The sequence below is a fragment of the Seriola dumerili genome, unplaced genomic scaffold (assembly GCF_002260705.1).
Source record: "Seriola dumerili isolate Sdu_G_001 unplaced genomic scaffold, Sdu_1.0 BDQW01000110.1, whole genome shotgun sequence".
NCBI classification, from domain to species: Eukaryota; Metazoa; Chordata; class Actinopteri; order Carangiformes; family Carangidae; genus Seriola; species Seriola dumerili.
This window is the reverse complement of record NW_019174365.1, coordinates 4,379,934-4,444,859: the sequence shown is the minus strand read 5'-3', so window position 1 is coordinate 4,444,859 and position 64,926 is coordinate 4,379,934. Positions and strand designations below refer to the sequence as shown.

The 64,926-nt window shown below is 41.3% G+C and overlaps 2 protein-coding genes across 5 annotated transcripts; one reads left to right on the top strand and one right to left on the bottom strand.

The window, feature by feature from the left end:
• Positions 1–5,756: 5,756 nt before the first annotated feature.
• ctnnal1 (catenin alpha like 1) lies at positions 5,757–52,391 on the top strand. 4 transcript variants are annotated; one of them, XM_022747634.1, is made up of 20 exons: positions 5,757–6,044; positions 33,022–33,211; positions 36,808–36,995; positions 37,885–38,004; positions 39,545–39,634; positions 39,881–40,051; positions 40,775–40,852; positions 41,026–41,226; positions 42,340–42,426; positions 42,801–42,959; positions 43,592–43,684; positions 45,340–45,490; positions 47,201–47,238; positions 47,327–47,377; positions 47,755–47,909; positions 48,274–48,322; positions 48,926–48,982; positions 50,305–50,424; positions 51,131–51,214; positions 52,122–52,391. In XM_022747634.1, the coding sequence occupies exons 1-20, from the start codon at positions 5,949–5,951 to the stop codon at positions 52,290–52,292; spliced, it is 2,349 nt and encodes a 782-aa protein (XP_022603355.1). In that variant the 5' UTR covers positions 5,757–5,948; the 3' UTR covers positions 52,293–52,391. The 4 variants fall into 4 exon arrangements, with proteins under 4 accessions (XP_022603355.1, XP_022603354.1, XP_022603358.1 ...); XM_022747633.1 differs by having other exon boundaries at positions 47,306–47,377; XM_022747637.1 differs by lacking the exon at positions 40,775–40,852.
• Positions 52,392–53,862: 1,471 nt separating this feature from the next.
• On the bottom strand, positions 53,863–55,810 carry fam206a (family with sequence similarity 206 member A). Its single transcript, XM_022747632.1, has 6 exons — positions 55,630–55,810; positions 55,421–55,472; positions 54,792–54,921; positions 54,607–54,683; positions 54,452–54,521; positions 53,863–54,345 (listed from the first exon to the last, which is right to left on the bottom strand). Exons 1-6 carry the CDS (start codon positions 55,709–55,711, stop codon positions 54,208–54,210), a joined length of 549 nt encoding a protein of 182 aa, XP_022603353.1. The 5' UTR covers positions 55,712–55,810; the 3' UTR covers positions 53,863–54,207.
• Between the last annotated feature and the right edge of the window lie 9,116 nt (positions 55,811–64,926).

Here is a 64,926-nt window from a genome sequence, read left to right as displayed (position 1 = left end):
CTTGGCAGGGTGAGAGGACCTGTCTGTGGAGGATACCCATGCATCTATGGCTCGCATCTCAAGAGAGACAGCTAGGCGATAGGTGGGATGCAGCCAAACAGCTGTGTGATAAAAGAATAATTCTATTACCGTTGTACCATTTTGACTATGCATTTATCATGCTCTTGTGGTGAAATCCTGTAGCTGCTTACATAATGTAGGATTAATTTGATCAAATGTAATAGGTCACTGCAGGAAAGAGGAGGTGTTTTTTTTTAGGAAAGACCCTGCCCTATTGTTCCTGGACAAAGGAGAATAAGGATATGCTTTTGTGTGAGATATTTTGTGAACATCTTTGCACCAGCACCAGCACTAAGTAAACCTGTTTCTTTAATCCAATGTTAGGGTCATTAGGGGAAGACACTGATTTTGCCAAAGGATTTATGTATTATTCATATATGGATTTGGCATTAGTCAAGGTGTCATAATCTTTTCTGACCATATTTTGTCTTAAAAGACATGTTATTTTGAATATGTCTCTATGTCTATACAAGCACGGAGGGAAACTCGGTTTGTTAGTTCAGAAAACATGATATAATTCCATTTCCATTTATGTCTTATTTAATATAGAGACCCCAAATACAACCTTATCCCTGATAGAGAAACTCTGCCCTGTGTAATGCCTGCAAGAGCAAATCCACCCCACGACCTTATTCATCTACCATTTATGAAAGCAGAAAATTAAATGTGCTTTACAGTGTAGATAATATCCTTAAATGTTTTATTCATTCATTTCATTGTGCCATATGTTGCCGTCAAGTGTTCCATAACTCATTTTGCCTGAGGAGCTCTGCAGCCTTCTTGGGAGAGTGGATAGTAATTTAGGGAATCACTATAATGAACTTCATACTTAAGGAAATACTTAAGGGGTTGAGGGACGATAGAAAACCCCTCTGTTTTTCTTTTAATACTTTAATAGTCTTCAGGAGTTTACAGTGTCTGTCTCATTGAATGCCATTATCTTACTCACTCACCTACAAACAAGCATGTTTTAACACTGTGGTTGAGACAGGTTAAAACAGTGCATGTAATGACTCTATAATTATACTATTACACTTTTTGAGATCTCAGGTGAGAGCAGCATTTTGAAACAATTCACTGTGTATACTTTCTCTGAGCTGTGTAGAAAAAAACTGGATTTATCTTGGTATTGCATCACACGAATGCAAGTTTAACAATAACTAAACTACAAAATAGAATATAACTAATGGCTAAAACCTTTGTAGTTCTAAACAGATAACTAATAGCTGATTTCATTATGAAGCTAAACCTTTCTTTAAAACACTTTGTTGAACTTTGTTTACCTTGTATTTTAAAGAGCACCACCAAAATCTCCTCCTTTGGGGAACAAAAAATTCATGCATTTTTCACATTTTCATGTAGTTTAGTTTTTTCTCCATCAGTATGATGAAAAGAAACCAGCACTGACTTTACATGTTGTTTACATATTGTATTTTCTCTGGTGTACATGGACACATTTTCACAATTGCATGCTTGCATGCCATATGTAGAAATATATGGCTGATGCATAATGTGTCCATTTATCTACACAATCCTCTGTGTTTACATATGCAGTAATTTCAAACTGCAGAGAGCATGCGTAACAAATGAGGCAGCCATCAGACAAAGAAGTGCTGGATGGAAACTGAATGATAATGAGTACATGCAAGGTGACCGTGATTATGTAACAGCCGAAATAGAGACACAGAAAAGCCAAGATTACTGGGCCGGGTGTCTGCATGGCACTTTGCTGCTGCCTGGTTGTGTTTACGTGGAATTAAATTAGCCTTGTCCCTGAGGGTGCTCACTTGGCAGAAAGAGAGTGGCAAATGACAGACAGATGACCTGCTCCTTATTAGCACTGCTACTTTAGTTTATTTTTGTTCCCAGCATATTATAATGCGAGTTTCCTCTGTTATGTGTATTATTTGCTGGAAGCAAAGTCCATATTGACATAAACACCTGTAAGCCAGTCAGGATTAAACTCATCTAACATTATAAACATCTCCTGCAGCTTTTAACTGTAAAACTATTCAGGGTCAGTCAGTAAAAACAGCACACAGTCAACTAAACATTCAACCAGGGCACTTCACCTCAGTTTGACCTCCTCTCCTTCACAGAGGCCTCTCCAGTCACTGTATCACGCCAAGAGGGTCGAGTTCAGCTGCAGGTCTCTGTTAAGGCCACGGTAGCTGCTATTCAGAGGGATATTTCTTCTAAACAAGTTCATCTGACCAGCAGGCGTAGGGTCACGGTCGCCTTGGAGGCTAATGTGAATGTGTGAATTGTGGTGTGAAAATATGTACAAAATATGGAGGATTGAACTACCGAACTCAAAACATAATCATGTATACGATATGTACAAGGAGGGCCATAATCATGCAAGAACATTGTTATGTACATAAAAAGCAAGTGATTTCATATAGGTATAAATTATTTTCTCAAATATTTCACCTGTTTAAAATGCAAAGAAAAAAAAATCCTTTGGCATTCCACCACAATCCGTCTTTTGAATCCCAAACTTTCAATCTACTTATCCAACAGGGGAATATGACTGAGTGCACTCATTTTACATCTTGCAGTGTGCAAAATCACTATCTCTTTAGGCTCAGCAGTTCCTGTCCCAGGAGCACTACAGCCAGAAGGAATGAGCCAGAGAGAGAGAGGAGAGAAGTCAGCACTTCTAAAGCATGGATAGAGACAGTAGCAGCTGTTAGCAACACAATCACACCATGCATAAGCATCTTTTATTTAATGAGTAATACCCTTGGACTGTGCGGATGAGTATACACAAAAGGGACTTCCTGCTTGCATGGGTTTTCAGGCAAATTGTCAAAATGCAATGTGCCTAAAAGAGATTAGAGGCAGAGAAGCAAATATTGAATATTCCAGAACAAATGAGATATTGTTTAGAGAAACGAGCCTGCTTCACAGCTAGGAGTATGGCATTGACAAATTCAGTGAGAATGTGCACACTGTTATGTTTGTTTGAGGCTGTGGGTTGGATGCTATTTGTCTGGATGATAACTAAACTATTTCCTCTGAAAAGTTACAGGATACATCATATTTCTTATCTTCTTCTGCCTCTTGTATTATCTACTGTGACCAGAATCATTTAAGCCAACACAACTTGATATAGCACAATGCAAGTAGCCCAAGTGGAGCTTGTTATCATCTTATCACTTGGAAAAGAGCCTCAGAGCAGATTAACAAAAAATACACAGATATTATCTAGTTAGTAGTAGAGCCATTCATCAAAGTGGAACACAACCCTGTTCGCTCACAGCAGCCAAACTGCTTACATGCCTTCATAATGATGCAGTGTGTGTGTGTGTGTGTGTGTGTGTGTGTGTGTGTGTGTGTGTGTGTGTGTGTGTGGAGTGAAACCTATGTAAACAGGGAGGGTTGAACTAAAGCATAGCTTTGGGGTTTTAAATAAATACTGGCTGGGCCTGAGAGCAGCAGCCAGTCTTAACAGACACACACACACACACACACACACACACACACACACACACACACACACACACACACACACACACACACACACACACACACACACCATGCACACATGCACACACAGTGCCATTGTCTCCATTGCTGACACAGAGAGCTAGCCAGCCACCATAGTCACCATAGTTGATGATAAAGCAAGCAGCAAAAGCCCTCAGTAACAGTGCCACAGTGCTCATAAGCCATATCTGCTCTCAGCCATCTGCTGTGTTTGTAATATGAAGTGTTACTCACCACTTGTCGTCCAGTGGCCGCTCAAGTTAGAAAAAGCTACTGGAGCCACTTGAGGATACAAAGAATTTGGCAATAGTTTGGTCAGGCTCAGATCCAGACAGCTATAAAGTTTGCTGAGGCATATTGTGGATTCAAGTCACTGGGTCACAAAGAATGAAAAGGCACAATGTATTGTTAGGATAAAACTTTTGTTCCTTAATTTTGGAGTGTGTTGGCAAAATTTAAAGAACGTCTGATGCAGACAAATACATACAAGGACACTAAATACAGACAATACGTAACAACTGTACGAGTAGGACGTATGGATGGTGAGCGGACACCAAATACAGACAATACATAACAACTGTATGAGTAGGACGTAAGGATGGTGAGCGGAGGATCTATGCTTTATGTATGCTACTGGATTCCCCCCCCCCCCCCGCCCCCCCCCCCCCCCCCCCCCCCCCCCAAAAAAAAAAAAAAAAACATCTAGAAATAACATCCATGTGAGTCATCTTGGCCTCCAAGTCTGTCAGTTTGTTTAAAATGAAATGTCATCCTACCATTCCTCTCAGGAACATTATAATCTTTAGCAAAAATAAACCTGTTTGCAAAATTGTAATAAAACTTCAAAAGACTCAGATCAACATGGACGGATTTGGACTGACAGATCCATTGTATTGCTGATGTTTTGGTTTATCCCTTTTGGCATTTTCTAATCTTGAGATCTGTATTGCGAAAGTAATTTGGGGAATTTGGGAGATGTGGGGGTGTGTTGGTAACAGGTAAATGGGGAAAGAGGGATTTATACTCCTGTGTATTTATCCTCATATCCTTCTGTCTATAAAAGAAAAACTGAAAAAAAGAGTTGGAAAAAAAGTTTATCCATCTACATCTCGAATGCACACCCTTAATTGAAATGATGGGTTTTATTGACGGTTTCAAGCTAAGCTTTTGTAACCAATTCCAGCACTAGTCATCTATTCTAAATCTGTCTGTGGAGGATAATTTTCTGTTAGTCTGAGCACAAAGACCTCAGCCAGATCTGTGTGTTCCAGTTTGTTTTAGATAACACGACAACAGCAGATGCTCAGCTATGGTTTTTTTTGTCATTTGTTTGCAATTTTACTGATTTCAACCAAAACTGGCGCAGTATGAAATCATGATTTCACTCTTTGCAACCGGTTTAGTTAAGATTTTTAAAGGCCCCTTTCTCAATTTTGGAACATGGGTAAACTACAGCACCTCAGATGGTAGATGGAAGACCATGACAATTAATGCTTCCTTCAGACAAACAAAGGGTAAAGTAGGCAACTTTTTGAGATAAGCACTGCATTGGAGTCAGTGCAGCTGTCCTGTGTGGCTTAGTGCAGCTGGCTTTGATTGGCATATGTGGTGTGTATTTGGGGAGGATGATAAGGGATTCTCTGACTCCAGGGGATAATATGGGATTCTTTGTCTCGGGGATCAAACCGGAGCAGTGCTGTGAGGAAAGCATTGCTCCTCTCTCTTGAGGGCACTAGATGCACAGTCCTCGGAAATCTGCATGGATGGATGGATGATGAATTTTTAAATCCAAAACTCTGATATAAAATCCTCTGAAATTTGCATGAATGGATGATACATTTTTAAAATCCTATATCAAATCCTTTTTTTTGCACACTATAGACTAAATGATAGATGCACTACAGACCACTGTTGGTGTGATTTTAAATACTTATTCCAAAATTGTTTGGTTTGACAGATAGCCTAACTGTTTTGGCTTGATTTACATAACTGCTGTAGGTGAGTGAACAAGCAGATTAAAATCAAAGCAATCATTGCGAATGTCACTGAGCTGCACATAAGCAGCCAGCAGTGAAACCTCAAGGTGTGTGTGCGTGCTGCGGTGTGTGTGTGGTTGCCCACAGTGGTGTGCTGCAGTCCGCTCCCCGCCGTAGTTGAGTAAACTACATGGACATTAGCGGGCGCAACGGCACAACCACCGGAGCCAGAGTGGATTAAAGCAGCGTGCGTGAGAGGAAAGCCACTCGACAAACGACTGTGTAACCAAGTGAGAAACCCCGGCGTGTAATAGCAAGTCCGTCACACCAGTTTGCAGCTGCGAAACAGCAAAGGAAAGCCTCTTGGTGAACTCAGTTAGTGCCGTGTATTGTGTGCCAGGCAGGGAGAGCTCGGCGGGAATGGCTTCATCTCCGTGCGGCAACAGTAACTTTGATTCCGGCCTGGAAATCAAAACTCGCTCGGTGGAGCAGACGCTTATTCCTTTAGTATCGCAGGTGAGTGCCTCCTTAACCTAAAACAAGACGTTGTATTGTATTTTCTGAACCTATTGTACTTTAAAAATGTAGGCTACTCTGGCTTTACGACAACAGCCGTGTTCGGAGGAAAGGGGCTAACTTTGATTCTCTTGTTTACCTGTTTGTGTGTACGGAGACTGCGTGTTTCCTCCTTGTGCTGTGTTTAAAGTCTGTCCCACGTGTGGGGAATTTACTGAGAGTTGCTACATTGTAAACACTGATAGCTGTTATCAGTGAAGGTAATACTTTAGAGCACTACTTTCAAGTCGACTTGTTACAAGCTGCACCCAGCAAAGTCCTCGAAACATGGGTCGTCAAAACTTTTATCATGTATGGCATCCTCAGAGTAAACATGAAACCGAAGACACAGATTTTGTTGTTGTTAGGCAGAAGTTGGAAGGATACAGAATTACATAACAGGCTACAGTGTAGTGTAAAGGGGAAGTCAAAACGAGAACAATTAAACCAATGATCAGCCACCCAAAAACAATGTAATAGATATTTTTCCTTTATTTTGCTGGAGATCATCAGAAACTCCTCTTGAAGTCTTAACACTCCACTTTGAAAATAATACTGTTCAAAACAAAAAAAAGTATAATAAAAGCATAAAAGTTTTCTCAGATTTTGTTTTGTGCCTGCTCACCCTTTTGCCAGCCCCGAACTACACTGTGACTCCCACCTCTCCAAATGGGCCACTTTGAGGCACGTGTTTCGTTTTTCAATAAACAGAAGAAGATGAAAGACCCACTTAAAGCCACTGCACTCTTTCAGCAAGTCCTCTGTTGCACACTCGAATTAGTAGTCCCAGCTTTAAAAGCATGGAGTTTAGGTCAATTACTTAATGAATCATTTTACTGTATAAGTGCAACAAATTAGACTACAAACTCCATGGCTGTTTTGTAACATTTGTTTTAAAAACAATAATGACATTTTAGGCTGTTCATTTCAATCTCAGCAACAACTACAGATGACTCATCTGAAGCTTCTGCTTTTTACATGAGCATGACTATATTTCCACTGTTGTGTCTTGCATGGTCACATAGGGATTGGCGGTGGGTTCTATCTCTTGAATAGGGGAATGACCACCAGTCTTATAAATGCTAATGTCCTCTTGTTGTGCAGGAGGCTAAATGGGCAGAGACCTGTAAATGTTCTGTGGTTTCCACTGGGAGACAGTGGAAGAGAGAGGCACCTCATTGGTGGCTAAACAGAGTCTGGACAATACCATGATGGAAGGTCCCTGACACCGTCCTTGCCCCTGTGAACGCTGAAAGCCTGCTTCCTCCCTCTCATTGCACTGGCTCATTTGAAAGATATAAGGTCACGTTGTGCTGAATGGATATGGGTTTGTTTTCAGAAAAGAACATCTGTGAGGTGGTTTGCTTTTTATGTAGGCTGTTTTACATTTTACATGATTTTGATTTCAGTCAGACATAAGTACACCAAAAAGAAAATTTTGTAGTAGCTTAGTTGTACAGTATGAGAACTCAAGGGTAAATCCAAGTAAGCTTTAACCTTGGATGCAAAGAGAAGTTACTGTAAGAATATTTTTAGTAATCACTGCTGTAATATTGAGCAAGAGGGTATAGTAAATCTGCTGCACTCTGCTTTATCTTGATAATTTACACTGGAGCAAACTTATGGTGCACTCCTGCCTGCTGTGAAGGACTGGCTGTACTCCAGTCTATAGCATAAAAGACTGTGCTGTGTACTGTAACAAGATTCAGCATATTTAAGTCCACTGTTGAATAGTGGGCCTCAAGGACAATGTTTCCTAACTTTCTTTTTTTCTTTGTGTGAGGCATGTCCCCATGGCAACAGAGCTCTGCAATGCTGAAAGAAACATTTTCAAGGACCGTCACCTCCATATATAATGTTTTGTTGCTGTTATTGTGATGTCATGAGAAGGACGGTCAGCCAGTCAGGGCTGACTGGTACATTAGTTTTACCTGCAGTGAATGCTTTCCATTCGGTATGATTACATGCATGCAGATAACTCCATTATGGCAAATGTGCAGAGCTTGTAGAGCTGAAACAATTAGTCGGTTCATCTGTCAGTCAACTGACATGTACAGAAGCAATTATGATAATCGATTGATCTTTTTAATAGATTTTCAACTAAAAAGTGTCCCAAAGTTTGTGGTTCCAGCTGCTCAAATGTGAATATTTGCAGATTTCTCAGTCTTGTATGAGATTAAACTGAGTGTCTTTGGATTTTGGACTGTTGGTCAGACAAATCAAGACATTTTAAGATGTCACCGTTGGCTTTGGGAACTTGAAACAGGCTTTTTTGCTGTTTGTTTGTTTAATTGTTTAATATCTTAATCTAGAAAATAATCAGTAGATTAATTGATCATAAAAATACTTGTTAGTTGCAACTCTAGATGTCGCATAGTAGCTTGATTTTCCCAGTAACTTTTGACGATTTTACATGATAATAATGTACATGAATTGAATGATAATGTAGTTAATGTCCAGAAGTAGGTGTGGTGTTTGTGGCATATGCAGAAAATCAAATCACTAAAAGAAATGTCTAACTATGCTGATAATCATTAGAAAGACTGATGTCAGAGTGAGCTGTGGCGCTCTGATTACTGCCTGAATGTGACTAAGATAACACAGTTAAGAGGTTTACTTGGTGGTTCTGAGAATCAGCATTGCCTTACATGGTTTTTAATTGAATTATTCTAGTCAGTGCAAAACGCATAGACTGTGTGGGCTGTGTTGTGTGGCTTTTCTTCTTAAGGAGCTTTGTATATGTTGCGTGTGTTTGTGTGTGTATGCATGCTTACGTGTTGTAGGGGTCTTTAGATTGCTATCAAGGAGGAAATGAAAAAGCACTGTCACTGAGAAGTCGGTATGATAAGGTATCATGTTGTGCACTGTCCCCTTCTTTTATTATGCCTCTCCTCTCCTATCCTCTCCTCTCCTCTCCCCTTCTTGCCTTGCTATGACGTTGATATCCTCAGGCCTCTGTTATCAGCTTCACTCCCACCAGGGTGTAATTATAGGCCTGGGAGACTCCCGGCCTTGCACTACACACACACACACGCACACACATTAGATAGACACATGCACACAGTCCCACCCACCTTTTCATTTTCATGCTTATATGTCATGTCATACTGATTCCTTGTGTATGCATTTATCTTTTTGACAGTAAGTCTGAATGTCAACTTCATTCCCAAAGTTACAGCTGCTCTGAGTTTTTGCAATTTAAATTCTGTTTAAATGTGTCTGAGTCCTGTTTTCATAATGTGGCCACCTGGATGTTTTCTAGCTGCATCCTCCATCACTTTGACCATTCACTTCACCCTTTTCAGAAGCAGAGGGGGCCTTTTCCTAATTTAGCAGAAGCACTTTCCTCATCTAGGAATTCGCTAATGTGCTTTACTTCACCTTTTCTCCTGCTGCCATCTCCATACCAATGGACTTGCATTGTGAGGGGCATGGTGAGGGTAATGAATTGCTCTGGTGGTGGTCAAAAATGTAATGGGCATCACACAGAGAGAAGGGAATCTAAGCAAACATGTCTGCTGTTGTGTGTATCCTACCTGTGATGTGGTCTGTAGCCAGCTGGAAGGCAATTAGCGATAATCTGGCTGCTTTTTCCTTGAGATGTGATTCCTGTTTTGAAGTGGTGATTAGTGAAATAACAGTTCTGTTCCTGGGCTTTTATAATTGAGGTGTGTTCCTAGTAAAAACACGGCAGCCCTGTCTGGATGCGGACATGGTGGTCCTCAGACTGAGGAGGTGTAAGGGTGTTGTTTTGAGGTAAAGATGTGTGGGAACGAATAAGGGCAAGGGAGTAATAAGTGAGACTTTGATCAGATTGGTGAACATTTAAACACTTGTGACACACTGGCCTTGTGATTACATAGCTATACTGGCTCCATCATTTTTCTGCAAGGCCAAGTCAGGAGTTTTTTAGAAGATTTTCTGCTATAATTGGGCCAGGAAAATCCGTTGTCTGTCCAAGTTTGTTAGCGTCGAAGTTGTCATGCTTCCAGGGGTTCTGTGGTGCTTGCAGTTTTGCCTTCTGATGTGTTAAAAAGGACTGTGGGTAAAAAAAAAAAAAAAAAAAAAGCGTTTCTCTGTTTGTTTTACTCAAAGCTGGATTGAAATGGCATATTTATTACCCAAACAAAAGCTCAGTGGCAGTTTTGCAGATGTGATTCTCTCAAAGCCTTAGCGTTTTGTTAAACAAATTCCACATTAAACAAAATGCGGACAAAAAAAAGCACAAATATACCCCTCACTCAACAGCTCTGTAACCACAGCCATAAGTCAAAATTTCATCCCTCTTTCTGGAAATATTGGAAATGGACTTTTATTGAGGTACGAGGCAGTATTTCCCTCTTAATGTTCCTGGTCCTGCGTTGGGGTGACATGACAAACGTCCAAGTAGTGAAGTTGTTTTTTATACCCAGACAGAGAGGCATTACTGTTGCCACGAGCCCTAACAGATCTGCTTCCTCCAGCCGTATGATGATAATGAAGACAAATGGGTCCCTGGCATGAAGGTGAAACCACATGAGGATTACAGTGCGGCACAGACCTTCATGCGCGCACGCACACACACACTCACACACTCACAGACCAAAATATATTTACCTCCTGGGAATGGGTCAAAAACAGCCTTTATTTGTGTGTATTTTCTCGTGTGTGTGCCTGGGAGAGAGGTGGGGGATTCCAGTGTGGTTTGTGTACCTTTTTGTATCGGCATACTTTGGTACTAGTGATTGTTTGCTTGTGGACAACAGAAACTAAATGAATCTGTGGTGCCAGTGTTTAATATGTAGTCACCTGCATTTTGTGTTGCCACTCTGACTCGTCATCTTATCAGCCTTCAACCCTTTGAGGCCTCGACCAAAACAACACTGAGTCTGATAACACTGTTTCAGTGCAGGTCAGACTGCCACCATTTTCCCTCTTGGGCTGTTATCAGTGGAAGATTTTTGAAGAATGGCCAATGTGTACACCAGCCAAAAGTGTATTTGTCTTTCTTCAACAACTTTGTGTCATCAAATTGAATCGAGACAATCCAACTGAGCTCCTCTTGTTTTCTAGTAAAGTGGTTGCATTAGTCAGTTAATTTCATCAGTTTAGAGAATTCATGTTCTCGCTTTTGACGATTGCACTCACTCCCCTAAACCTCCCACCCCCCCCCTCATTTTCTCTCGCAGTCTATTTTTTTTTTATCTCTGACACACACACACACACACACACACACACACACACACGGAGAGCCTGCATGACCACTGCCCCCCCTTGTGCTCTTCTCACTATTGCTATCCAGGGAGTCATTACAGATCGCTGTTCTCTGTAAGTGCCGATAAAAGGGTCCGTCTCACATGTCGATCCATTGACCTCTCCCCGGCTAATATACTTACAGATGAGAAAGGTGTGTGTGTGCGTGTGTGCGTTTGTGCGTGTGTGTGCCTGAAACCTCCAAATAACCCAGCCTAAAGGGATCAGTCACACAACAGAGTAAACTTAATGGTGAAAAAAGCTATCTCACCTTCTTGCCATTTAAGTTATCTGACGGCTGTAGCTAATAGCGATAACCGCTTTTAATTGTCTGAAGGAAAGCTTCTGCCTTCCACCAAGATGTATCGCTATAGCTGGGAGGTTGATAAAGTATTGATTAAACCTCCCATTATCGGAGAGCTTCAAAGTGGCATTACCTTTGCTCACATAGCTCAAAGTCATGCATTCAGTGTCAACCGAAACTGGAAAGCAATTTTCTTTAGTGTTTCTCTCAGTCAGGAGATAGTTTGGTTTAATTTGGCCGGGTTTTGAGATATCCATCGCTGAGGTTTCTGCCCAAGAAATACACCTTAAGGAAACAGTTGACAGTGAGTTGTTATCCAGACTAACCAGGACATTGTCTCTGTAAAGAGATGTTGCTATTGAATTTTATTATGTTTTGTTAAATCACCACAAGCAAAATTCAGTTCACCTCAGCTCCCTGGTAAAATAATTATTCACCATGTTCAGCCTATATGGATCCTATGTGAAAGGTCCTCCAAACTCTGCAAAGGCTATTAGAGGCTCTGCATGCTTGTGAAGTATCAAGTGGCTGTCTGGCCCATTGCCAGCCTGTATTTACAGTATATTCTTAGTTTATGATGATGAGATAGTTATGAGACGTCTCATAAGTGTCGGCACACGGGAAGAGATCTCTATCAGCAGGGATGAGGTGCCTAATGTAGCGTGGTGTTTTGTGTTGTCCAGCCTCACTGGAGGGACCCTGTGGATTAAAACAGATGCATTAACACATGCCCAGAAGCACAGACAAGGACGTACTTACTGACATTAATAACAGACAGAGGCCATCTGCAAACTTAAGTGAAACAACAGAACAACAGTCTCTCTGCCAGTCCTTCTGTAGCTGCACATGTGATATCTCAGACAACACAACCTTAGATGATACAAGTTTTTATGGAAGTAATGAGCATTGTTTCTTTGTGGTTTCACCCTTACAGCACTGAATGCAGGTATAGGGATAAAAAGCTGGACATGAGGTGTCACTGTTCATGTTGTCAGGACAGAGGAGTGTGACAGGACAGCCCACTTACTGTAATCTTGCAGGCATGTACTCTCCCACTTGTCTTGTCATGTATTGCTGGAGATAACGCTCGACGTATCTATATTGTCTGCTGCCTGGACAACTGCAGGTAAACAGATCAGTATTTGGCAGGCAGCTGTTTGTCTTCCATTGCTTTCCTGTTGGTGGTTTCTTGGCTTGGTGCAGTGGTAATTCCAGTCTCGAGCACATGACATTGACTAGGACAGTTGTTTGTGATGTGGTTACTGGGCATCGCTAAAGGAAGCTCCGCAAATCCTGGCAAAGGCAGGAAACCTTGCCAGTTTTGAAGCTGTCTTTAAAAAAAAAAAAAAAAAAAAAAGTCAGAGATAAAATGTTGCCCAAAACTGTAGTAGTATAATTACTGTGTCATCTTTACATAAAGCTATTTCAAAAAGTGCCTTTATACATTTTTCTCACTGAAAATATTATACCACTGTGTCTTCTTCTCTTTATTCCAAGTCTGACAGTGTGGGCCTCCCCTCAGACAAAATTGAGACAACTACAACACCCATCAACCCCATCTCCTCCATTGTCAAAACACATAATGACATTGCAACATGACAAAAGTTAATAGTGAAAGATTTTGTCACTCCTATTATTATTTATTTTTACTTCAATTTGTGGGATAATAATACTTTATGGGATGGAATGTTCTAAGTTTAAGAGCTAGTCCCCATAATGTTTTGGTATCTGTAAATAGGAAGTTGCAATTGAACCAGATAATTAGCTGCACGCTATAACAAAATGCCAGATTTTTTGCCCATATTTGTTTACATTTTGCTAAATTGCCAATAAATAAAAGTAGTTCCTGTTTACAGTGGATGTCTGTTTGCGACAAACATCAGAGATAATAATATCCTCGGAAAGTGTAAGTCACACTGAATCTAAAAATATGTGTATCAGGCCTGTGTAGTCATATTTCACTGAGTTATAAGTCTGGCAAGGAGTACAAATTCTGACAAAATTGCTGCCATTGCTAAGTGTTTTAGTACCTTGAAGCACCTAAATTGCTTTTCCCCTGACGCAATATCTTTGCTTCATGTCTCTCTGTTGGTGAATACTGTTGCGGCAGATATGAGCATTGCATAAATTCTTGAAGTAGAACTGTCTTAACGATTTCTGTCTTTTTTTAAGGTCACACAAAACGGAAATATCTGACATACATCCCAAAGCTCTCCAAGTCGTCATGTTTGCTCCTCTCTCCCTCTCCTGCAGCAACATTGCTGACTGTACCACTGATGAATCCCACAGTCTGGCTTGTATGTGTTAATTGCTTTCTTCGAGCGTCTTTGAACTTCTCCCCTCTCGATAATGAGTTCTTTTAAAGAGATGAGGTTTGACATGACAGAACAAAGAGTGTGTGAAGGACACAGAGAACCCGGAATACCAAACATTTTCTTATCTTTTCCAATTCAGAATAGTCAGAAATTTGACATATTTAAAGTTTGCTATGTCACTCCAACCCTTGTCACATTGTGTAATTTACAGTATGTACTGAATTTGAGAATGAATTATTTCTATACTACTTTTATTACAAAGTTGACAAAAGTCGTCTCATTAACAGTCATCTGATAAATTATATGGTATGTTGCATTGGAAAGAGTTTCACTTTTGATCTTGCAGTGCAGCAGTATCAGTTGTTTGTGGTCATAAAAGCCATATTAGGAATCCTCCACGCTGATGAAAGTTCAGGGTTTTGTTGTGAAGAAGTATCAGTATGTAAGATGCTATAGCACCTTTTTTGTATGCCCTCCACCCTTCCTCCGTTGCTCTACGCAGTTTCCTGATTTTGTTTTCCTGTCACACACCTTACTCTCATGCTCTTTCGTTCTGTCTTCAGCCTTGCACTCAGTCTCTCCCCATCTCTCTCCACTTAGCCCCCCGTTTTCTCACTTTTAATCTCAACCTCTCCAGAGAGTCCGGTGTCCCCGTATCACCTCATTAATTATGCAGCTTACTGAAAACCTAGCCAGAGGCTACAGGTAGTGCACAGAGCTGAAAAGCCCAACCTGAGTATTTCTCTTAGGATCTTTCTCTTTTTCTTCTGTGTTGTAAACTGAGACATAATCCTCAGGCCGCACCTATTCTGAAGAACAGTAATGGGAACAGCAAGTAACCAGCTGAGCCAGATTTGGCCGTCCCTTTCTTTGACATAGAATACCCCGGAGTGATCAAGATGATGGTATTCGTGATGTCTTTTGTCTGACTGTCACATATCTTCAGGGAGACTGTTTTTGGAAGCCAGTGCAGTGTGTTGAAAGCACAATTGCATGCAGATAGGATCTTAAACATTGTGAAAAGACTTAGTCCCAAGAAAAGGAAAATATCATTTTAACTTGCTACTGATAAGATTACACAGAGGTGGTGTGATGTTTGTGGACAAACTAGTTTTGTTCAGATACTGCGCAGGATGAAGCTGGATGTAAAGTAGTCAGATTTACAAGCTATTTTAAAGCTGTCTTTTCAGATGACGGCTTCGGTTGGGGTGTACAGTATGTAGCAGGTCAGTGAATGGGAAGAAAAGATTCAGTGTCGCAAAGCCTCACAGGATTGTCCAAACACATAAATTAGTTCACCAGTTTTTCTTTTAGAGATTATTGATGTTACATTTTATGTTTTAAATGCTGATGAGGCAGAAGTATAAAGACTAAGTTATTTTGGCTATTTAAATTGGCCCCAAAAAAAATTATCAGCCACAGATTCAGTCTATTACTGATGTATTCATCCAACCCTAGTGATGTTCGTCCTTGATCAATAACCTGAAAGTACCCGATACCTAGCGCTATCAGTATGGGCAGGGTGTTCTCATCTTGTCACTCCTTCTGGCTGACTGGAGCCAGTGGGTGACAGCTGGGGGCCAGCCAGCCGGGAAACACAGCCCACTGTGTGTGTGTGTGTGTGTGTGTGTGTGTGTGTGTGGACTTACACACACACACACACACACACACACACACACACACACACACACACTTACAGTGTTCCGACCCCTATAAATAAGTTAAAGTCCCTCACCTTCTATAAATAAAGTTCCGGTTGTTCTAGATGTTCGAGCGTGTCTGTTAGCTGAAGGGCTGAAAGAAAGGAGCCTTTTCGGGTGCTGACAATATAAAAACTTTACTTTTGTGTGAATGTGACAACTGGGAGTATTTATTATGGGTGGGGCTTTTTTTCTGTTTACACCGGAATGCTGCTTATGTATGTAGAGGCTCCGGGCACTGGTTCAAATAAATGGTTTTTGAGGGTTTTAATAAAGACCTAATAGAATGCCAACCACTTAAAGACGTAGGTATGTGTCATGTAGTGAAAGCATGTTCCTTAAGCCCCCATGAATGTGTTAGAGAGAGTCAGTGTGTCACAACACCGGCCATTATCCTGTCTGAAGTCAGGGGGGCTGCATTCCTTCAAGGGTTCATGTTTCGAGCTCCTATAATGTGTATTGCTATGAGTGCTGTCTGAAATTGTGTCTATGTATTCTTTATAGGGGCGTCACGGCTAGGGTCGAAAGTCAAAGTCTCAAGGGATGCGACCTTTACGCCCCCTATACTGGCTGGTATGCATGAGTTAGTGCCTTTCGCCGCCAAGGGCCTGAAGTTGGCCTCACTTCGTTCGCCCACCACTTTGATCAATGAATCATCCTTCTCAGCCACTATCTCATAGCATTGAGGGTTTTGATGTTTGGTTTGACATATTTCATTGATTTATTAATGCAATCATTCCCTTTTTAAACCCCTTTCTTCTCAAATGTCAAACCCTCCAGACCACATTTTTAGAAACGCCTTTTTTTTTTCTTTTTTTTTTTTTTCTGCTTCTGGGTGAGGATTTGTCTCGCTCTGGGGATAGTTCATCATGTTGACTTTCTTCCACACCTGACGTCTTATCTTACCATCTCCCTCCTTTCATCTGTGAAGAACTTTCAGAGGCTTGGAAAGTGGGAAGACAAAAATCCTGAAGGTAGCTTGTGAGAGTCATTTCTGCACTTTCATCAGACACTTGGGTTGGTATTTGATTTGAATCCCCAGGTGACTCAGAAACAAAGCCCATTTTTCTTTGTCACTTTGCTTCTTCAACAAAAACAAGACTTATTAGTTTAGAGGCAAGCCACTAAGCCAGTGCTTTTGTGTCAGGTGTATTTAATCGGCGTCCTCCTAGCAGCTACTGCAGTCATCCTTTTTCTTTCTTTTTTTTTTCTTCCTGCGGAACATGCTATCGCTGTGGGAGGCTGTGACGGAGCCTGTGACGGGGGCCTGGTTAAGCCACTTTCACACACTGTTCACCACACACTATTATTTGTCCATTACTTGTAATTACCCATCATGATGACTGATGGAATGTTTTCGAGGCTGAGTTGGCAAGCAGTTAGGATTATCCTGTTGAGGACTTTATATAATTAGCCAGTCATTAAACACGGCTCAGTGTGAAGTAAACCTGAGGGGGGCGACTTGCAAATGGCTCGGTTGTTGTGTTCGTACCCCCAGGTTGTTGAAGCAGGCTGTTGTCATCGTGCTATGTTGCATCCAAGAAAGTGACTTGGGGACAGATGCTTTTTGAGCAATGGCTGCTGAATTGTGTCCGTTTGGTCTGCAGTCATAGCGACCAAGCTGACTGAATGCTTTTCTTTGGAATTTAGAAATCTCATCACGCTGGTATTTTACTCTCAGGATAATGCTTTGTCAGGCCTGTTTTTACCGACTAAGCTGATGATGAGGAAGAGGAGGAGGAGGAGCGGATGTAGGCTTTAATTGTCTTGATTGTTTTGGATTGGACTTGTGTTTTCATTTGAATGAATTTGGGTGATGATGGATCTGGAGATCGCCCTCCGACAGGTTGCACCGATTCACAGTACCGCCTCTTTGGGCTTGGGCGCAGGTAATCATCAATCTTTACTGGCGACCCAGGACATCCTCATTGAGATAATTGAGGAGCAGAATGAAAAATACAATAGGGCCTCATCAGGAGCTGGAATCTGCCCTTTTCAAGTGCTCTTATATCAACTTTCAAAAACACAGAGAAATTGTGGAAGGGGACAATCAAAGTTTGGAGTCATATAGCAAGAACAAAGTATAACAGTGCTCTGGGCCACAGTGTGTTTTTTGGTGGGGTCCAGAGGTTTCAAAGAGACAGATTTGTTACAGCCTATGTAAATTTTAACATTTTTTTTTTTTCTTGTTTCTTTTGAAGGTGCTTCATCTCACAAGGTGAGAGTGATCTAAATTATTCAACTCATAGGAGAAAATTGTTTTCATGGTTGACTTTGTGCAGTATGTCTGCTCATATAACCAATACAGAATGCCATGCACCTTGTGATTGTAGGATTTAGTTACTCATTAATTGCAAATTTTGGTCTGTTTATGCGTACCAACAACAGACCATGTCAGCAAATGAAACCCTCCACTGAAATGTTTTTGTTTGTTTTCTTCGCCTCTTCTCTTCCTGGAATGGAAACACTTGCCTAATACAATTATATGAATATTCTATTACAGAGCTGGAAGTCTTATTCAATTAGTGAAATGAAATATGACTTCAGCATCCAAGCAAAGGCTTTCTTTTGAGGCGCGCTGTTTCGAAGTTCAAAACTTTCTACCCTGAATGTTGCCCAGCAGCCAAATCTGATGGAGAGATTGGAGACCTCACATATAGATGTAATATGTGATGTCTCAATGTTTTTCTGCTGCGTTTTGCTTCTTTTGTTGGGTTCCCTTGCCAAATTAAACAACTGCCATGTCCTTGCAAAAGATTCATCCAGGGAAAAGTATGAAAGAGACATCCCTATGAAATATCCAGGTCTTCTATGGAACAAAGAGTCCAGTGTAGCTTCGAGAAAAGTGTAACTGCATACGGTGTACATTTCCAAATGGGTGGGATCTCATCTGCATTGCCCTACTGCCTGGGCCCGAGACGTCTTTGATATTATGTCTTGGATGTTTTGTGAAAACTTGCTTAGATCAAAGATGCCTGTGCTGTCAGCCTTGCTGCCTTGGTTTCACTATCATAACAGTGAGATCCAAGTAAAAACTGTTAGATCCAAATAAAAAATTCTGTGTTCTGTCTGTTTTCTATTTGTTTCGAGCTGACATGACTTGCTTCACACTCTGGGACCCTGATAATCTCGCCTTGACTATGATTTGCCTCTGGCTATTTTGAAGCATTGAGTTTTTTTAAGGCATTATACTGTATTTTACATCCATTTGAGATAAGTGAGGAGAGGCATGTTTTGGTTATTCACTGCCTCTGAAATATTTATTACACCCTCAAAGTGAGATGTCAGTGGTATTCAGCTGCCGGCAGGTGCCCACCATACCAGGTACACCATTATTATCCTCACCCACACACTGGTAAGAAGCATATAGGCTGGTGCTACACTAATGAAACACCTAGGGGAAACATATTTGATGTATTGATTTAATATTTATTTGACCGCAGAACCTCCCGTCTTGTGTTTTGCAGAAAACAAAGAAAATATCCCTTTAAACTACTCACTCCTCCAGTGATTTTAGCGTTGCACAGAGACTTTGAAACAGGGGGAAGCAGCTATCCTGGCTCTGTCCGGAGATGAAAAAAATCTGCCCGCCAGCATCTTCAACACTCAACACGTTAAATCACTGTAAAACTACTACTGAACATTTTCAGTATTTTGGTTTTTGTTTGGATTAAAGAAAAAAACGTGTTAAATAATGAGCTTTGGAGGTGCTGGTCGGTGGATTTTGTTAGCTTTGGACGTAGCCAGGTTTACTGTTTCCCCCTGTTCTCAAAATGTCTAATTATTCCTTTAAGTAGCTCCTTTTATGGTGGCTGATGCAGTGTTTTTAAATGGCCATTTCTAATGGCTGCATGTCTTTTGATAATACATGGCTTTTCAGTCAGGCTTATAAATGGCTTCACCTTACGATACCTCTTGGTCCTGGGTTTAATTCATAACTGACATTAAATTAGACGTAATATAATTTTTTTTTTTTTTTTTTTTTTTTTTCACTATCCTCCCACCAGCAACTGTAAAGGGTTTTATAGAGAAACAAGGTTGGTGAACCACAACAGTAGTTTGTGTCATGGTCTGGCGCTCTCCAAACAGAGGAGATCGATTCCCTCTGCTCCCCTTCCCATCTTAGTTAACCTTGGATTGTGGTTAACAGAGCACAAATTGATCCATGGCCATGTTGTGTTTGTCTACCCCCCAGCGAGGACCATTGAATCAGAGCTTGCTCTCACTCACACGGTCTCATCTCGTGTCCCCGGTGTACCTCTTAACTAAAAGAGTGCAATTTCTTAAAGAGTTTTTAGATAGACTAAAGTGAGATGGCAAAGACTCATTTTCCTCTGTTTCCTGTGTAGCCGTGCCTTCTGGTTTTCTCCATCTTAGCTGTCCTCCCTCTTTCCTTGTTTACTGTATGCCCTCTGCCATTCTCCCGTCTATCTGTCCATCACAGCTGTCTGTCTGGTTTTCTCCCAGGTTTATCATTCTCTGTTATCAGCTGCTGCTGGTTCCTCTGGGCTTCCTGTGCCTCATGTCAGTCTGACTGATTACACTGTAGCAATGCTCTGCTTTCAAGAGGGATTATGTGTTACTGTCAGTGCACTAACAAACCGGGTCAGTGGGGTCCTATAATGCAATTCTTATTTAAATGAATACTCCCACTCAAATATGAAGTAAGTCTTCATGCACATGAACATGAAACAAACTTTTAAATAAAAGCACACTGTGGGAAATCGTAGTAAAAATGCATGATGATAAAGATTGATTTGATTTGTCTTGTCAGAATTTGTCATGTGGTAAACTACAACAGGCTCAGGTCAGAGTGACTCCGCAGAGCTCTCTGCTCAGCACACTCAGTGGGCCCCCTTAAGACTTGATAGATTTCCCATTATTTTCAGACAGCCATGATGGAGGACCAGGTAGCACACAGCCTGTTCTGCTTTCCTTTTAGCTTCTACTTCCTGAGTGGAAACACTACCCTGCTATGGCACATGAATGGTAAGCGAGCCTGCTACCAAGCCCTGGAGATGAATACTTCTCTTCATGTGAAACAATCACAAAAATGTAATCTGGAAACCCTGGGCCATGTTTCCATCCCTCTATTTAGAAATCCGCCTTGGAGAGGTTTTAGAGAGGCTGTGAACACTTGAACCGTGGCAGAGCACCAAGGATCGATGCCAGGCCGTAATACCAGGCAATAAGTGGGATTATATTTGTCGTTTATTTGACAGTGAATGGTCCCTTGGAAAATATGAACTGAGTTTATTGGTTTGTCTACCGTTTGCCAACCTTACAATATATTGTTATGTTGTCTTGGCTTCTCAGCGTACACGTGGGCAAACAGAGCAGATTGATTGTTAGGATGCTGTAATATCAAGCCAGCTGCACTTCATAATCATAGCAGTTGCAAAAGAAGCAACTGAAGGCCTCAGAACAGATTCCAGACATGTTTGTTTCTTATATTTGGCTTACTGTGGTTTGTGTAATTTTTATACCCTTCAAAGAAATCTACGTATTGCATTGTTTTGAAGTCTGAGCCGGAAAAAAAAAAAAGTTAGAGTAAGTCTCCATTGTCAGCAGTAAAAATATTTTTTGATTGAGGTACTCTATGTTAAATTGGTATAACTGCTTTGTCCAGTAAAAAAAAAATCTGCATTTTCCATTATATTCAAAGGGCTCCCTGGTGAGTCAGCTAATCTGGCCAAGCTTGAGATCCTTACACACACACAAAAAAAAAATGATGATGCACACTGCAGCAGCAATTGCTGTTGTGCCGTGGTGCGACAAAAGCTGGAACCGGAGAGAAAAAAATATAGCGTTTGACACGTTCTCGTGCTGTGAGTCATACGAGGAGCCCGGAGCGAACATTTCATTTGACTACTCAGGGGTTAGATGCCACCTCAGCTTTAATGGGAAAGTCACGGTCACCTGTAGAGATTTAGCTGTAAAGAGAGCAGATAACGACGGTTTAGTTAGCAAATCATGTTATTCCTCTGACCATGAAAGTGCACAGTGAGAGCTGCTGAAATCTCAGTCGCGTAGCAGAAAAGTGATTATAAGGGTTGGTCAGTTTGTCCTCAGGGTTTCACGGCCGGGGCTGGGATTAGAACGTCAATACCTTTTTTGAGTAACCACTGAAATGTGTCCAATATTGAGAATGGCCAAATACCAGTCAGTCAGTCTTATTTACTTACTGATGTCATTCACAAATCTTGAACAATTTATCAAATTTTAGACTTTGACTAAATATTTTGAGTTTTTGAAAGTATATATAATGCACTAGTGGCTCAGATTCTTCAGTAAAGTAAAGAGACATTGTTAGAGCATGAAGAGCTTGGAGCATGTTGGTGTCGAGGCCCAGGTGAGCCACTGCCTCGAGGTGCTGTGTATCAGATGCTGACCCCCGCAGTATATTCCCGAGTTGCATCCCCAGGTACACCGGAGATGGGGCAGGTGAACAGTTGAGACAGCCGGAGGGAGTTTGACCCAGCAGTCACGTTGTGTTCAGGGCTCTCTTTCTCTCCTCTCCTTGGTTGACCCCTCCCTGACTTTCTCTTTGTCTCTCTCTGTCTGTGTCTCTCTCGGTCTCCCTCCCACCTACTATCCAGAGAATTACGTGAGCAAGAAGGAATGAAAAGAGGTATTGTGCACTGTTGAATGCAAGCTGTGTGTGTCAGTGTTTCAGTGGCTGTCTTTTTCTCTACTCTAGCGCTGTGTAACTATGCAGACATTGCGGCCTTGGCATGCCACAATGGTCAGAGGAGCTGGGGGCATGTTTTAACCAGTGTTATATTTATCACCTTTTCCATACGTCAGCCTCACATGTAACACGCACAGAGCATGTTTCTACAACATCGCCGGTATCATTTACAGTCAGTAGGTTGTTTTGCAGAAGTCAGAGGCTCCATTCTGACATTCTTGTACACAAATCATTTTTTCACGCTGAATAATGTAGAGGAACACAGCCTAGTTAAACTGCACTGTACATAATACATCGCCTCGTAGTACTTAATGTTTTGGAACAGAGCCCAGGACAACAGTACATACAAGTTAGATAGCAGTGCCTGTGTGTGGTCTCTTTTTGTGCAGTGTGCAAGTGGAGGCACATGTGACATAAGTCAGTTTTAGACTGTTTAATGCAGGGAATGGCCTCGTGTGGCTGCTTGTGTTTAGACAAACATTCAGCTTTTAAGAAAATTAAGTTGAATAGAAAAAGAAAAGAAAAACATTTTTTCTCAAAAATGTGTTTAAAAAGGATTTTACTGGCACTAGTAACAAAACATTTCGAACACATTGTGCTGGTCCCGACTTGTAACTTCTTTCAGCTCCTTTATAAAAGGCTTTGACGGTGCATCTATAAGAGACTCACTGATACAGAGTTCCTAAACAAACATGGTACTCTATACTCCACTACTGTTGATCATAGTCTCTCTTGAGTAGTTGGCTATACACAGCTAGTTAGTATTTATCAGCGATAACCTTTCTTGCTGATGTTTGCCATGGATTCAATCTGCCTGTCCACATATTCAAATGTCAGCTCTGATTGCGAAGTCAAACAGTGGCCTTTTCTCATACAAATCCGATGGGGTACGATCTGATAAAAGTCCAAACTCACTCAGCCGCTAGCCCCTTTGCCGTTCAGGTTGTCTTCACTGTCTGTGTTGCTTTCTGCTCTGCGAGCCCAAGTGCCTGCTTTACACACCCCCACTTCTCTCTGTCCACCTCTGTCAGTGTCCGCCTGCTTGTCTCATTTGCTGCATGTCTGTTGGCATACATGAGCGAGTGGACAAAAGTTCATGTCATGTGCTCGTCTTCTGAGCTGGAACCTTTGTCACATGTCACCCTCTTTCTCACCCACCATGGTTATCGTGTCTGGACTTTATTCGAACAAAGGGAAAACCGACTTAAAGCATTACATGGTTGGAAAATGCTGTATTTAAAGACATAGTTGGACATTTTGCAAATTACGCTTATTTGCTTTCTTGCTGAGAGTCAGCTGAGAAGATGACCTGAGGCCTCAGGAAACAAATATTAATTAACTAGCAAGGTGCCTCCTCTAGCAGTTTGAAATGTGATTAATTCAGAACCGCGGGCAATAATTTAATATCATCATTATTATCTAACTCAGTGGCACAAACATGAGTTCAGCATTATCATGTGACTTTAATTTGATATCAATACATTACGCTAAAGAGGAGAAATCTGAAAATAGGAAGCAGTGTTCTTGTGCAGCTGCAGTTAAAGTTCAATAAGGACCCAATGAAAGCACATGGAGATGCTTGCGCTTTGGGCATAAATACACAAAGATGCAAATCTGTTTGTTGGCTACACTACATGACTGTCAGCTTGCCTGTCTGTTGGCCTCAGTAGTCTTCCCACATCCGTCACCTCCTCTGTGAGCTGCGCCCCTCTCCCCCCTCTGCGTCTCTCTTTGGAAATCAGCTGGTATTATCCCAGTCATCTTGTGGCTGTATAGGCACTCACTGATTTGACTATCTTTTCTCTGAAATTATCTGCCTTACTGGGTAAAACCATCTGCGTTCAATCATCCGCAGCAGCTAGTACTGCCAGATCACTGCACACTCTATCTTTATCTCTAGGAAATTTGGTGCTTCAGCTAGATAGGTGTGTGTGTGTGTGCGTGTGCGTGCGTGTGTGTGCGTGTGTGTGTGTGTGTGCGCACGAGAAAGAGAGAGCGAGAAAGTGTGTTTCAGTAGTTGAATGTAGCCTGAAAATTTCAGGACGATAGGCTGCTATCACTGGTTTGGGGAGCCTTTACACCAAATCAGACTGATCTGAGGTCAGTTTGTCTCAGATTTATAGCAGTGTGATGTTGGCACTTTCTGTGTGACCTCCACCAGGTCATTACAACAAGCACTGACTGTCTGTACTGATAAGACAGACTGATATAAAGTGAAAGAGAAAGTATATCTCTCTGCCTTCTCTCCGCACACGCACTAGTTGACCAGAAAATAACCACATATTACATGAATAGCAGCAAAATTGTCTTTGGGATGTCTCACGTTTGATTCCTGGGGATGTTTGCTTCCTTAAGCGGCAGAATATTTCACTTTCTGCTTCTTTCTGTTACTTTCCCAGAATGCATAAGTGGTGCTGGCATGGTGTCAATGCCTATAGGTTTTTAGAATCAGTATAAAGATTAAAATTTACACTTATTCCTTAGGCTGGCAGCTCAAACAGACTTTGTGGCGTGTGTGAGTGTTTCCAAAGGTGTGTGTGTGTGTGTGTGTGTGTGTGTGTGTGTGTGTGTGTGTGTGTGTGTGTGGGGGGGAGTGCCAAATAAAAAATAACTCTATAAATGCAATGCAATTCCTAAAGAATACATGACCAGTCAAGACTGCATATGTATGTGGTTCCGCGTAGCTTTCCGACTAAATTGAACTGCTGCCTTGTGGTTCTAATTTAAGAAGGTACACCAGAAAACTTGTATTCTGTTCCCATTAGCTGACTCGGTAACTCTATCCATTGTGTCTGTAGGCTGCTTAAAGAGCATAAAATGAGTGCTTCTTACGTTTGCTAGATGAGGGCATGACTCATTGTTGCAAAATTGGCTGCTGGCCCCGTATGTTTTACTGATGTCTGTGTCTGGTAATGACCAACTGGTGAACAACTCTGTGTCCAGAAAACTGGCTCGCTGCAGTTTGGACCAATTTCTCAGTTTGTTGTCAGTGTGTGCGTTGTTCACTTGAAATTAAGACTGTAGAACTTTATTTCTATTTCATCAGGGAATGAAAGGGCATATGTTCTGTGATTAATAAGTTTTCGCAGTGTAAGAGTTGGATGGTGCAGCAGCTCTTTCATATTTCTGCTGTTCTATGCACATGCTTTTACAGTATACCCTAAAGGACGCAGCTTAAACATCACAAGCTGTTACTGTACTGTAAGACACTTTACTGTACTGCAGTAAGGACAGACTTGAATCACTTGCTGCTCAAAAAAGACTGCTAGAGGAGAGGTGGATGAAGGTAGGAGAGAAGGACAAAGGCCGCTGTAGTCGCAAGGGAGGGAAGTTTGAAAGAGAGAAGGATGACGCTACATTCGCAGTGAGGAAGAAACAAGACCGGGTAAAGTGTGATGTAGATGACATGTCCTATTCTTTACTCTCTCCCTCCTTTCACCTCTCCTTATCTTTATGTGTCTGCTCTCCTCCTAACTCCCTTGTTTCCCTTTTCATCTCCTTGTATCACTTCTCCAGTCTGGCTGCCAACCAGTGCAGCATCGAACACCCGTCTGCTCGGGCCAATTTGGAAGGAATTTGCTCGCCCATTAAAGTGCATGTTCAGTGCTACTTTCATCCCTTCCCTCTTATGTTCTTTCTTCTTTTTTCTTTTTTTTCTTCCTCATGGTCCCCAGCGAATACCCGGCCACATCTTGCCTTGCATCAATAAAGGCTGAACAGAATCTCATTTTTTTTTTTTTTTTTTTTTTCCAAGGGCACCGCAGTTCAAATTCTGTTGAAGACAGAAAATAATGTCAGGAAACCTCCAGGAGAAATCCACATAGATAAGATACACATCCAGAATGTCCTTTTGGGTGCAGGTCTCCCCACAGCAATGATCCCTTTGTGCCGTAATGGGCTGAAATGAGACCTGGAAGTGTTCCTTTTCCCTGTTCGTTTTAACAAAGTGATCCATATGCTATAGAGTTTGTGTAATGAGAACAACAATCTGAGGCACACAGAAACAGGAGGCTCGCAAAGTTACCACAGACGGAGACTTTCTTTCTCATATTAGCAAGGACAAACAGGAAAACTCGCACAGACAACATAATGCTGACAGTTTAATTTGATCAGCAAGTAAACACGACCAAGATGTTAAACTTCCCTTTTTGTTTCTCTCTGCCTTGTCTCCTTCTCTTCACACTGTCCAATTATATCCTGCCTATGCACAAGCTATTCATACATATATATCATACAGCAGTACTGCAGTAAATACTTGTGTGCACACACATGCACATGCTGAAGTGGACAAAAAATTAACTGTGCTGTCACCATAGATGGATGGATGAAGTTTCTTCTTTTGATTGACACCACTAATAGATGCTTGTGACGTGTGTACCTTTGCTTAAAAATCAGTTTCTAATATAAACGCTACATTCAGTTTTTTTTCTTTGAGGAAAAAGCTCAATTTGAGTTGTGACTTTCGTCAGCAGGGAAAGTAGAGCCCACAAAAAAATCAGAGATCTAAATTAGACAAATAAGCAGGGCAACAAAACACTCGCCAAGCAAGCAATTATCATGATGAATGGTTACAATGTGCGTTTAATAAAAGCCCCCTCAGGCCTCAGGATTAGCTTGTTCACACTCACTTTTATCTTGCTGGCTTTGTTTAATTTTGTTGCAGTTATTAAATGACAAGAATGACACAAATTTGCCACTGTGAGAAAAAAAAAAAAAAAAGGCTTTGAGTTGATCTGTTATGATTTTTCTTCCACAAACACACCCTTTTCTTTCCACATTTATAATTCATACAGTTGAACAACAATCCAGAAATGAGAGAGAGAGAGAGAGAGAGAGACTCTGATAACGCCAAACTTTCCCCCAGCGTTGCCATTCAGTGAAACTCAGTCAGTAGCCATGGGAGGCAGCCACAAATGTTTCCAGCTTTTGTTACCCGCTGATTTATAGTCAGTCACTGTGTCCTTGAGGTGTTAGTCTAGATTTCCTGCTAACCAATGGGTGGGCTCTGTTCCTGTGTTGTGCTGCTCAGATTAAACTGTTCATGCGTTTTTTATGGCTTTGTAATTGTCCTCCTAATTATGGACAACAAAGAGATGAGGGGTGAACGGTTGGGAATTGACTGGTTGTGTATCAGGGGAGAAAGTGACGAGAAGGGGACAGACAGCACAACAAGCCTCTCTGCTGTGCTCAAGTGCGAGTGAAAAAGAGAGACTGACACATTGTGATATTATATACAGAAGTGTGAATGTAGAGGCAGGGCTCTCACTCTTCACTACAAGTCCTGAGATATGAAATTTACAGATGTTTTCCCTTTTGATTACAGATGTAAGAGCATTTGATGAATTTTGTCATGGGGATGTAAAGGAGTAACGGGGACAAACAGGCGACGCCACTGTAATATACATCCATTCTTTAGGGCTCTGGGATGACTCATTAAATGTTACTAACGTTGCCAATAATTACAATATGAATTTAGCTTCTCAGCCAAAGTGCCATCTTAATGTCAATGTTCATCCCCGCTGGTTCCATTTTCTTTATGCTACGATAATATGAGCAGGGTTAATACTGCCATAACCATGACATAATTAAACAATTGGATTTGTTTTGGAACATGAGACTAATTCATGAGACAGTGGCATAGACATGTAGCTAAAATGGACTCGCGTTACTTATGGTGGAGTTTAACTGAACGCTTGTTACAGTAGCTTCATTATGTCAACTGGGGAGGACAAATGCCAAGCTCACTGAAATGACCGTGTGACAGTTTTTCTTTAAGTTGTGAAATCAATTTATAAATATCATATCTAAGCTCTTTGTTTTAATTGACATTTGCAATAGCTCTAATAAGCAAAAAAACACATTAATTTTTAGCAACTAAAGTAGGTTGTAGAAGCATTCAGCTAGGCCTGTCAATAAACAAATCTGTTGGAGGTCCAACTTTGCATCTAAAGCAACATTTGTGCTTATTTCACGGATTTCATATCATGTAAATCCTTGGTGGGTTTTGGAGGCTTTGGGCTGGATGCTGCTTAGTTGGTAATGCTCATTGGCATTCAAACACTGCTGGAGTGCAGCAGAGCACAGCAGCCTGTTATAGAGGGGGAGTGTGTGAAACAGAGAGATGAAGAATGAACCAAGAAGAGACATTTTAAATGAGTAAACTGCACAGAAATATACAGTAGATTTCTAACCTCTGGCCTGAAGGCAGCTTCATTGATTGAGCAGCTGTCTACAAGATCTATACGCTGTCTATACTTGTTTGTTATCAATTAAAATGTGTCCATACAGAACAGAGCATCAAAATCTGTAAAGTACTGAGAGTTGGCATTAAATGTCTGAACATAACTGTGGTCTTGTTTAATTATTCATGGTTCAGATATTTCTTAATTTAAATGATATTTTAACTCTTTAGTTCTTGTATTGCTATTGTTGTTTAAACAGCATTAAACACGTGAAGTTTGGCTTCTTTTGCTAAAGGTGTCCCTTTAGTGTTTTCTTATAAACAAAGTTTACACTCAACAATGTCGGGACCCACTGGGAAAAACACTGCTCCACGGTGCTACTAGTGGGCAAAAGTCCACAGGGTACCTTTTTTAAATGAAGGGTTTTACAGAAAAAGGCATCAGAACAGAACAGACATAAAGAACAGACTCCAAAAATGTCCATTAAGTTGAATTAACACCTCTCCAGAACTGTTTCAACAAAATGAAACATTCTTTAAGAAAGATATAACATTGTATACGATTGCATTAATGTGGCTCAGCTAATAAACTACTAACTGAGTATATTTTATCCATCTAGTACACTATTTAGGCCATACCCTAATACTTGAAATTGATTACTTTGAATAATGAGATAAGAAGATAATTAATATATTATCATAAAAAGAATGTGTTATCCTGGGATAACAAGTCAATTAATTACTGATCACGAGCTTGAAGATTAAAATTATAATTGTATCCTCGGCTGCTCTCACCTGTGAAAAGCCAATCATTCAATATGATGTGTTGAATAGTAAATGAAGTGAACTACTTAAAGTGGAGTCGCCCCTGATGGAGGAAATCCCGGGCAGCAGTTATTCTCTGCTCTCTCGTTGTAATTCACAGCAACTATTTCTCTGTTTGTCTTTCACAGACAGGCCGTCTTAAACGTGTTGAACTAACTTCACCCTCCTCAGCTGCTGCAGTGCAGAAGAGGCCTTTTCACACAGGAAGATGTGTAATTAGGTTTTCACTCGATGTCACTTTTGACCCTCTTCCGCTTTCCCGTCTGCCTCTCATGCGGTCTGTTTCTGTCACTTTCTCTTTCTCTTTTCCTTTCCCTCCCTTGGTGAGAGGAGAGGCTTCTTTTTTTTTATTTAAGAGGTTCTGGTGTTTGTATAGCTACACACATTCACACACTCTACAGGCGAGCTTCCTCTCACAGCCACACACAGATTTCATAAGGACTTGAGGACAGGGTCATCAGAAACACATATAGTTTATGTCACAGAAGTGTTTATCAGGTGTGCTGTATAACCTGCCAACCCGCCACCTGACAATAAACCTTTCTTTTATTATGAAGGCGTGAATCATGTTTCACAGTGCCCTAATTCCTTGTATTATACCACATAATGTCCAGCCAGCCGGTGTTGGGTGTTTTCTAAGCGGTATCCTCCTCTGTGTGGATGAGTCGGTGAAAAAAAAAAAGGCCAGGCTCGCAGGAAGGGTAGTTCGAACACTGAGATAATAAAGATAGAGTGATACATTAAGCGATGAGTGACAGACCAATAGAACTGGCTCATGAGCACTTTCAGGTTCATGATCTCGCTACAGAACAATAGTCTGTCAGAGAAAGGAGAGCAGGAGGAAACTTGCACAACTGATTTCAACACTAGAGAGAAAAATGGCGACATAGTCAGATGGATACTGACAGAGCTGTGGAGGAGAGTAAAGAGGGAGAGCAGCAGGGTTGTAGTACTTTTTTTTTTTTCAGCCAAGCAACTTCTCGCCAGTGCAGTTTACAATCTAATACTGACATATACTCATATATTCTCACAGCTCCAGTGTTTCATCATGCTTCTGAGCACTCTTCTTTTTCTTTTTGTTGGATGTGTGATTTGATAAATAAGTGAAGTTGAATCAAACACCCAGCTTTATTTGCTTCTTTAGTTTTTCTTTTTCTATATTTTCTTTTCACCCTGTACGTCTCAACTTTTTCTTTATCTCCTCTTTTCCTCAGGCGTCTTTTTTCATGCGCACAGAAGTCAATACTTGACAGTTAATGTAATTTTATAGAAAAGAACAGTAGGGCCTGTATGTTTATGATAAATCCACGATGAGTGCTATAAATGGGTTTTCATGACTGAACCAAACCGCCATTGGAACTTCATCACAGAATAAAGATATCACCTTCGTTATACAATGGGTTTAAGAAGGGCTGCAACTAACAATTGTTTTCAGTATCAATTATTTGCAGTTTGTTTTATATATAATTATAAAAAATCAATGAATCAATGAATCATCTGTAATGTGTTAAAAATTCAGAAAGAAAATGGCATTCAGTTTCTTAAGAGTTCATTCTGATGTCGTCAGTTTGCTTGTTTTTTCCAACCAACATTTCAAAAACTAAAGATTTTTAATTTACTGCCACATAACACAAAGAAAAAGCAGCAAATCCTCACATTTGAGAAGCTACATTTTTCTGTTGTGCAGAATTCATTCCAAACCAGGCAGCATGTTTTTTTTTGTTTTTTTCACTCAGTCCCAGTTATTTTTCAAATTTCCCAGCCATTTGAAGATGGAAAATCGGAAAATAAAAATATTGAAATTTCTCCGCACATAATAAAATCAGTCTGCAAAACTTTGCAATTCAGAGATACTTGACAAGGACGACGTGTGATGTACAGTATTAATGTGGGTCACATCTCACAGGGCAGCAGCTCAGGAAGATTGCTGACTCGGCCTAATTCAAGCTTTAGCATTGTGGTTCTCACAGTAAGGAGGCGATGGTTGGAAGTTCATGGTCCAACTTTTGGACATTTTGAAAACATAAATATTCATGAAAGAAACCGTGTGTCGAGCAACTACTAACCTATTTTGGAATAATGTCAGTGTCTTGTGGAGGCATGCTAAATAATGACAGTTGCTTGGAGACAATCCTGGCCTTTTTGTGTAGCTGATCTGTAACTATCCTGTCCCCTTTCCACAAACATCTGGGGATTAAATGTGTTAAATGTGTGTTGTATTCATGTGTCGGGATGTTGCTCGTTCAAACAACCGTCTGAGATCAGCAGAACCAGTGTGCGTTTTGTAGCCCACAAAGACTTTACTGGAAAAGATTCCCCACTTGGACCACCTGTAGCTGTGGACCAATTAAAATCACCACCCACCATCGCTTGACCTAAAAGGTTTGACACACACATGCACGCAGGCACACACACACACACACACACTCTCTCACACACACACACACACACACACACACACACACACACACACACACACACACACACAATGATAACAGCTGGAGAGAGTGGAAGCAATCAATAAATAATTGATGATAATTGGCTGTACCCATACATAATTGACACCCTCAATTATCACTAAGAAGCCCCGCCTGAGTTTCATGTGTGTGTATGTGTGTGTGTGTGTGTGTTTCTGTGTACCCAGCGGGTGGACTTGTCTTGTATATGTCAAAGAGAACATGCGTGTCTTTCCCATCTGCGCTGTCTGTTGCTGTTCCTCTTTCGCATTTCACGAAATATTGCGCAGGTGATGTTTTCTCTCTGTTTAGTCGATTATCCGCACGCTGTATCCCAAAAATGTTATGTCCACTTGTTAGATGTGCTGGCAGGAAACTCCTCTCTCCAGATAAGCAAAGGAAGAACGTGCTCCAGACTCAATATACTCCCTTATCAAAAATGTTGTTTGGATATCGCAGCATACTTTCACTGTTGAAACAAGGCGCTACGATTCTAGTTTGAGACTGCGCAACTTGTGTGTTCACTTATCTTCCCTGCAGGCTTAGATGGGTCAGTGGATAAGTTGTTAGACATTACTTAACTATGCCAGGTACAACAGAGAATGCCAGAGATGCTCAACTGTTTTACTTTTTACTTCCTCTGTGAAATTTTAGCATTTCATTGATGCTGAAATAATGAGTCAGTTGGCCTGTTTTGATGATCAATTAATTGTTTAATCATCAAACATTGTCTGGTTCCAGACTCATAAATGTGAGGCTCTTCTGTTTTTCTCAGTTTTGTGTTGTCGTTGGTTTTTTGGATTGTTGGGTGTAAGTAAACATGCAAATTAAAGACTGTGGGCCCTAGGAAATTTGATTTTTTTAGTCTTGTCACGCATTTTATAGACTTCATTTTTAAATGGTAAATAAAAAAATAAAAAATAAGCAGATGATTCATCTATAAGAAAAATAATTGTTAGTTTAGCATAATTATAGTCTAGAGCTGTAGGGCATTATTTTTTAGACTGTCTGTTTGGGAACCTACCAGCAGATTTGCAGTGAACCTTGCCAGTAAAAGAAATTTAACATTTTATGTTTTTAAAAAAAATCAAAAAAAAAGTCACACCTGCAATTTTATAATGATTGACAGAACTTTATTTTTGTTAAAAGCATTAGCGATACATTAAGTAATTGTCCTCCTTCACAAATAACATTCTGCTTTCCCCTTTTCTTCCTCCACCACACATTCCTGCAGATCACCACTCTGATCAACCATAAAGACAAGCCAAAGAAGTCCGAGCGCACCCTGGCAGCCATACACAGGGTGGGCCAGGCAGTGAGCGTGGCAGTGGGACGTTTCGTTGCCGTCGGGGAAGCCATCGCCACAGAGAACCAGGAGCTGAAGGATGAGATGGGTCAAGCCTGCTTCGAGGCACGCAGAGCAGGTAGGCCGCTTTGGCTGGATCTCATTATGTACTTGACATTTCTCTGAATTGCTGCACTTAAACTTTAACACGTCGTCAAGTGTTTCTCTTTTGGACGAGACAGGGGTGGCTCTTATTTTGTGGTCACAAATTTATGCTGTAAAACTAATGTGAGGGTTCTTCATCAGAAAGGCTTCTTCAGAGTGGCTACTGTGTCTTGCCCTCGTAAGCATGTCCACGGCTTTATGCTGTTCAGAAATTGCCATTGAGGGAGTTGGAGCTGGTCGGCCATTAAGACCTAAGTTATTGTCTCCTCATCATTGCTTATTTGCTTAGACAAACTGTGACATTTTCATAAAGCGTCAGGCATCACCTTCAGGCTTTGCAGTGTTATCAGATTTTAGCAAATTTCGATTAGTCTGGACAGCCCGGCTGTCAAACAGTGTTACACCAGACGACCTTCAGAGTGCTCTAAAGACATTGTTGTTATTAGGTTGGTAGTAAAGGTTGGAAAAAAAAAAATGCTTCTTCACCCAAGGGTGCTGTGAGGAATGAGGGAATGAATGTGTCTGCACTGGATTGGAAAGCACCGCATAATAGATTCTGATAGAAAGGTCTCAGCATCAGGCTGTCGGCAAAGTTGAAGCAGTTGTAGTTTTCCCAATATTCACTGCTTCATAGATTTCTTCTGTGTAAAATAGAGAAGTGTTTCTCAACCTGAGGCCAGGACTTATTTTCTCCAGGGTTTGAATCTTTTGGGTGGCTGTGCCTTTTCATTTCTGCGGTTTCCTACCTGCACTAAAACATCCAAGGTAGGGGAAGTAAATGGCAGTCTGGTCCAGGGTGTAGCCTGCCTCTCCCCTGATGTGGACTGCAAGAATCTGCATGGATGCATACATCAAGTTCACAAACAGAGAGAGACAAAGAGGTACAGAGAGTTTTTTTGGGGTTTGGTGGAATCAGTGACAAACCGTGTGGATCACTCCCATAGGACTGTCAGCTTTTACTGAACCCGAGAGAGAACAGGTGAAATTTTTTTTGACTAGTGTTACTACTACTACTTCTTGTAACATTTTCTGTTTAGATGCTGTCTAAAAATACACACTCACGACACATCACCCCTGTATCGTCCCGTCTGTCTAAACTTTCTCACGACTGTATTTAGATGTTTGCCACCTCTTGCTCGAGGAAACACTTCTTTATAGTTGGCAACTTAGTTGTTATCAGGCAAAACAAGGACCTCATTTAGCCTTCTACAGAGCAGACCGGAAACAATATCACACTGGATAAGAATTTAGACACAACACCGTGATAATAGGTTTATGTTTTGGGGAGTGGGGGGGGGGAGCGGTAGTTTGTGTAGCAAAGCGTTTAATCCTCACACAGTGCTGATTTGTAAAGACGGCTAAAACTCAGACAAAGAGAGTGCTGGTGGGAGGAGGAGAATAGACTGATGAGAAAACGTGCATGTTAATGTGTGTGTGTGTGTGTGTGTGTGTGTGGGTGAGGCCAAGTGAAGTGTGTGTGTGTGTGTGTGTGTGTGTGTGTGTGTGTGTGTGTGTGTGCGTGCAAATGTCTGGTTGTGTGTTACCCACTGTGACTAATTTATTCCAGTTCTCACTTTTCCTCTTAGGGAGGTGTTTTCACAGTTTTCCCTTGCACTTCTACTGACAGACACTGTACAACTGTTCCCTGATTTAAAAGAAAAGAAGAACTTTTTGTCTCGTCTGTGTCCATATTTAAAAAAAAAAAAAAAAAAAAAAAAAACGATGGAGACATCTTCAGGGATAAAAAAGAAAGTCTTTTAAAATTCTTTAAGTCTCCGGGAGAGAGAGAAGGGCTAGTTAGTGAAGGATTGACATTTTCTCTAATACCTAGCCGCAGGGAGAGTTTAATCAGGCAGGCTTCAGCCTTGTGCGCTATAATGAATGAAATAAAGGCAGGCTGAAAGCACTAGTTTAATTAGATGCTACCCATCATCGGAGCGGTGGAGAGATCCAATGAGGCAGGTCAGTGAAGGCAATCTGTGTTGGATCTCTGTCTCTGTCTCTTTCACTCAGTCTCTGAGTGTCATTCTCACATTTGTGTGCTTTCTATCTTCCTTGCTCTTTCTCCTTCAGAAAGATTCACAGTGCCCAAGACGATGGTTAGGATTAAGATAAATTCATAGCCAATTATATTATGTGAGTGTTTACGTACCTGTTAACAGGTGAATTTACAGGTACGGGGGAAACAGATAAGTAAAAAAGGAATAAGACTCCCATCGCTTTACCAATACACAATCAAAGATATTTTTATAGTGAAAAGAAGATACAAAGGTCATGTGAACATGTACACAATAACTACGGGACCAGAGTGATTTAAGGTCATGAGAATCCATAATCCTTACAATTTATATTCTGGGATTGAAGGCGGCTTTTTGGAGAGGGGCGAACTGGCCTCTGCTTTCCACCCCGCTAGTGTCATGGGGGTTGTGCAGCATTCTTTGTGAGCCAGGCCTCGATGTTTTAACTGGTTAGCGGAGCTGGCACTGAAAAGCAGCCTGTCGGATGCAATCAGTTTGTCTGCGCTGCTTCTTTTAAAGGACCAGCCAAACTAAATAGACAGCCAAGCTGCATGACCCGATAGAGACCTATCTTCCCCTTCCCCCTCCTTTCTGAGCTCCTCTTCTGAGATTTCTCTCCTCCTCCCTCTCGCTCTTAACTCTGGACATTTTTCTCTTGATAGGGTCTATTCTGGTGATGGATTTCCAGCCTAAAAAAAGACCTTGCATTCTTCCCATATTGGGGCTAATATGAGCAGGTTAGAAAGAGAGAAAAAGGGAAACTTTGACTCTGTAAGAATATTTTTGCATTTGCATATTCCGTGTATTTACGAGTTTGCTCTGGCATGTTCGCCAAGTTTGTTTGAGGATCTAAGTTGTCTCCCCCAGGAATGGCTCACACCACCCATCAAGCATGCCACACAAGTGTTTGGGTTAGGGTTAGGTTGGCATAACCGTCATACCACTGTGCCTAATATAGGCCCATTGAGCTTCTTTCTGTGCAGGACAATATGTTCTCCCAGAGGTGAAGATTGGCAGAGTGGAAGAACATTATGTCATAGTTTATCTCAAAATCTGAACTAACTTAGAGGGCATTTACAAAATTCAGCTTGACCCCCCCCCCCCCCCCCCACATCATTCCATTTTCTGCCTCTTATCTGGGTCCACATCTCGATGGCAGCAGGCAAAGCGAAGTAGCCTAGAGGTCCTTCTGCCCAGCCGTGTCCTGCAGCTTTTTCTGGGGGATCCCAAGGCACTCCCAGGCCAGATGGAATATGTAAACCCTCCAGCATGTTCTGGGTCTGCATCCCCAACTGGGAGAAGACTCTTTCTGAGTTGTCTGACAGTTAGCCAGAAAATCTCCAAGCCTAACAAAAAGTCATTTTCCCCAGCCGCTTCAAATGAACTCTTTTTTTTTTTTTTGCACAGAAACTGCACTCCCTCTCACCCATGAGTTTATTCAGGAAATAACGAGCCACTTCTGCCGACTGATCTCATCTGGCTGATTCGCATTGTTCTTTTCTTTACATAGTACGACTTCACAAAAGCCATTGCTTTCTCTCCCCTCTTTCAGGTGATGCCATAGCCCAGCTGACAGATGTGGGATCAGCCTTGCCGTCCCAGACAGACGGACGTGTCACGGTGTTCAGCGATAGGACAGGGATGGTGAAGGCTGCACGCTTGCTCCTCTCTTCAGTCACTAAAGTCCTGGTCCTAGCTGACCGCATCGTCATCAAACAGATAATCACGTCACGGAACAAGGTGAGACATTCAAATATAAGATGGCATATGCATAAACTGTCTTGCATAGTCTCTCTTGCACACACACACACATAGTGGTCCACACACAAATACACACACACACACACACACACACACCTTAGCAAACTCCATACTGAGTCCTTTATTTCCTAACAGATAAGCACTGGCTCTCTGAAGGAGTACTCTGGAGGTAATTGAAGGAAAGCAGCACATTTAGCGACCGTATAAAAACACAGAGCCAGAGTTAGTCTCTCTCCATCGTACCTGGCTATGCTCTTAGCCAGACAGTGTGATATGGATGTAGCTGTAGACTGAGCCAAGAATGGAAACAGGGGGCTTAATCATGACTGGTTAGCCTCGTTTGGACAGGCAGTCGACAGCCCCCTGTTCCCCATTACTGGCAAACACAATTACATCTCTTCCTCCTCTTTTGTCTGGCGTGGATAAAAGCTGCTGCGTTAGCGCTGCCAACTAGCCTACCCCCAGCAGCTAAATTAGCAGCTACATGGACTGCTATTAACTAAAATGCAGGTTAGGAACTACTTAATTTGCTGGTTTTATTTTAAGGATATCACTGATATAACTACATCAGATTGAGCCATTAATACCACATGGGGAGTCCTGAAATTAAAACAGAAATAGAATCAATGTAAAAACATTGAAATAGATGACACATCATGAGTCCAGTAAACGTTATTCTTGGTTCTGATGTAAGGTAAGGATTTGCTTTTGGGATATAAACACGGTTCATGAAGTTCTCGGGTGTTTTCACACTTCCTTCAGATATTCCACACACATCAGAAGTAGGTCATTACGGTGGAAGGAGTAGAAGAACACGAACCATATGTTGCCGTTCACCGTACCACTCTGATCTTGTCACTCCTCTCAGGTCCTGGTTACCCTCGACCATCTGGAAAGAGTCAGCACCTTCCAGGAATTTGTACAGATTTTCAGCCAGTTTGGCAATGAGATGGTGGAGTTTGCCCACCTCACAGGAGACAGACAGAACGTGAGTAGCATGTGAAGAAACCATATCTCTGCTTTTCTGTTTCAAGAGTGTCAGTGCCATCAGCCCGCTTTGAATATCTCTCAGTAAGTGAAATGTGTATGTGGTCTATCTTGGCAAAAAGCTGCATATGGAATATGGTGTGGCTTATGAACATGCAGTAATTTGTCTCTCTTTGTTTCTGCAACACTGAACACGGTTTGTTTATTCATGTAAATGTAATCTCCTAACAAGCAGTGATTTTATAAATATGGTGTTCTGAATGTACAAACAGGTGGTGGAATTAGACTGCGAAACCTGCAGAACTTGCACTATGAATGTGCAGACAAACTCAGAACAAATCAATAATTCAAGCGTCAAATATTTACGCTTCCCAAAACATCAAACAATGAGGTAACAAGCTTTCCTCGAAGTCCTCTTGTTTCTGCAAAGTTTCCTCATTTCCCTCTGTATCTATTCTTTTTTTAATTTTTTATTTTTTCTCAGTCCGTAGAAGAAATGCCCAGGTCTGTTATGACTCATAGTCCACAAAGACATGTTTACATCACGATTCAGTGTTGATATGAACTGACCTATGCTTTCAGCCATCCATTCTTTCTGCAATGTATTTGTAGCAAATTTGCAACAAAACTTCTGCTCACACCTTCAGAAAAACAGTCCAACTTAGGGGTTCTAACTTTCTACTGTCAAAGGCTGCTAATCCTACTTTGATGCATACATTCAGCCTCTGCAGCTAAAGCGCTTTGCCTGCAGAAGCTGATGTAAAGTGCAACGGCTGCGATATCTAGACAGGGAGGGAGGATCGACCATCCCTCTTTCTGAATTTCATCTGGGTTCGTGTTTTGACACACACATCACGTCTCTCTCCAACGCTCCTCATTGCAGCTAATGCTCTCTCGCTCCTCATTTGCCACCCTGTTTTCTTTATCTTTTTTTATTTTTTTATTTATTTTTATTGTATTCACTCCCACTCATGCGCTCCCATGCACGCACAAGCACAAGCACACAGTCCTTTAGAAAATCTACCATCTCCATCTATTGAAGCCAGGCGAGCACAGAGGCAAAAATAATGACGGATAATCACGTCGTCTTTGTAATCTATGGCGAAGTGCCGGGAGAGGAGTTGATTCAGCTGCCTTATCCAAATCCCGTATCTACCTAATTCGAGCTGTCTATTTCTGTTTGGAGTACAGGGAGAGCAATGCAGCAGGTCATACACACTGTATCTTCTTTCCTATTCTGGTAGCGTCTCTTTTTATTAGATGACAATTAACGCAGGAAGTTTCGTGTGTGTGTGTGCGTGTGTGCGTGCATACACTTGGAGAGGAATCTATCACATTTGTGTGTCCCTTCATACCAGCATGAAAGAGATTTGCTGAATAATTTTGATGCTTCATGTCCTTCGGACACCCTGAGAGTTCTAAGAAGTTGTAACTGGAGTAAAGCCACCCATTACCATCTGGTGTGTGTGTGTGTGTGTGTGTGTGTGTGTGTGTGTGTGTGTGTGTGTGTGTGTGTGTGTGTGCGTGTGCATGCACTGTAGGACTTGAAGGATGAGAAGAAGAAAGCGCGGATGGCAGCAGCCAGAGCGGTGCTGGAGAAATGCACCATGATGCTCCTCACAGCCTCCAAGGTAAGCTGCTGGTGGACCTCTGGGCATGGTTTATCTCAGGCTTAAAGATTTAAGGCCTTCTCAAGTTTATTTAATTTCAAGGTTTCTCACACACTGTGATCAATGTTGATATTCAAGTCACACAATCATAAAAAAAACCCAAAGGGGAGTGAATAATTGTGGTTTAAAAACATTAAAGATGATAGATGTTGAAAAGAATATAGGCAGCCATGAGCTTTGACATTTCACATTGAATTCCTTCCAAAGACTTGCCTTAGGCACCCAGATTGCGAGTCGGCACGAATCAACAAAGACGCCGTTTTCCACCGAATGCGCTGTGCCCTGGAGCAGGTCATCGAGATAGTCACTGAGGCACGGAGCTGCGGGGAGAACAAGATTCTTCCTGCCAGCATCTACAACGGCATCAAGGACTTCAAGGTAAGATCAGAGATGAGACTGGAGAAGTCGATGTAGTATGTAACGCTAAGGCCTGAGATTAGTGACGCTCGTCTGACACTTGTTGGAGTGTAAAGTTAAGTAATGGTCCTCTTTTGGGCAAAGTGTCCTGCTTTTTTGATTCAGCTGTTTTAAAAACCGCTGTGGCACAGCTTTATCAGAAAATGACAGCAACATAATCTGTTTTTATTAATGAGGCTGTAGAGAGGCTCTAGTCCTGCATGACTGTCGATTTTGGTGTCAGCTGTAACATTTTTGAATTCACAATTTTATGTAACAGCTTCAGATGTGACTCGGACAATCAACACTAGAGAACCAGACGTATCTATTTTATAATTCGGTTAATACGGTTGTGTGAATCACCATTAAACCTACATCGCTCTGACTAATCTTCTCTCTCCTCCTTGTGCACTGGAAAATGAAAGAAATGAATGTGTGGAGGGAAAAAAAAAACACTTTTGAAGGCGTCCTTTCCATTGAAAAGGAAAGTAGAAGAAAGTATTTTAATGAAAGGACCTGGAGATACTTATTGCTTCTAATAAAAGGCACTTAAAAGCTTACGTAAACCTCATCTTATCACACATAAGCAGAAACCATTACTGTTAATTACAGACAAGAAAAGGATAAAACAGACAAAATGCATCAGCTTTTATGGTTGTGTACTTGAGATGCTGTTTTGCAGAATTTATTGTGCCCCTTTTGAAGGCCGGAGGTGAGTCGAAGGCTGAAACCATACCCCGCACTACTTGTCATTTAAGAATGAGATCAAGTGCTTTAATAAACGTAAGATGGTAAATTATGTTTTTCAGCACATTGGTTAGTAAAGCTCTTGTGTGTGTTGCTGCCTCAGTCTTTTCCAATGTCTCCTCTGGCCCATCCTTCAAATGCTCCTTCCACTCACCACAACCCTCCTCCTCCTCCTCCTCTTAACCCTCCCTCCCTCCCCGCTCATGCAGTCCGGCGTGGAGTGCCTGCGGGAGAACCTGTACTCCATGTCACCCGAGAGCGTGGACAGCCAGCTGGAGGCGCTGGTGGAGCGGACAGAGGACTTTACTGACTCGGCCTACACCAGCCACGAGCAGCGGCAGGCCATCCTAAGTTTGTGCCAGCTGGTGCGCCAGGACACCCAGCAGCTGATGCACGCCTGGATTGAGGCGGTATGTTGGCACAAGCTTGCACAGATGCACTCTCTCATACACACACACACACACACACACACACACACACACACACACACACACACACACACACACACACACACACCTACAGGAATATTCATAAAAACATATGCTACCATATGGAGAGTAATTATAAGTACCTCATCTGTAAGACACTTGTAAAAGGAAGGTCTGATAATAAGATACAGAAAAGAGATAGCAAAGGACACACACACACACACACACACACACACACACACACACACACACACACACACAGCATACTACACAGACAGACAGACAGACCCATGCACATTAATACACCCTCCCTGGCTCACTCAGTCATTCACTTTGGCTACTCACTTTCTTTTCACACATCCCTCCTGGAACAACAGAGCATAATAACCCACCTGAATAACAGTTTTTACTCAGTCTCCTTTGGCTCAAAGAGAAACATCACGTAGTGTTGTATCTTGTTGCCATTCAGCAGGATCTCCTTGGCCTTCGGAATTGATGGACTTATGAAACACAAGTCATTATGTTGCAGATCCTCATTACAAACTTTTTCTTCTCAGACTACACAGATAGACTGCAGCCACATACAGTAGTGCCTCATCTAGCCCTTGCAATTGAAGGTCTTTGGGAGAATTGAAAAGACCAGAACACTGCAGTGTTTTGAAATTGCAGAGAAAGCCTCTGAATGTCCAAATAATCATGGGTGTTCTGCCATTTCAATTTGTGCTCTTGATTCTCATTGTGGCTGGTTTAGCAGAGTATATATTTGTCTTGGCTGCATTTTTGTTCAAACTAGTCTGAAATTTGGAAAATGGTTGCACAATATTTAAATCACATAATTTGTTAAAATCATTTTATTTTGATTACATAAAATTGCGTGTTGAAATGCCTGACTCTCTTTTCGGAACATAACGGGTCACAAATGTAATTGGAAAGTCAAAAACCATGCTGTTACGACTCTGACATACCTTTTCCATTCCAGTCTTTTGTGTGTGTGTGTGTGTGTGTGTGTGTGTGTGTGTGTGTGTGTGTGACTGGAAAACCATATTGTGTCTCATGCTCTGTTCTCTCCGTCTTGTCTCTGTCTCACTGGAGCAGCAGTCCGTCCACGCCAAAGAGGCCACAGAGGACATGGAGGTGGCCATCCTGAAGACATGCCAGAGCGTCAGTGACCTCAGACGTGAGGTGAGCAGCGGTCTGTCTCTGGTCTGCCCGTCTGGCCTCCGAGTCAGAGTAGCTGTACTCAGTTACAGAAACAGACAGATCTGACTTGGGTGTCTCTTACCTGCTGTTCTGCTCCTGTAGCTGGCTCCCCGCTCCCCCCCCCCCCCCCCCCCCCCCCCTCCCCCATCACTTTTCAGCTCACCTGCTGCTGCTGTCTCTCTGTCAACTCAACTATGTTACCGTGTCAGCTCTGCTCTTCTTCTGTCTTCTCTGCCTCCTTGAAAACCACCCTCATTCATGCCTCTCACTCATCTTTCTTTCTCTTGTACTTTGTCCAGCCTCTAGAACTCCTTCCTATTCTTATTCTACAATTTCATTTTTGATTCCTCCTCCAGCTCCATAAGGTGGCAGTTGGTCGTGCCTCAGACCTGCTGAAAGTTCACGGAGAGCAGTTGCCTCTGCGGGCTCTCAAAGCTGCAGGCGCCGAGGGAAACCTGGAGGCAGTGGCGGAGTATTCGCGCACGCTCACCGAGCAGAAGGAGCAGCTGGTGGAGGTAGGCGGGGACAGGGGCGAAGGCAGCAGGTAGGCTGAGAGAGGGTTGACGGTGGTGTCACCAAGTAGAGGTGTTCAACTAGTAAAGAAAAAAAAAAACAAAACAATAGATATCTGTAGTGACGGATAGTTGTTTTTTTTAATCATATTTCTCCATACATACGTCAGTCAGGTGGCTTTGGGTGAAAAAGTTTGTCATGAGTTCCAAAGTTGTTGAAAACACATTGAAATTCCTGTGCTCCCAGCATTGTAGCATAAGCAGTTGTTTATGCAGGCAAACACACAGTACTGGAGGTGAATGAAAATGCAGAGTACACTTCAACCTCAGCCAAATAAAGCCAACATGTGGTTTTGTTATGCAAATATTGTGCAGAAAAATACCACGCTCTGTCATGTCTCTACTAGTGGCCCCTAACAAACAAAATGGACAGTGTAGTTTAAAAAAGAGACACTGTGTGAGGGTAGAGCTGCTCTTTCGGAAAATGTTAAGATTTTATTAAGATTATTAAACCTTTTCCCAAAGATGCAGCCTAAATATTCACTATTATCCACTCACTCTAAAAAAAAAAAAAAAAACACCATTCACCAAGCACCTCCAGTCAGCCTATTTGTTCCTCCTGTGTTTCATTCCAGACCTGTCGGCTGTTGTGCCATGTGTCGGGGACAGAGCCGCTGGAGATTACCTGTATACACGCTGAGGAGACCTTCCATGTCATTGGTCCACAGGTAACATTAATCCTCCAAACATTTTCTGTGTGGATTGTTGTTTTTAGGTCAGTCTTAATATCATGGCCCATTGACTTGATGTGTAAATGGCAGCGACCAGGGGAAAGAGGAGAAGTCGGGAAAAGGTGTACAGGTTAACTTTAATGAAACCTGAGACCCATTTTGTTCAATTCATCACTTTTATTGTATGTCAGTGAAGTCAAACTGGTCTCATGGTGGTCCGGGAGTGAAATCAAACCTGAGTAATGTTGTACATGTACACAGTTGGGAGGGGAAAAACGACAAATTACCTCACGTCTCCTCTGTCTACCTCCCACACCTGCCGTCCTTTTAAGATAGCTGAGAACATGCTGTCCACCTCGTCCCCCTATCTCAGATCTAATTATGTTTGCTCTTGGAAACCATCCATGCCAGTAATTATCCAGCAATGTAGAATGTTCCTGTCCTGCGGCGCTAATGTCAGGTCCCGCATGACTCTGCAGTAATGACTCCGCTCCTAAGTTCAAAGGTCAACCAATCAATAACGCTGCAGTACAGGGTGGCGGTGGTGATATCTCTGTCTGCCCAAAGTAATAGAGGGTGGCTTAGAGGGTAATTGGCTATTAAATACTACACTTTAGGGGATGGGCATATGATGTGTGTGTGTGTGTGTGTGTGTGCGTGCACATGGGTTTTTGTGTGTGAGAGATCAGTTTTTTTAATACTTGTCAAAATTCAGTTGTCTAAAATCTTATTTACAGTCTAGAGATCAGACTTGATTGAAGATATAAGTTATGTAACAACTTATAACAGCTGCACTTCAGTCCCACATATACACATCATGTCAGTTTTTCTGTCAGTTAATGGAATTGAAAATATGCACCTACTGCTGTACTTACTTAACTGATGTGAACAAGCTTAAACATTAGTTGCATATTATGGGAAATTCTGTATTTTTAGTTGGAATAATTCCACAATATTATTTTTCGACTTTTGGAGAGTTAAGTTTTGTCATTATTACTCCAACAGGTAGTATTTTATTGTAATTTTTTTGTTTGTTTTTGTAACATTTAAGCTGCTGATTTATGTCCCCTGCATCGGGGTCATTTTAGTTCCTACCTGCATTTGTTTTGCTGGGGACAGTTGTGAGTTTAACGGTAATGGGTGTAATGAGTGCTACAGTGGAGTGGAAGCTCTGATGTGAGCCCCATGAGACTGAAGTTGGGTATTTTACCGTCTTGCTGTGCTTGTGCTGATTAAAGAAGATTATTCTCAGAACTGTAGCTCACTTAATTACCCACAGACAAGGGAGACGGGAGCCTGCTATTCATCAAGAAAACCGGGTTACAAAGCTTTTAACATTGTTAACAGACATATTAATGACTTAGGTTAAGTTATTGTCTAGTGTTAAAAGACCTGTTTATCAGTTTGAGAAGAATACCAGCTTCCACTAATTTTTTAAAATGTTTTAGATAGTTTAAGTTTACATCACTAGTTGCATTTGATTGAACTGAAAATCACCACAGTCAGTGTCCTAGTTTCCCGGTTCTGGGCAAGAATTACACCACATTTTGTTCCTCTGTCTTTTGCCTGCATAATGTTTTACCTCTGCTAACAGACAGACATCATTTAATGATTCCTTTTCCCCTGTCGCAATTCTTCCCACTCTTGCTCAGATCATCTCGGCAGCACAGACGCTGGCCCTCCACCCGTCCAGTAAGATCGCTAAGGAGAACCTGGAGGTGTTCTGCGAGGCCTGGGAGTCGCAGCTCTGTGACATGGCCCTGCTGCTGCGAGAGATCAATGACGTCTTTGAAGGCAGGCGAGGTGTGTTTTGTTTCAGTTAATGCAATTTGGATGCATTTGGTTGGGTTGCTGTGGTAAGACAGACAGCACACATGCGAGAAACATAGTCTTTCGGAAGGAGCGAGAAGCAGAAGCGAGTACAGGTAAAATGTGCATATGATATCTTACCCTGAAGGCATCACATTCTCTCCCTGGTGAATCATTTTGCACCTAAAAACTTTAACTAAAGAGTTGAGGCAAGGCAAGCACCACGAACATAGAATTAATCATCACAGACTGTGGGAAGTATTTTGTGAAAGAAACATCAATGCCACTAAACACTCTTGCATTCACTCCTCTGAATTTCTGCTCTTTTCACTATTGTGCCAGTTGCCTGAAGTCTCAAAGTCATGAACAGTCCCTCTTACAAACTCAGCTGTTTGACATAAAATCAGACAGAAAGTACACGTAACTATTCAAGCCTAAGAGACTCTGTGTACATTTGTTTCTACTGTACATTTGTCCATGTATGCACAGATGTTTGCATGAGGGAGTGTTGCATTTAAGTGCTGACAACCATGTGCTTTCACGCACTGTCTGAGAAGTCAGGGGGAAGCTGTTTCTGCCCTCACGAATGTGACTCTCAGATAAAGTGCAGCTCGGTGGGTGGGAGGATCACATCCATCACACTGTTGTATTACCGTGAAGCCAGAATGATCCGTTAAAATGTTATATGGACACTGTGGAGAGAATTGCTTTTATTATTTTAATCTTTCCCCATAAACGTGACAGTTGAGAGTTTATCGTCTCTGTAGTCGATTGAAATGAACCGTGCTGTACACGTTTATGATGAAAGATAAAAATGTGTCAAAGGCAGACAGTGATGAAAGCAAAACAATTTATTTACCATAATTACTGAATATCTATAATTTCCCAGCCTAATTGTCTGAAAAACTCCGAATGTCTAAACACAATATTCAAATATATAACAGCAGGGTAGGGGTGGGCGATATGGCAAAAATATCATATCACGATTTTTTAAAAATAAAATCACGATTTCGATTTTATCACGATCTTAAATTGGAAAAAGAAAAACAGACAATTTAGACCAAAGAACCTTTCTTAACAGATTTTATTTCAAATAGTCGCAGTTTTGCCTACATGTGCAAACAACGTAAAGTTTAAGGTAAACAACAACAACAAGATTCTGGTTCGTCGTGTTACCACCCGACGTGCGAACGGTTTCTGTGCAAACTTTGCAAATTACATTTGCTTGCGCTTGATCAGTTGCGGAAAATCCAAACCAATTCCATATAATGGAGGTGGAAGTTTTCTTAGCGACCAACTCCGTTTGGCTTTCAGCCATCGCTCTCCATGTGCTACCGCTACATACACAAACAAGGAGGCGGGTAGGAAAGCGCGTCACTGCCCGTAATTCGCTATGATTGGTCGGTCAGGTTGACGACGTCAATACGTCTGGTGCGTCTGTGCATCAGCATAGAACTGCAATTTATAGAATGTGCCCTAGACGATCCCACGATCTCTGCAGTTTGAAAGATCGTCTTCACGTTGTAATCCTTCACGATCTAATATCGTCATATCGCCCACCCCTACAGCAGGGTATAATTTTCCCTCTGAATCATTGAGCTATCATTAAAACATAAGATGTTATTATTTTATGTTTTTTTTATGCTTTTTTTTTCAAACTAGAAATCTTATGTTCAGATAATCACAACAACTCTTTATTCCTAGGAGACAAAAGATCTTATTTGTCACTTCCCAGACCCGGGGTGAGTATTACACCACCCATCCTCATAAATATTGCAATGATACAATGGTGTGTAATCCCCTTATTAGTGCCATTCTCTTTTCCCACAGAAACACTCGGCTAATTTGAAGACCGCCAAGGCTGTCAAGTTGGATGCAGAGGTAGCATACACCATAAACTCCTCTGGCTTTCAGCACCATACATCACGTCACATCTTGCACCCTGTTCTGACAGCAGTATATTCATCTCCGGGAAACTTTGTGTCACTTGCTTCAAGAATTGATGGTGTTTGTATTCTAATAGGCTGCAATTTTGCTGGCCAGCAGTTTTACACAGGCTGTACCACCACAGGAAGCAGGATTATGCTGATTAGAGAAGTTCTGAGTGTGTTAACAAATGAAAATAGCCCTGCTTGCTAATATACATTTGTAAAAGGACATCCATTATACTTCAGTCTTTCCCATATAGAATCACTTGTGTATGTGTGTTTCTTTCTCTCTGTGTGTGTGTGTGTGTGTGCGCGCGCGTGCGTACTCAGGAGCAGACAAGCATGGCCAAGCTGGGCCTGGAGCTCCGTCTGCTATCATCAGATGTGGACACAGAGGTGGAGAAGTGGGAGGAGCAAGAACATGATATTGTTCGACAGAGCCAGAGTCTGGCCAGTATGACCTACAACATGTACCTGTTCACCAGGTAGCCTATTGTTACCACACAATACACAAACACACACATGCTCAGATTTTGTATCTGCAGCTTTCTGAGCTGTTACATTCATTTCAGAGCTTAACATTGTAAAGCCTCTTAAGTATCCACATGAATCTCTTTAGAGGCTCAGTGTTAATGAGATTCTCGAGCCCCCAGCTATCAATACATACCAGGCAGGGTTTGAGCCACTGACAGACTTGACATGACTATGACTCATTCTGACAATGAAATTGCTGCGATTCAGCAAAGTAACAGTTTTTGTTGATTGCTCTGGAGGTATTTTGCCCTGATTCATTTTTCTCATCCATATTTCCCCTCCTCATTTTCTCTGTTTCTCATATTGATTCCCTAGAGGGGAGGGGCTGCTGAAAACAACACTAGATCTTTTTCATCAAGCTGAGGTATGTACATCCATATCCACTAATCTCTCCCTCTCTCCACCTCCTGTTCTATTTTTCCTCCTGTTTTTATCAAAGTTGTAAATGCACGCGTCCGTTGTTTCATTAAACCAAAGACATACAGAGGCTCGCAAATCAATAGGTTAGCAAATTCCAGTTTCCCTTCATTCACTACCTTCCTCTCAGATCTGATAGGGAAGGACAAGGATTTATCAATATGATGGAAATGTGGCGCAGTATATTCCTGGCCTCCTCAGACACATGGAGTGATAACAAACAGGGTTGCTCAAAGGGGTGTATCGTATTGAATTGGGATCACTGCCAATAATGTGCAGTGCTTTGTAGAATCAGGGCCCAAAATGTCAGCCAGGATTTATTCCATTCGTGGTGAGAAGGGGAGATAAGAGAGGAAGAGGAACGAGAGGGGAAAGAGACGGGAAGGCGTAATGATAAGAGGCAGAGAAAAAGTAAAATCTCATGATATTTACTGACTGTTCTTTTTTGCTCTTGAATGGCTTCCTGGTGGAAGTTAAAAGTAGTTCTTCTTGTATTTGTGGAAGTTTTTTGATTTTTTTTGTCTTTTTTTTTTTGTGATTCCCTCTTAAGGTTCTATCTGAAGAGGGGCTCCAGCTGTGCTCATCTCTACGCACCTTTTCCACTCAGGTATAGATTAATGCAATAAATCTCTCTCTCTCAAACACACTCTCTGGGCGCACAAACAAACACACACACATTGTTGCACATAAAGCAACTTTAGCAAAAAGGAAGCTAATGCATATTATAAAAGAGAATTTTTTTGTGTAAGTAGCAAAAAAAATAAGTGCAGGGGAATATTAAAAACAAAAAAATGAAGAAAGAGAGAAATGTACTTATTTTTATACATACCCCTGCTTCGCTGCTGGAATCTGTTTGACTACAGTGTTCTTATAGGAAGATCTGCAGAACTCAGCATAGAAGTGAATAATGGTTAAAATGAAAAAAGAAAAGAAAACAGTTTATTTTCATTCAAACAGGTTGAGCTGCAAACCCATCTTTATGCAGACACACACACACAGACACCTGTGCCCCCACTCACGTTACGCCTCTCACACACATACACACCCATATCAACCACTCTGGCATGCCATGGTGCCAGGTCCGCCTTTATAAATCACACAGCGAGAGCAGGAAATTAAGGCTGTCACACACTTTCACCATCCTCTTTTCCTCCGACTTGAGATCCAGCAAACAAACGTACCCTCAGTGCCTTCCTTCCTCTTGCCCTCCACCAACTTCTTCTTCGGGTCCTCCAAGTTTAATTACACAGCTCTTTTTGACAGCCATTAACGACTGCCATTTGTCACTGCTGTGTCTGTTGGTGTGTATGCTTGTGCACTTGTGCAGGGGGGATTGAGGGGTGGGGGAGTTGACTGCGACCGCCCAGGACTAATTCATAATCAGGAGGCCTGGCTCTTCAACTTGCCTCACGCTTTCTGATTAATTACATCAAACAAACTGGCCCTAATGGAGTCCCATAGTTCTTTGGCACTCGACACACTTGTAACACACCTTTGTTGCGCTCATTGAAAATTATGAAGCTATTTATGCAAATGAGCTTAATAATTTTTAATTGAGGTTTAAGAGGTTTTATGTACTCTTGTCAGTCATGAATAGTACTACCCTGAATAAAAGAGCTTGTGTTTTTAGGTCATTTGTGGCCTTGGTTTGTGCACACATGTAACTGTAAAGGTTTGATGGCCCCCGTGACTAGGGATTAACTCGGATGGATAATAGACTGGATCATGACCTGGCTGTCGCTGATGGATTACATCAAGCAACACTACATTTTAATTTATTTTTTTGTGTTTAACCAAGAGCATTGTAAATCCAGCCCAGTGAATCTATCAATGTCTGCACATATTAACCCAGTCTCTGCGGATAATACCATCATAAACCATCTCTGATGTCCCGATGTCTCCCTCTCTTTCTCTGTCTCTCTGTTCCAGCTGGTTGATGAGGAAAAGTCTGTGGTGATGACAGAGATGGAGAAATTGGTGGCATTATGCCAACAGCTGCAGACGGGGGCCAAGACTCCTGTACAGGGCAAGACTGCCACCTTCCAGAAGGTACCCACACTACGCCCACACCCTTTTGTGTCTTTGTTTGTGTGTACAGTTGTTATGAAAATGAATCAATGACTTGTTTTTTGCCCCGAGTCTTTTCTGTTTGATACTACACGAGTACTATCACACAGAGTGTACAGAACAGGTTCACTGCAGTTTCTTTTCCAAAAGGGGTAATTAGCTTTGACAGCAACAAAACTACATCCCCAACAACATAGGGGCATGAGTGAAGCACTGAGCACACGATAGAGCATGACTAACTGTGTTATTTCATCACTGGTTACGGCATAATCTTTGAGTGATCTGCGAGTAACGCCATTATTGAACACAGGGCGCTAGATTAATGAGTGTCTATGAGAAATTAATGAGCATCTTGGGCAGGGATGAGCTGCCTTAGGTCACCTTGTAATAAAGGCGAAGGTTGGAATCAAAAGGACGGGATGAAGAATAGCGCTTCCTCTGCTGATTAATGAGCGTCTCTTTGATATGTATTTCCTCCCATCTCTCTGTCTCTCCATCCTGATGTTCACTTTATCATTCATCACCAACAGTAGAGTGTGTGTCAGTGTTAATTTATATGCCAAACGCAGTTTAGATGCTGGTGTGTGCGGTCGGTAGGCTGCTGTATTGTTTGTTTGTACTTGTACATTTGCATCTATTGTGCTGTCCCCTAATGCAGTGATGTACAATTTTATTTCTTTGTCTCTAGGTGGACTCGTCCATTCAGACGACTAGAGGCATCTTGACTGTGGTACTCTCCCTCCTCCCATTCTGTAACAAGCTCAACAAAAAGGTGAACAGGTCTCATGACTGAATGAATGGCACTAATGTGGAAATCTACCAAGATATAAAAAAAAAAGCTCAGAAATGTTAATGCAGCCCAAGAAAGTATGATTAAACCTGCAGTTAGATTTTGTGAGGGCAGTGGAAACAAGGTGTAAACCAAATGTTGACATACCACCTTAAAGCTACAGTATGTCACTTTATTCTGAAATGTTGTAGTTGAAATATGCTCCTTTAATGTGGAGAGGAGCTCTCAAAGACTGTTGTGGCCTTTGTGATCCATTGTAGAGTAAAACAGCACTTTTTACAAAGTTGGCAAAACAGCCTCACCTTTGTCTGTAATTCTGCAAACTACAGGGAAGGAAGAAAATGTTTCCACAGACAGTAAGATGCTTCGATTAGCACAGCCTTGCCGGCTAGTGTCCCGTCCCATTTTTATTTTTTGGCTTAGTTTACTGATAGGTCGATAGAGCAGCAATATGTCAAACTGATAGTGAATTTTAAGGATGCCCTCTGCTGGACTACAAGCGAACTACTTCAAATGGTCTTGATTCGCTAATAGACTGTAGATTTTGAATTCAAACATTAATTTGAACGACCGTACTGAAAACAGCTGCCAGCGTCTTTTTAAAAATGCGGCAATGAGAGCGGTGAGAGTAAACCAAGACATTTAAATTGACGGCTGTAAAACCAAACTGATTAGCTGAAAGATGCTAAAATGCTCCATCCAGTGGAGGGAAGCTGCAGTCGGGTGATAATTCTCTCACTACCAGGAACCCCTTTAACTTGCATGTAGTCTGTGATCCATCAATGTAAAAATGTTTCATTTACAGTAATTATAGTAACTTTAACTACAATTATTTAATAGCAAAAAGTTTGTTAGACCTGGTTACTATTCATTTTCTGTCCATGTACAGTACAAGTCAGAGAGGAGTAGTTTGGGTTCCCCACATGACTGGAGAGAGAGGCAGGATGCTTCCACACCTGTCAAAGATGAGGGAACTCTCAACAGCAAGAACAGCAACGGCTTCGGTGTCAAATCCTTGGAGCAGCACATGGCCGGTCTCAACCTGCTGGAGAGCAAATAATCCAGGAAATAGCCACATCCCCCTTTTTGTTCACTTTTCTCCCTTGGAGCAGCACATAGTCCACCTCACCTTTCTGGAGAACGTGTAATCCAGGAAATACTTTACCCCCCCTCCCCTCCCCTCCCCTCCTCATCGTCATGCACCCACCACAGAGTGGGCCAGAGCTGTGGGGTGAAGATGGTTGCCTTGGGTCGGTCAGAGTTTGTATTTGCTGTCTGGATGATAAATTTAAAGGTTTACATAGGAAAAGGCAGATCCAAGCTCTCTGTGACCAGGGGCAGTTTTACCCCAGGGTAGCTTGTTACCTGAAGCACCAGATCCACCCCAGTCCACAAGATGGAGACAATCAGCCAACACTAAGACTTTGCCATTAGCAGTGAGCCTCCTCACAGAGAGGCCTAGCACAAGCCTGATTCTGGAATCACTTTAATCATTTCTCTGGCTATTGAGTTGATAAACTGATCATAAGTCAGGAAGGAACTCCACTTAATGTTCAGCTCAGCCATACATCTGTCTTCACTACGTGCCTCTGCGTAACAAGCGTGTAGCCTGTGGTGTACTGTAAACGTGTTGCACATGTTAGCCAAATGGAAAAAAAACAAAACAAACAAAAAACAGTGAAATGGCTGAAATCCCACAATGCATGATATCATCACCAAAACCCCTTGTGTTCGAGTCTCCTACAGTTAATGTGCCATAGGCTTGTAATGTTAACACTTGTTGTAATGTTAGCCATAGTGGTGCATTCTGTCCTTGATCACTGACACTGTAGTCAGCAGCTCACGTGCATAATTAAGTATTTTAAGAGTTGATCACGCCATATGATTAATGTCTAACTTTCATAGGATCTCCTATGGAACATTCCTGATGTGCCATGTTAGTAACAAAATGCAAAAAAAGAAATTAATCACAATTTAATACCAAATATGATTGTCCTCATGAAGACGCTGTGATCTTCAGCTTGCTACTCATATGAAATATAAAGCTCTTAGTCCTCCAGTGTTAATTACTGGAGACATTTTTATTTGGGTGTGATTTCTCCAAAAAAAAAATCAGCTGGTTAAGCTTCATTTTATCACTGAGATGCTTTTGGGAAGTTAGGACTTTTATAATGTCCCAAGTATTATCAAACCATATTCTGTGTAAACTGTTACTCTTTTTTTCCCTCACAAAAGAAATGAAAGATTATTCTGAACTGGCACCTGTGTCAAATGGAGCCGTGAAGTGTACTTGTTATGAAGACTATCATTGTGAAGCTGCCTATTAGACCAATATGTATTAAATGGTATAAGGTATGTATAATCTGGTACTTGAATCATATATATAAATATATATACTTTGGTACTAGGTGAGGGTGTAATAATGACTGAAATGAATAACATGCATTAAGCTTTAGAGATGCTTTGTACTGTGTGAGAGCAGCTAAGGATGCTGGGTATTGTAGTGGCTCTACAGATGTGAAGAAATCATAGATCTAGTTTTGGATCAAATATTCTTTTGACAATTGAAAGGTTAAAAAAGTGACACATAAAAAATAAACAATATTTTTCTTAAATCAGTGTTGCTTGTTATTAATGATATTACATATTACTACAAAAATAATTCTAACTTAAGGTTTTTAAGTAGTATTTAATTACATTTTCAAATAATGTCATGCTTTCCTCCATTTCCTTGTTCTTCAAGTTACAAAAAACAAACAATAAATAAAGCACTTTAAAGAAGAGTGCTTCCTGAAACCTTCTTTAACAATAAAAAAACACTGTATAATAGTGTGGAGACAGTGCAATGCTTGCATAAAGTAACTGCCATGTTCCAGGAAAGTATCCACAGTTTTTACCCAACCTGGTGGCATTTGAAGGAAGATGAGCTCTTCCAAAGCAGTTCAGGCATAACAAGGACAGAACGTGGAGCCCTGTCAAGAGGGTTGTGATTCAGCAACATTTCGTTTGGAGATGATGCTCTCAAACTCTTCTCTGCTCAGAAGATTCTCCGTTATGCTCTTGCTCTCCTCAAACTTTGGCAGGATGACAGCGATGTATCCTTCAGTGAATGGCTGTTCAGATTTGACAAAGAAAAACATTTCAAACTTGTTTTCCCCAAGTGCATCACTATTTATTACAATAATAAACAATTATACTGTAAAAATATATATCATTTACCTTTTCCAGCAAAAGTGCAGGTCTTTCTAAAATATTCTCATTGACCTCAAGAAGACGGCCCCGGATGCAGCTAAGAAAGATAATAAATTAGTATGAGTCACCAGGACATACGAGCATGAAGAATGTATGCTGAGAAAACAATACTGTTGTCTCACCTGTAGATTGTGTATTCACTTTCATCTGTGCATGTTATCCTACACAGAGGTGCGAAATCGGTAAGGAACTGACCGCCCTATAATGGGGGGAAAATGGATTGAGAGGCATTTAAATGTGTGAAACGAAGGTACAGAAGAAAAAAAATGCATGCACTTAGACCAAAATCATCTGTAGCTTCATTTACCCGCTTGGACTTCCCAGACACTTTATTGTTCAGACGACTGCAGCCATTACTGATCTGATAATTGATGCTCTTGATTGTCCTTCCGTTCTGAAGGATTGGGTGAGTCTCTGCTAATGTGACGACGCATATTCTGCAATCACAAATTTAAAAGTGAGCCTTTAAAAAGGGAATACCAACAGGAAACAGTATCACCATGCAAGTCTCCTGTAGGGAGTTTGCATTAAATACAGTTAAAACTGTGGCACAAAACTTTGATTAACATTTTAATAGGGAGTGTCAAACTTAATATTCAGAAAATAAAACAAATGAATCCAGACGAACAGCTTTTTCAATCAACTGTCTTGTAATGATACCATCTTTGTTGTTAGGTTGAAGCTGTACTTTGTGTTGTTTTATTAGTCTGGATTAAATATTTATGGAAGGTGCTTCTAATATTAACATAAATCAACACTAATCCAAACACACTCCAAACCCTATTTTGAGGCAAGACACAAAGTAAGATCAACAGAAACTGAACAACTGAAGAGAGGTGGCATTACAACATTATCTCTATTCTACTATTAATATAACGGTTATTTGATTAGCGGGTAATAATCACCACCTGGTGATGATTAGCACACCACAGTTACCTGTTTGAATGCTGCAGGATGCAGTGGTCCTCACACGGTTTCCCCTTCATATCTAAATAACATAATGACATTCATTTTAATATATTCGTGACAATATCCATGAAATTATGCTGGCCAAAACAAACATTTCGCTCTCTCTCACTCCTTTAGCTAGTACGTTCAACTTACGTTAGCTGACGTTAGCCACCTAAGAGTCACGTTTTATTTACCTGCTCTGTACCACCGCGTGTAATACCGGTCGATGACTGAAGGCGCATTTTCTTCCGTTTCTTTCTGTTCTATTCCGTCCATCAAAAGTATTCACAACACGGGCAACAACAAAAACACTTATTTGAAGTAAAGACTCAGCTAGCCCACGACTTTGCTTGACGGACAGTAATATGTGTGAGACTGTAATGGTCCGTCATTCAAACGAATCCGAAAGCTTAGGACGCAAAGGGTTCCGGAGATTTTTCCCTCGCAGACGGAAGAGTCCAAACCTCAAAGACCCCACATTTATTGTATGTCATTTGATTTGTGGTAATTTGATTCATTGCAAATTTGTTTTGTGGCACTAACATGCAAAATGATATGGGGCATGAGGATCCTGCATTATTAAATTACCATGTTTGGTCAACCTGTGTTGTTAAGGGGCCCTGTGGCAATCCTAGATAATTTTGTGTTTCAATGAAAACAGAAAACCAACGGAAACCACAAAGCTAATTGTACCTTTGGGCCACATAGAACATTCATCTGGTAATGCTCACGTTGTTGTATACTCTAGTGTTAATACTTGGAACACCTGTGACAACAGTTTTTCATATTGCCCACTAGATGTCAGAGTACTGCTAACAACTACAGGATATGGTAGGCTATATAGTCAATGTGGTAACTAAAGCTAAAGAACTCCTCAGAGGACATCAGAGTTTAATTAAACGTAACGAAATATCTCCAGCTAAACATTTTCATATTCAGTTAAACTGCATTTGTTCATGTGTAAACCAGTTAAACAATGTGCTATAGTTGTTTTATGTCACCTCACAGTGTCTGCGATCGTCTGTTTAATTTCCATACTTTGAACTATGTGTCCTTTTTGTCACTTGGCTCTAATGATTCTTACAGATGGCAGGTAGACATATAAGTATGTTGAGTCTGCATCCCGGTGGATTATGTAATGAAGAGGTCTGAGAGAGGATGCACGAAAGAAGGAATGTTCCCCTCTTTGGATCTGACAAATAGCCCCTCTCTGACCCAGACCAATCACATACCGAACATATCTGGCGCAATGTGCTACTTGCACACTGTGTGGACAGTGCTGAGGGAAAATTTTTGGGGCATTGGCACGAGGCAGATGAAGTAACGATGACTTCATCTTAGTCACTTAATTGAGAAGAAGAGAGCACAAGAGTGAGAGAGGCTCTACTGAAATTTGGGGGCACAATGACTTTTCCATGTATCTACTCACCACTACCAAGTCTTGGAAAGTTTTGCTTTCGTAATGAGTTTTTCCATTACTCCTCCGTCTGTGGTAGGCCAACGTCTGCAATTAATTCAGAGATGAAACACAACACCATTGTGGAAACAGTGGACACAAAGAGAGTTTGCCATAGATATGCAATCTTGCATCAGACTTCAAATGCACTCATGTCTAATAAACAAGGCCATCTTTAATATGATTTGACAGCTTTACCTATGATTCTTTTCCATAAATTTCCGACAGCAAAGTATATCACTAACAGCTGCTATTAGAGGAACAAGTAAATGCTCAAGTCACCAGAATCCATGCAGCAGGATTTGTCATAGACTATAAATCTTATGCATATGTAATAGGTCTCATACAGTAGCTCCACAGTCAGACTAGATGACATTCTGTGAAAGCTCAGGAGTATGTTTGACAGCTTCTCAATTCAAATTGTTGCATCAGAGGGAAAAGGACCTGTCCTGTTAACTAGCAGGTTAACTCACAGGATGCTAGTATTTGCAAGCATGTGTGTGTGTTTGCATGTGTTTATCAGTCTGTTCATTGCCTATATGTATCTGTCAGTCTGTGTACATTTCCAACCTTTTAACTACTGCATATTTTTGAAATGAAACACACTCCATCTCCCACTCTTCAAGACTCAACTTTGAGGTTCACTAGCTGGCCGTCAGACAGGCATCTAGAGTGTCTCCAGCTGCACAGGCGTCTGTGTGTGTGTGTGTGTGATGCACACGTACTGTAGCTCCACGTCAGCTACTGCTACAGCGTGCACTCTTCTTCTCTGGTCTGTTGTTTGGCTGTTTGACTCCAGCAGCCTCTCCCTGCACATGGAAGATGTCCAGTTTTTTTCCTGTCGATGGTCGTCTGTGCCAGAGGAAAGCCTGATAAGGGAAGAGAGAAGCTCTGACCAAGGGGGGGAGATGCCTGCATGGCTTATAGAATACCTGTGGCTTCTTCTTCTTATTAGGATGGGACTCACCTAAGTGAAGTTGCAGACCAAAAAATTGAGGATTTCCTGGTTTGATGCACATAGTTATCTGATTTTTTTAGCAAGAGAGACTGATGGGATATTTCTGTTGTGTGATGCAGATGGAGAGAATTGTTGCAAGAGTGGATTTCTTTTCCCTAAGTGGTTCATACAGACAGGCTATCAGTAACACTTTAGAAGGGGAATTGCATGCTGTACAGACTTGCCTTCAGTATCTCATCGTTTAATAAATGTCTAGGAAAATAGAGAGAGGTATGCTGCAGTTAGAAAAAATTGCCCGTCTTTTTCCTGGAAAGCAACAAGGCACACACGCCTGCATTTACCATTAAACGCATAGAGTTATATGCTGCCAAAATGCACATTGAAAACTTTGATTCACTGGTATATACAGTGGGTGTCAATAAAAGATGTGTTTAGTTTCAGGGTAACGACATAATGGCATTTTTTTAAGGGCTGTCAAAAAATTTCTAATGAAAGGATTGATTAGCAGTAAGTTCCACAGCCACAAGAAAACTTCACATAATTGGTTTGCCCCTTGAAAAGTTTAGATGGAAAAATGAAGCTGTCAGTGTCACTCTGCTGTCAGTGAATGTATGCAACAGCACAGAAACCCCGAAGCTCCTGACTGGTCTGATCTAGTCCTTGGAGGTCCAGTGAGCATTACAAATGCCATGTCTGCAGAGGAGTGGTATCGCTCTGATAAGTTGGTCCCACGTCACATTATCATTAGCTTTCTCTGTGGTAATCAGCAGCCAAAGGTGCAATCAATCATGTCAGAGCTTTTCTGTTATTTCTGGCCTCTCTCCAAAGTCAGGGAGGGCCTCTGGCATGGAAGAAATGTGTGTGTGTGTGTGTGTGTGTGTGTGTGTGTGTGTGTGTGTGTGTGTGTGTGTGTGTGTGTGTGTGTATATGTGTGTGTGTTTCATTGGATAACTGTTTTACATCAAGTGATGCTCCCTCTTCACAGTGGTAACAATAAACTGAACAGGATAACTAATCAAATTCCAACTGGATTTATTTGTTCCATGGCAGCAAAACTGCTGCCATTAACAGCTAAGTCATATTATTTTTCCATGAACCTTTTGCTCCTTTGTTCTGCTGATGGGTTTTTAGTATTAATAAATTCATGACACGCACATAATGTGGAGGCCAGACATGCAACTGTGACTGAAAATAATAGTTCAACATTTTAGGAAATATGCTCTTTTGCTTTCTCACTGAGAGTTAGAGAGCTGTTCTGCAATCTTTGGTCTTAGTTCAGCTAACCAGCTGATGGTTGTCACTTAATTTTTAACAGATATAAGAGTGACATCAACCTAGTCATCTAACCCTCCATCAGAAAGCAGACAACCGCATTTCCCACAATGGCTATTTCTTCTATTCTTCTCCAGATATGTTTTAAACTATGTAAAAAAAAAACACTCTTCTACAATTAATACTTTGGTTAACATGGTCTTGACACGTAAAAAGTGAAAAAAAAGGAAAAGTGGGGCCAGAGGCACATCTACATTTACTTCTTCGTTGAGAAATTGATTAGGCCTTGTGTCCCGCCCACCACCGTGGACAGGTGAAAGAGCAGAAAGTATCAAGATATGGTTCATGGAGAAAACATTGCAGACACTCAGCCACAGACTCAGGAGTTTGTTGAGGAGCGATAAGTTTGTTGTGCACCAAAGTCGGCTACTAAAAGACGTATCATAATGGTAAGCGTAGTTGTTTGTTTATCTTGCTTGTTAGCTTGTAACTGGCAGTGGCTGACACGGTGCTAGTGGCTGTGCTAATGGAAACTCTTGTTCTCGGTACTGACAAGGTTTCAGTGAACAGTGAAAGAGCAGTGGTCAGATGGTTAGAGTTAGAGGACACATGAGTCAGACCCAGACTCAGATGAGGTGTCTAGCGTAGTTAGCATATTTGTTTAAGTTGGTTGTTAGCTTGTTAGCATGCAACTGACAGTGGCTGACATTGTGTTAGTGGTTGTGCTAATGCAAACTCTGGCTCTGTGTACTGACAAGGTTTCGGATTTATTTTGACTGACCCGTCCCCACAAGTTGACAAGATTGCTTCCTTAGGTTATGTGATGTATGAAACCAAGGCTGTGTGAATCTGTTTTAATGAGATTGGCAGTGGTCGTGGTGTTGACTTCTTATTTCCCTCGTGATATGTCTTGTACTATATAAAAACACCATGTGGACTAGGCTAAAAACTTGATTTTCATCGGAGAGAGTATGACCAGCGTCAGTAACTCAGACATCTGCTTCAGATAAAGGACAAAAAAGATATCAGTGTTTTAGATTAGATGTGAAAGTGTGTTTACAGTACATGTGTGAGAGAAAGGGATCAAATGTCCCTGGCTGCAGTTGTAGTTGCAGAACATCTCTCCTCCCAAAGCCAAAATGCACATACCAAATGCACAGCGGCCAAACAAGCTTCTCTTGGTTCCCTTAAAAGTTAGCGTTCGAGAGACACTAGGTTTTCTCCGAACAGACATAATTTTGCTTCAACCTCTGAGGTGTGATAACTAAAGGAAGTGGTCTAAAGTGGCTAACCTAACTGCTGAGAGTCAGTGCAGGACACTGTGCTTTTACCATCCTTACTTACATTGTGAATCATTTGAATACCCAGTCTGAGAGATCACAAACTGGTTGAAAAATGAATGTTCTTGTAATTGAGTCACTTTTTCAGACAGATCTGGTGTCATCAATCACTTATTGGTTTCTGTCTCAGTGATACATCCATCTTATTCTGAGTCTTTGACCTGGAGCCCATCCATCTTTATTTTCCTGCTTTCCTCTTTCATTTCGCTGACTATGAAGTACTTCAGACTCATTCCTGACGCTAATTTGTTCATGGCTGTCATCCTGCTTGTCATTCTCCAGAGACAAATGAAGGAGCTGAGGGCAATGGAAAGAACATGCACGCTGCCAGGTAAGACAAAAAAATCCTCATACACACATAAGGAATAATTTACAGTTATTAAGAGGTTTCAGCTTTGGACTCTTACCACATGCTTTCTTTTGCCAAAGCAGTAAAATTTAACAAGACTTTTTTTATGAGACTGTGAAAGGGACATATGCATATATATTAAGACACCAACTGGGCTTATTTAGGTTTACCAACAACTGAATTTCTAATTAGACACCACAGTCAGTGCTTGTTTTGATTATTTGTAAAGAGCCACGTGGCAAACAGCTGCTTGAAATTCTCCCCATGGAAAATAATTTTTTCTCCAAGAGGAACTCTCCACTTCTTGTGTTCGGTTGTTGCACAGCAGCAGGCAGGATGCTCTGGGCTCTAACTCAGCTGGCGATTGAATGGCAGCAGAGCCAGGTTGTTGCTTTTTATCCAAATCTCCATTATTCAACTCCTTCCAGTAAAACTCATTTATGCCTCTTCCTGACTGAAGCTTTCCAGATCCAAATGTTGTTGCTTTGCGTTTTTTTCCGACAATATTCTTTCAGGTTTTCTCACATAACTAAGCTTCTCTGCATTTCATTAATGTGTGAAAATGTTTCTGTGTTCTTATGGTGTTAATTAGAAGATGCCAAGCACTCCTAACTATTAGCTATTAACAGGATCACTCAAGTCCAGCTAACAAAGCAGCTGTTACAAGCAAAGTAAAAGTTTCCTTATGCAGAAATTACAAAGGGCATTGCAGAAACCTGTCCTCTCCATAGCCACATGTCAGTGATAGCACACAAAGTTTGGCTTTGCATACTCATGCTACTGTTTTGTCGTGATTGTCACTGTGTCGTCTGTGCATATTTTCCCCTTGCACTTTTATTTGATACTACAGAATACGAAAAAAAAAAACTTTATGAGCACAATGAACGTCACTTCCTCATTCAGCGGTATTTACGAGAAATGATTTAAGGAATGGGAGCAGCTCATTCCCTGGTGAAGTTGTGGACCTTTGGAGCCTTTTTTTTTTTTTTTTTTGCAAAGTTTGGTTTTTGTTTGTTTTCCCCTGGCTCTCTGGACAGCCTTGGAGAAGGTTGTGTGTATTGGCTGAGGCCCTTGGTTCAACATTAAAGGATATGTTCTCATGTGCTGTTTCTGAGGCGAACACTCAGTCTTGTTGACAGCATTCTTTGGAAGAGGTTATTTCACTAGTTTGGTGAAAATTGTCAACAGCAGTCTCACTTTGCGTGAGCTAAGTTGTTGATTTTCACTGGCTAATTTTACCACCGCTGTAATTTTGGCACTAGTGAACTTTTTTTTTTCTTTGTTCTTTTCCGTCATTATTATCATTCAGGCTGCAGCTTCCATATTTGTGTGTCCACCTTCAGTCTAGTGTGAGACAGAAATCTAGGCTCATTTCTATTCTACATTTAGAGGAAGTGGTCAGAGTTAGAGTTAGACTTTTTGTGCCAAATTAAGCTGAAAGCATCAACAGCTCATGATGTGGGGTTTCATGAAAAGGAAATGAAAAACAAAACTCTACATATACATATATAAATATATAGAGTTAGAGTTAGACTTTTTGTGCCAAATTAAGCTGAAAGCATCAACAGCTCATGATGTGGGGTTTCATGAAAAGGAAATGAAAAACAAAACTCTACATATACATATATAAATATATGTGTGTGTGTGTGTGTGTGTGTGTGTGTGTGTGTGTGTGTGTGTGTGTGTGTGTGTGTGTGTTGTTCTGAAAACAGAACAAGACAGACAAACTAATATAAACTCACATTTGATATTAGAGTCCGTCTGAAAACCAGATATAAAAAAAGAAAAAGAAACTTCTACTTCAAGAATTAACCCCTGCTCCGTGTGATGAAAGCAGTAGCACAGAGGGGGAAGGCAGCAGTTTTAATTAAAGCACAGTGCGTTTTTGATAGAGCAAAGCAAACATTTATCTGGGTTTTTTTTGCAGCTCACCAGCGAGCATCCAGTGCTGAAGTGGAGAAGTCGGAGGTTTGGACAGCTGGGCCTCAGGGTAGAGCGGAGGATGTGGCGAGATTAGAAGAACCTGATTAACAGAAAACAGGCTGTAGGAAGAGGATTCTCCATCTCTCAATTTCCTTCACTTATCCCCCTGTTTCTCTCCGAGCCTCGATCTCATTCCTAGAAACAAAGACATGGATGGGCCTGAACTCTTCTTCCTCTTCATGTTTTTAAGTCCAGTGAGAATAAAAACGAGTGTTTTCCTTGGTGCTTTACATCCACGATAACATCAAACAAAATACTGATGGAGACCAAGGGACTCGACTTGAGTCCCTTTTGTCTCATAAAGTCATCTCGAACCGGGGGTTTTCTTGTGAGACAGCACACGCTGTGTGGGTGTTTGGTTTTGTGAAGTGTGAGCTGTAACTCCTCCGTTTTTTGCCCCACTGAGAGCCTTTGTTTCCACCATGAAAACACACACACAGATGTGTGATGATTGGCAAGGGGTGACGGCGTATTGTCTGTCTTATCTGCATTGGTTTTACAGTAAATGCTCACATGATCTCAGGGAAGAGTTGTTTTTTGTTGAATATGGATGAATAGATGGCCCAGAGGGAAAGTGAGGTTTATCTTTAATATTTATAAGTGGGCTTTGATGAAATCTTTTTCTCCAGACTTTGCCTTCATTCTGATTCAGACATGAACATCTTCACAACTTCAGCTTTTGCTTCATCCTGTGACGCACATCTGACTGACACCGTCAATGAATCATGTCGTCACTCATCAACACAAGTTCACACAGAGCAAGTCCTTCCATTAGTTTCATCTCTAGTCTTTTCCAGTCTGGGTCTACATGGTCTGGAGAGGCAGCCTGATGTGAAGAGTGAGTAATGCTGACTGGACAGCAGTCTCTTGCATGGTGCAGCGGGAGGCCACCAGATGTGTGTGTCTGTATCACTCATTGTTCCACTCACCATACACACACACAAACACACTGCTTGACTTCCCAAACGGTTACTTGCAGGTATTTTATGAGACTTTAAAACCAGGCAACACCACTATTTGATCCTTCTTTGAAAACGCTGAGCTCGCCTCGACTGGTCACACACAGTTAGCTCATAAATTTAATGAAAACTAATAAATGAGGCTGGCTCGGCTGGTACATTAGTTTGGGGATGTACACCTTATTCAGGCTTCCTGAAACTGGTCTTAGACAGCACAAGGTTTCTGTAAATGTTCTCAGGGAAGTTATAACATCAGCATTGAAGTTTCATATTACTATGATGATAAAATTGGCATAGGATCTTTAAACCAGTACCCTTCTTAGAAAGCAGTCTATGAGGTGTGAGTAGTTCCACTGAAGAGTGATTTTCTCAAAACAAATATTTGAATATTTTAGAGCCCTGAAAAAGCAAAGATTAGAGGAGGGTCTGAAAAATAAGGATAATTCTGTGTAGCAAAATTTTACTTTTCTCATTTCCTAACCAAGTTATCATTCAATCAATCAATTATTTTGAAACCACGCGTGTAAGGCCTGAAACATCTGCTTTAAACTATCAAGAGGCCTCTCTTGTTTCAACAGTAATGTATAACGTGTAGTTCACTTGAACTTTTCCTCACTGACTGACTGACCTTGGCTGTGCTTCTGCTCACATTCTTCCACATATTTATCATCCTTTACTTTCTGAGTCACTTGTGACAAGCAGGGAGCAGAGGGCTATGAATAATAACACAAACTGTTCTCTTTATTTAGACCCAAGTTTGTGTTTTCACATACCGTTCTTCTGTGTTTTGGGCTGAGCGGTTAAAAATGTTTACGTCGCGGTCTTGAATATGGCAGAGGAAGTTGGTCAAGCACAAATATGAAAATGCAAGAGGGGAGTTTTGGTTTTTCTGGCACAAGAAATTCCACTCTATTGTAAATATTTTGTGCTTGCATGTTTCTGCTGAATGTCATACTGTTTTTTATCATCATATTAAATAGCAGTTTTGCAGTCAGTTTGTCATATGGTAATCTTGCAGAATAAGTGAGACTGTTGCACAAGCAGTAATAGCCACAGCTGAAGAGAGGAAGTTTAACACAAATCAACAGTTTGGCCGGATGTTTGCGAGGAAATTTGAATTTAGGAACTCTCAGAACTTCTGCCCATTGTTGTCACTGGAGCTTTTAACCCTGGA

What these genes read in the sequence shown, in the direction of transcription:
- ctnnal1 (XM_022747633.1), top strand. Translation starts at nt 5,949, where the DNA reads ATGGCTTCATCTCCGTGCGGCAACAGTAACTTTGATTCCGGCCTGGAA. An exon ending in AGAAGGAGCAGCTGGTGGAG is followed by an intron (nt 42,960 to 43,591) that starts GTAGGCGGGGAC and finishes GTTTCATTCCAG; the next exon opens with ACCTGTCGGCTGTTGTGCCA. An exon ending in CGTCTTTGAAGGCAGGCGAG is followed by an intron (nt 45,491 to 47,200) that starts GTGTGTTTTGTT and finishes CTTTATTCCTAG; the next exon opens with GAGACAAAAGATCTTATTTG.
- fam206a (XM_022747632.1), bottom strand. Translation starts at nt 55,711, where the DNA reads ATGGACGGAATAGAACAGAAAGAAACGGAAGAAAATGCGCCTTCAGTC. An exon ending in ATCCTGCAGCATTCAAACAG is followed by an intron (nt 54,922 to 55,420) that starts GTAACTGTGGTG and finishes TTGTGATTGCAG; the next exon opens with AATATGCGTCGTCACATTAG. An exon ending in CTGCACTTTTGCTGGAAAAG is followed by an intron (nt 54,346 to 54,451) that starts GTAAATGATATA and finishes AAATCTGAACAG; the next exon opens with CCATTCACTGAAGGATACAT.